The sequence below is a fragment of the Vicugna pacos genome, chromosome 5 (genome assembly GCF_048564905.1).
Source record: "Vicugna pacos chromosome 5, VicPac4, whole genome shotgun sequence".
In the NCBI taxonomy this organism is placed as follows: domain Eukaryota; kingdom Metazoa; phylum Chordata; class Mammalia; order Artiodactyla; family Camelidae; genus Vicugna; species Vicugna pacos.
In genome coordinates, this window is record NC_132991.1 from 84,466,559 (window position 1) to 84,538,647 (window position 72,089).

General features: G+C 38.8%; 1 protein-coding gene and 1 long non-coding RNA gene across 3 annotated transcripts; one reads left to right on the top strand and one right to left on the bottom strand.

The window, feature by feature from the left end:
* Positions 1 to 25,372: 25,372 nt before the first annotated feature.
* On the top strand, positions 25,373 to 59,822 carry LOC140696677 (uncharacterized). Of its 2 annotated transcripts, XR_012073191.1 has the most exons (9): positions 25,373 to 25,533; positions 27,541 to 27,606; positions 38,288 to 38,423; positions 38,518 to 38,580; positions 43,656 to 43,695; positions 44,638 to 44,722; positions 45,204 to 45,253; positions 53,158 to 53,256; positions 59,554 to 59,822. It is a non-coding gene; the product is annotated as an uncharacterized lncRNA (long non-coding RNA). The 2 variants fall into 2 exon arrangements; XR_012073192.1 differs by lacking the exon at positions 27,541 to 27,606.
* Positions 33,843 to 42,949, bottom strand: CCDC195 (coiled-coil domain containing 195). The gene is made up of 3 exons (XM_072962124.1): positions 42,688 to 42,949; positions 38,373 to 38,619; positions 33,843 to 33,966 (listed from the first exon to the last, which is right to left on the bottom strand). Exons 1-3 carry the CDS (start codon positions 42,947 to 42,949, stop codon positions 33,843 to 33,845), a joined length of 633 nt encoding a protein of 210 aa, XP_072818225.1.
* Positions 59,823 to 72,089: the final 12,267 nt, after the last annotated feature.

A 72,089-nucleotide genomic window follows, 5' to 3' on the forward strand; every position in this document is an offset into this window, starting at 1 on the left:
CATCGCACAGCTGTTTGATTATGGTTTTCACAACTCAACAATGCCGACTTAAGGATCCGTGATATTTATAGAATGCTTTTGCATCCGCTAGCAGAGAAAAGCATAGTCCAAAATCAGGGGGAAAAAAAATAAAACCTCAATAATTACTATTAATATTCAAAATGAAAATCAAACACCTAGTGCTATAGGACAATGTTAGTTGAACGGCGATTCTTAACAGGGGTGATTTTGCTCCCGAGGGATGTTTAACAATGTCTGGAGACAGTTTTGGTGGTTATAACAGAGAGAGGTTTGCTGATGGCGTCTAGTGGGTAGAGGCCAGGGATGCTACGAAACACCCTGCAGGGCACAGGACAGTCCCCCACAACAGAGAATTATTGGGTCCAACATGTCAGCAGTGACAAGGCTGAGAAACCTGTAATAGGTTGAAAGAAAAAAATTTATATGAGTGTTAATATGAGAAGATAATTTTAGAAATAAAATTAGGGGTATAGATAAAAGGCTGCCATGCACTGGGTTAAAGGTTTGTGTTGATCTCTTCATGAATTTGTAGCCAGATTAATCAAATCGATTATATATAAAGCATATCGCCCCTCCTATAACAAGAAGCTCTTTTCACTAAAAAGGAGCTTAGAGTTTCACATAGAAAACCTCCCGCGCCACGTTGCCAAAGATGAATGTGCTGCTATCCAGAGCAATAATCATACAAGCAGATAGAAACCAAAAAGCAAAGCCTAAGGTCCTTGATCCTTCAGTGGACCCACTGATTGTGCCTTTTCCACCGACTGCTCCCAGCAGGTGGTAGAGTTTACCACATTTGACGTCTTGTTTTACTGGTTGAGTGCTTTCAATATAAAGGAAATTCAAAGGCAAGTGAGTGGAGGCTGAAGAGTTCATGCAACAGACGTGCTGTGGATTCATCGCCCGTGGCCAGTACAATATTTCCTAGGAAGTATCCCTGAATTGAAGATGCACGACATTATTTCCGAAGGAGAGGCTCTACTCTGAAGTTCAGACTGAGCTGTTCAGGACGGAGGGCAACACAAAGTGACTGGCAGGGTTGGGATACTGAGATGGAACAGTGAATTCTGTGAAACACCTGATAGAAAGGAAGTGAGATTGGCGTAATCGATTTCTTAACTTTTTCTGCACAGATGGCTTTGGTGTCTGAAGTTTTCTTAAGGAAATAAGGCATTTCAGTTTCGCTGTGTGGGGGCAGGGGTGGAGCTCGGCATTTGGAGTGAAATATGTGCATAACCTGTTAAACTAGGTAAACTTTTTTTCTCGCCCAGGAAAACCTCCTATGTACCCACGGAAGCTGTATCACCCTAACAAAACAAACAGAAACCAAAACCAAACGGGCCTATTTACATGGGACTTAAAAAAAAAATCTTATCTGTTAAGTTTAAACGATGTGCACATCCTTTTATTTGTTCATTTATTTTCAGGTTGGAGATCCTCTCTCATATTTCCCATTATTAATCCTCTCTCTCCTCTGACCTCAAGAAAAACAATTAGAATTGGCACTTACTGACTATTGACTAGGTATTGGTGTGAGTCCATCACATAGAGCTGTTTATTTAAGCCTCACTTGTGAAGTCTACACTATTATCCAGTTTCCAGATGAGGAAACTGAGGCCCAGGGAGATTAAACCATGTGTTAGAAGGATTTCAGCTAGTTAACCGAAGAGCTAAAGTTTTGATCGAGGCTGTCTGGCTAGCTTAAATGTGAACAGTACCCAGTATGGTATGAAATAAGGATTTGGGATTTTTCTAAGCCATATTGAGTCAGTTTTGCCAGGGGAAATACTGAGAAAATAAATTCCTTGTTTTTCCCGAGATTTCTTTAAGGTCTCTTTACTGTTGTTGAAAGAAAGGAGAACTTAAAAGCTTGCAGGTTTGGAGGCATTTCAGGGCAGTCTTCCCAGGTTGATGCGGCAGCTGTGGATGGGAAAATTGACCCTGTGTTAGACGGAAGTGGCTCGAATTCTAGTGAAACCTACTAAGTGATGTTGGGCAAGTCACTTACTGTCTCTGAGCTTTGGGTTCCTTACTTGTAAAGTGGGTAATAATATATCCTTGAGTTGTTCTAAGGATTAAATGATAAAATTCAGGTAAATTGCCTAGTGCGATGCCTGGCACATAGGAAATGTTCAATAAATAAACATTGGTCCTTGTTTTTATAGGGAGCCTAGTGGTGGAATTATAGAATGTGGGTGGATTAACAAGGAAATCTTAGATGAACATTTTATTTATTTATTTTTTGCTTTTTAAACCTCTATGCATTGCTTTATTTTTTTCCAAATTAGGTTTGAGTTGTTCATGGGGAAAAAAATGTACTGATTAACAAAATCTTATCTTAAATGATGCAGTACTTCTGTCAGGAGAAACTTAGGAGAAAATATTAAACGTAGAATGAAATTTTAAAAATAACTCAGTGTTCAATACTTAAACATAATCTTTTAGTATTAGGATATTATAATTGTCACAGTGATTCTCTAAAATACAATAAAACTTTCCCAGTTAAAATTTTGCTTATGCGAAATAACTGTCACTCATTCTGTAAATAATATTTTTTGATTTGTAGATGATGTATTTAAATTTTCTCTATTTCAGATCTCTCAAAACATTATCATTCCTTTTTTTAATAAATTGAAATATAGTCAGTTGCAATGTTTCAATTTCTGGTGTACAGCATAGTATTTCAGTCATACATATACATACATATATTCCTTTTCATAGCTTTTTTTATTATAGGTTACTACAAGATACCGAATATAGTTCCCTGTGCCATACTGAAGAAACTTGTTAATCTATTTTGTATGTAGTTGTTAGTATCTGCAAATCTCAAATTCCCAATTTATCGCTTCCCGCCCCCTTTTCTCCCTGGTAACCATAAGTTTATTTGGAAACTTTACTTTATAAAGGACAGGTAATATGTATTCCATGAATCCACAATCTAAGGCCATCTTTATCATGTACTAAGTGGCATGTTTCTTCTCTTAAGAACAATACCACACTAAACAAACGAAGCCCAGGAAGAGGAAAATAGAGGTGGGAAACCTAACATGTCAATATTTTAACCTGTAGAAACAGAAACAAAATGACACAATGAAGCAGGTAGGATTTATAAAGCTGAAAGGGTTTTTTAGGAGATTATGTGATTTTTTTCTTTATCTCAAGGCAGTTAAAAGTGGGTCGACTCTTACGAATGCGGGAATGAAAAGAGAGGGCATTGTGTGAAAAACAAAGACTCGGGTGGTTGCTGGGTCACAGGTAACTTGAAAGCAGCTTTTTCTCCTGTTATAGTCTGTATGAGTGATTACTTTCCAATTCTGAGGTTTGGTTAGTTTCTCAGCTTTTTCCCTTTAGAATCAGATCCTTTTAAAATTAGGAAGGATCGCCCTCTAGAGGTCAAAATGGAAAGAGACTAACCACAAAGTGGACTAGATTCCCCTTTACCAGGATTGGGAGTGGAAAGACACTCCTAATTTGAGAGGAGAGGGCTTTAAATTTTGCAGAGAGGAAGGAGCTTTACCACGTGGAGATAATTAGTGTAATTCAGGTAATTAGGTAATTTAGCTTCCCTCCCTTCTGTGGCTTCCCCAATACACTAATTAAAGCAGCAGATTTTAATGACAAATCTCTTTCAAAAGCAGGAAGTTCAGAACAGTAAATAAGAGACACAACATTCAGCAGCTGATGGGCCGTTTCTGTTTACTTACGACCGTCACTGCCACAAGAGTGATTGCTTCAACTTTATACTCATAATTCTGTCAATTTGCCAAGACTGGGCAGAACGTGTTAAAATGCCAGGTCCGCTACATTTTATTTGTGTTCCTCTTACCATTGCTTATGAATGTGCCGCAGTAAGTTGATGAAGGGCATGGGCTGATGAGTGAGAAAGCCATGGTCACTGCATTGGGTACCTGGATAGAGTGTAGGAGAAATCCTTTGGAAAATACAGTTACAGTGGTAATTAATAAGACATATTTATGCATACTTGAACAGAGTTAAAGCTGGTATCCAAATGTAAGCAGAATATTTTCATTTAAAATTTACTTCCTTACGAAAATGGCACTCACCAAAGATGTTTGCATTGGTCCACTTTGATCACTGAAGACTCAATACCCTTGTTTCAATATGAATAGCTTTTCAGCCCTGGAGAGTCGTTTTCAGAGCAATATCATTTACATCTAACAGCAAGCTGGCAATCAAATGTTGAAGTCATTTAATCTTTTTATATATGTTAATTCTCAATAAATTGGTAATAGAAAAATAAAGGGGCTTTGTGGTTAGTGTCACTTAGTTCTGTGAAATTTGCCATCAGCGTGTTTAGAATATTACATTCAGGAAACAGGGGAAAAATCACCTTGTTTTTAAGGTATTCTATTTCTAAATGTTTTTCACGTTTCTCACTGAAAGTGAGCTGCAAGTTGATTGGATCTTACCTGGCAGTTCTCCCAAGACCATAAATTCTAGGAGTCACTCATCAAATCAGTAAACACGAGTAATAGCATCAGTGAAATATACGTCTGAGAGCCTGAAGTCAGAATGTGAAAATGACTTGAATGAGAGAGCACTTAAAACTCAGGATACAGAGGTAGATAATCAGGAGGAAAAGAAAGTCTTCTCTGACTAAGCACAGAAATATTGGACCACTGACTTAAATTTAACAAGAGGCACAAAGAAGTACTTTTCGCATCAAGAAATCTGGCTTGTGTATAGTTTTAGGGAACTAAATATCATTCCAACTTAAATAGCATGTTGACAAATATTTTTCCTTTTTACGTTCCTTATAAGACCATGGAAATAAAGGACATTATTACTGAAAAAGAACCTGTAATTGTCTCTGTTGATCTTAAAGAACGTTGGATGGAATGCTTATTAACCTGAAATTTGTATATGTCATTATTCTTGGTAATGAAATCACTTAGCATTTGTTAAGCATTTGAAATTACAAAACGTACAATGGGTTGTGTTTTGATGTGGTTGCTTTTGGAAAAGAAAGCATAATAGTTATAGATTTAGTACTTATAAAAGGACTGGGACACCTGTGATAAACTGAGCCTAAGAAGCAAATATACACACACACACATACATACATACCCGATATACTTCGTGTAACATGTTGGACATTATTTTTTCTCTAAGACTACCTCAGTTAATCTAGGCAGCATGTGTGATATTCATTGATCAAACAAAAAATGATTTAAGTTAAAAAGGCATGATGTCATACATTCCCCCAAACTTTAAAAATATCTTTATTTTATTCTATAGGCTTTATCTTTGGAGGAATTGCTATGGCTCTGACCTCAAGACAGCAATTAAGTACATTCTTATGACTAAAATAATACTCTGTCACAAAGGAGAGCAGCATTTGCATCAATCCAGACAGTTTTATGTCGCAAAGACCTTTATCTCACAGGAGAGACCAGGGTCTGACCCTGAAATCTCATAGAGCTTGAGTTCCCTGCTTCTGGCATTGAACCCAGTAGTCAACTAATGTGTCTTTTTCCTGAGGTTTTTCATTCTGCCCCAGTTAGGCTGGCAAATTATTTTCTAGTGGATGTGGTTTTAGAGGATGCTCACAAGAGCAATCTGACAGTTTTGAGCTTGAGGAGCACGCTGTAATGCCCTCAAAGTCTGAGGAATGAATGCTGACCCCCTAATGATGTGTTAATAAGTTCAGCACTGTGCTCAGAACAGCTCCACAAATCCTGCTGTACAATTGCAAAGTACTAGTCATTGTGTGTCAGGTGCACCCACAAAGCACGTGTAAACCCAGTGTGACACTTGCCTCCGGCCAGCAAGCAGGGGGATACAGGTATATATGACTGTGTACATTTTTATTTTATTTTATTTATTTTTGGGAAAACAGAGAAGTGATCAAAACATTAACAATTTTCCCTATGTGCTTAAGAGCTTGTTGGTGCTTGTTCTGTGGTAGTGGGCTGGGGTAAGAGCTTAAGAAGGAGCAGGTGATGAAGGCTAAAGGAATCAAGAAGTCTGGGAAACTTTGGTTTTTGTATGGAAATGAGGAGAACTGGCATGAACTGGCATGAATGTTTCCTAGAGTACCAACTTCTTTATTAAAACTTTTTTTTTTGGTCCCAATGGAAGAGGAATACCCACTGATTAATCTGACATTGAAGGGTTATGACAGCAGATTTGTCTTTTAATAGTACTATGATGCTGACATAAAGAAATGTGAGTGTGTATATGGTAAGAAAGAGAAAAGTGGTGTTAGTATTTGGGGAATAACATGATTTTCTTTTTCCTGGAAGAGGATGCCCTTAAAAGTCCTCTGTAAGTTTTATGACAGATGGTCAGTGGATTCTCAGTCTCTTTCAAATAAAGAGTTCATTTCTGTTGGCAACGTAAGTCTTCTCAGACCTTAACTTCAATATTCTTCAGTGCTTAACCATTTGGCAAAAGAATACTGAATGATATCTGAGACTCTAATTTGTACCTACCCCCACCCCGACCTGCACATGTCTTTCTTCTCTTCATTTTCAGGAATCAGAGATCAACAATGTCAACTTGGCTCCTTTCATTCAAGCCAGATTTATCTAGAGAAAAGCTTTTCAAAAGAAGACCTATTAATTTCTCTCTTATTCCTTCCTTATCACAATCCCCATGGTTGTACCCAGCTCTTTCTGCAATAGAGTTTAATGATCAAAAGCTGACTCTTATCTAAAATGGGAAGAATGTGTTCCTGGGCAAAAGGGAGGAAAACGGTCACTGATATGGTCAGAGACGCTCCAAGGAATCTTAGCTTCTTCATCAGTTCTCTCACATTTTCAGAGTTTTATAACTTGGTAGTAAAATGATTCATAGTTTCTGTAACATGTTTAAAGAAAGTGGACAGCCTCTTAGGCATTCAGTGGCTAGAATATATCCTGATGTTAGAAAGGTTTTTGGTAAATCAAGGTACAACCAATCTTCAAAATTTTATGTGTTGAGAGAGCTTAGAAAAAAGTGAGATAAATAACCCAGTAAACAAAAATTCACTGAATGTGAATGATTTTAAATACTGATCAATGGAGATCATGGACAACAGATACAAACAGATATAACAGGACAATTATATGACTTTATACTTATCTGATGTTCCTAGAAGATGAGGATGTGTATGAATAAATAACATACGTGGTATTTTATGTCTTCTACCTTCAGACCACTGTCACTCATGGACTATCAATTTAAAAATAAGCTCATATTTTTGAAGTATGACGACTGCACGTTGTATTATGATCTAAAAGATGTGCTTTTTCAAATCTACAAAGAGATTGAAGGCCAAGGTAGAATAGAGGGTAAACATATTCTCTGTTCATAAATGAGGTGTGAATCTTCTAAGGCCACCAGAGCATTTATGAATCGAAACCAAGGAATCTGAAAGACTTCAAACTTTTCAAAGTTCCTGACTTAAATAGCCAGAGGAACTACAAATGGAAGAATCTGGGTTGTTTTTTTTTCCATATTAATTCTACTGAATTTTTGAAGCCCAGCTGACAGTTGTACTTTTAATAAGTTTAGAATATAGTCTTTTTAGTATTAATAAAGATTAATTTTTAAATGATTGCAGAAAATGAAAAACAATGATTGAAAGCCTAGATAATATTCCTTCTCCATATTCTTTCAAGTATAAATTTAGAAGAACCTGCCTGAAGTCACTGGTAGTGGCAAAGGGATAGGGGGAACGTGATAGATAATATTGGGGCTCCACACAGACATTTGTGTGTCCTTCTTATCCGTTTTGAGTCTCCTCCATCATTGTGCTTTTTCCTCAGAAGTCCCTGGCTTTTCCAGAGGTCTGTCCTTGAGCGGTTGGATGCCTTTGACTGTGCATAGAATTTATACTCTCTGGGGGCTGTACAGATTCAGGAGTGGGGAAAGCCCCAGCTCCTTGCCTCAAATGGGAAGCACTCTAAGGTGTGACACCCTCCAGAGCTCTCCAGCACGATCAGGCTGATGCCACCCTCACTGGACTCTGCTGGATTGGACCTGGCTGGGTTCCCCCTCTTCCCTGTCTGCTTTCCTCCTTTGTCTTACCAGTTTCTCCACTTCTAAATCAATCCCTTGCATGTGAATCCTCATCTTAACATTAGCTTCTGGAAGCCAGATCTGAGACCACGAAAGAACGAAGGAAAGGAGGTGAGCTGATTTGCAAAGTCCCATGATTTCTTTGAGCATATTTATTTTGGACATTCACTAACATTTTCTTAAATCTCATGTGACCACAAGAGTGGAGCTCATTTCAAAAGGAAATCACAGTTCAGTTGCTCCGCTCCCCATTGACGGACGTCCTTGTTAATACCGGGAGTGTTACATCTCATTGTTAATCAATGTAGTGGAGACCTTGGGCGGTTTCAGTATCAAATAACAGAAATACTGCTTAACCTGAGCAGAAAAAGAATAAATATCTGCCCACATATCTGAAGAGTCAAGCAGGAGTGTTTCAGGCACAGTAAAATCCAGGTGCCAAACACCATCAGTAATGTCTCTCTCAGTTCCTGGTTCTGTTTTCTTTGTGTTGGCTTCATTCTCGGCTACGTTCTCCTTTGTGGTGACAAGGATAGCATCATGCCAGCCAAGCACCTCTGGGAAAACAGCTCACCTTTTCCGCCAGTTTCAACAAAGGGACTAGAGCCAGTTCTCTTTGAAACATCTTGTGTCACTCCATTCCTGAATCAGCCATTGTGGCCTGGAAAGTGGAATGCTCTTATTGAGCAATGTGAATCACATGCTCATTTCTAGAGCGTGGAGACTGGTGGGGGTGGGGTGGGGTCAGTTCATCTAATCATGTGGCAGAGGAGCTGGGAAGGGGCTGGTTCCCTGAAAGAACACCAGGGGCTGACTTACAGAGGGGAGCTGGGTGTTGGCCAGGCTAAAACAATAGATGTCTTCTTTAAGGCTGCAAAATATGGTGAGATATAGTCAGTTTTTTAAAAGAGGGGACAATAAAATGTGCCTTATCTTACTTCGCAGGATCACGTTCAATCCCTTGAATGAACTTCAAAAATTGTAAAGGATTTTACAAAGGTGAGGTAAGTTATCATTCTCAGGTCCCTGTAGGGAGATATTATAAAGAGCAAACCATACCCAATTTTATTTATCTTACGAGATATTGACTCCCATATACCTTTGAAGGGGCTGGAAGAATATTTCTTTGTCTTGCAGAAGGTTGGACTCTGGCCGTCTGCTAACGACCCTAGCTGGAAATTCTGACAACTTCATGGAAAACTTGGGTGCATGACATAGTTACCTGTCCCTGCCATACCAACCAAGAAACGACATATTTCGAGAGCTTTCAGGCTTTTGCAAAAAGCCACTAAAGGGTTAATGGCAGAGCCAGTTCCTTTGCTCTCATTTACTCTCTTTGATAAGAGTTTGAGTTTTTAGCAGATAGTCTACAAAGTGGATAATTTGCTGGGAGGTAATGAGAGTAGACATGGTTACACTGAGAATTGCTTCTTGCCCACGTCTACTTACATTTTAATGGTGGGTATTCTCTTTGTAAGAAGCACCACATCATGAGAGGCTATGGGGAATTTAATTATCGAATTAAACAATAAACTCTTTAGAGTACTTTAATTTCCAAGGGATTCAACAACTCTATTAGTTGAGGCATAAATAAGCAAATAAAACCTCAAACCAATTGGAAAACCCTGTACAAAAGGCAAAAGATTAGAAAAGACTTATTACCCTGGGGCCCAAGTAATATTATTAAAAGCAGCATTAAAGGAAAAAAAAAGTTGCTTTATAAAGCAGAAGAAAGTGCCAAGGCAGTTGCCCTGTTTCCCAGGAGTTTTCAGATCCTGCGTGCATCAATAGGATTTGTGTAATTGTTATATTTCCTTGTAGCTTCTAAAATAGAGAAAACATACCAGATCATTTATTCTCCTAGTATATAAAAAGCATTTTGAAAAGGTCGGTACTCTTGTCTACATTGTATTTATATGTCCCCGTCACCATCTGTAGTAAAGGCAGAAAGAAGGGAGACAATGGAACATAATAACAGTTAATGCCTCTCATTCATGACAGTTTAGAAGTGCCAGACACTGTGCTAAATATGTTATGCACATTTATCTCCTTAGGGTCTGAGTGCAAATTTGAGAAGTGGATACTGGTTACAGGTTAAATTGTGTCACTCAAAAACTCATATGTTGAAGTTCTGATCCCCAGGACCTCAGAATGTGACCTTATTTGGAAACAGAGGTGTTGCAGACGGAATTAGTTAGTATGTAGTCATACTGGAGTAGGGTGGGCCCTTCATGCAACATGGCTGGTGTCCTCATGAAAGGGGGAATTTGGACACAGACATGGATACATGGAAAACACCACGTGAAGATGAAGTCAGAGATCGGTAAGCCAAGGAGTGCCAGAGATTACCAGCAAACCACCGGGAGCTGGGAAAGAGGCGTGGACGTGGTTCTCCCTCATAGCCCTTAGAAGGAACCAGCCCAGCCCACACCTTGATTTCAGAATCGCAGATTCCCGAATTATGAGATAATAAATTTCTGTTGTGAAGCCACCCAGTTTGTGGTGCTTCGTGATAACAGTCCTAGCAAACTAGTACAGTACTGTTCTGGGCCCCATTTTATAGATGAAAATTTTGAGATAAGTTACAGAGAGAGAAACTGGCCCAAAGTCAAACAGCCAGTGAGGGGTAGGGCTGGGGCTGAATTCACGTTGCTCCAGCACTATGTTTCCAAACTCCTCCAGTGTTTTCCTAAAACTGATCTGAGGACCAAGAGCATAAGAATCACTTGGAATACTTGTTAAACATACAGATTCATGGTTTTATCCCAGACCCACTGAATATGAGGGGCCTCTACCTCCTCACGAGGATCCATTGAACTTGGGGTGATTCAAGTACTAAGGGATATTGATGTGTTTATCAATTAGATGTTGGGCAAGTTTTTATCTGGACTTAAGATTCAAAAAAATTTTTTAACATGAGGATAATACAATGTTTCCTATCTTACCCACTAGGTTCAAAGCAAATCTCTTGAAAAATGAAAGTTAAAAAATTATGAAGTGTTTTACACACCCTTACACCATATACAAAAATCAACTCAAAATGGATTAAAGACTTAAACATAAGACAAGATACAATAAACCTCCTAGAGGAAAACATAGGCAAAACATTATCTGACATACATTTCAAAAATTTTCTCCTAGAAGAAATAAAAGCAAGAATAAACAAATGGGACCTAATGAAACTTACAAGCTTCTGCAGAGCAAAGGAAACAAGAAGTAAAACAAGAAGAAAACCTACGGAATGGGAGAAAATTTTTGCAAGTGAAACCGACAAAGGCTTGATCTCCAGAATATATAAGCAGCTCATACGACTCAATAAGAAAAAAATAAACAACCCAATCCAAAAATGGGCAGAAGACCTAAACAAGCAATTCTCCAAGGAAGACATACAAATGATCAAAAAGCACATGAAAAAATGCTCAATATCACTAATTATCAGAGAAATGCAAATCAAAACTACAATGAGGTATCACCTCACACCAGTCAGAATGGCCATCATTCAAAAATCCACAAATGACAAATGCTGGAGAGGCTGTGGAGAAAGGGGAACCCTCCTACACTGCTGGTGGGAATGCAGTTTGGTGCAGCCACTTCTGCAGCTAGAGGAACTTAGTGAAAGCAAACTTAATGACATAAATGAGGAAAATGGTTGCGACCAAAAGAATGAAGATATCTTAGAGAAAGTTACCCCAGTAAAGAAAGTCACTTTAAAAATTTTAGAGATATTTCACAATGTTGAAAGTGCAAAAAAAAAAATGTTGAAAGCTGAAAAAAAAAAGTATGAAGTGTTTTAGAAAGGCAAAGTAGTATTATAAAGTACCTTTTTTTAGGTCATTTGCTTGAGGGATTAGGGAGGAAAATATTACTTCAATCAAATCCTACCCACTGCCCTTGACAGAGTGAATGCTGAGTTATCCGTGGTAGTCGGGAAAGATCTGTGTCCTCTTTCCCACAACCAGTACTCTGCTTAACAGTGCAGTGGGGAATCCCTCTTTCCTGCTGTATGTGATCACGCACTGTGCTTCCAAGCAAGCTCTGTTTGTATCTTCTAAGCTTAAAGTGAAATCAGAAAAGCAGAGGGTCTTTTTCTTGACTATGTTATTGCCACTTACTCTTTCAGACATAGAATAATTAATGATACTTACTTTTTTTATTTTTAGAACATGACTATACCTTCTCTTGGAGCAGAGAAGAATGAGGGTGGCCCATACATCGCATCGCTACTCCTGATGTGGACTCTGCCTTATTGCTGCAGGCATTGCTGACTGTGAGGTGCTGTTACATCATTATTCTTGTCCTTATTGTAGACTCCCAGGATCCTTCCTCACCCAGATTCACTGAAATATGCTGGATAGCTGTATCAGTTGCTTATTGCAGCTTAACGAAACACCACAAAACTTAGTGACTTAAAAACACTAGATTTGTTATTTCTCACGTTTCTAAGGGTTGACTGGGCAGATCCTCCACTGGTGTGACCTGGACTCATTCATGCAACAGCCTTCAGCTGGAGGTCTCTGGGGCTCAAAGTCCAAAATGACCTCTTTTACACATCTGGCAGGTGCTGGCTATTGGCTGGGGTGTCTCAGTTGTCATCCACGATCTCTCATCCTCCACTAGGCCAGATTAGCTTCCTCTTATGGCAATTTCAAGTTTTCCAAAAAGGCAAAGGCAGAAGCTGCAAGGCTTTTTGAGGTTTAGGGGCTGGGATTTGTGTAATGTCTCTTTCAGTGCATTCATTCTATTGGTGAAAATAAGTCATGAGGCCAGTTCAGGTTCAGCAGTTTGAAAAATAGGCTGCAATTCTGGATGGGAACCAGCAGAGTCACACTGCAAAGGATGCAGGGTGAGATGGGAGGGATTTCTGGCCTTTAAGCAATCTACCACAACGGCAGTCTGACAGGTTGTCATTATTCTTTCAGGTAATTTGGGTGTTTTACTACCAAAGGCCATTGCTGTGTGAAAGGTTTGCTCGTGACCACAACAAAAGCCAAAGCTCAACAGACTCTAATGTTAGCAACAACTCGTCGCACAACCTCACAGAGCAAGTAGAAAGGGGTCACAGGTTATTGCACTGGAAGCGTATGTTGCAGAGCGCTCGTTTAGCATCTTTGAGCAAAGGTGAAAAATAAAATGTGTGCTCTCTTTTGTAGACTCTTTTCACACCTGACGGAGATTAGGACAGTCTTACTCAAGGTGGGGTCCGTGGACTGGAAGTATCAGCGTCATCTGAGAGACTGTTAGAAATGCAGACTTAGAGACTCCACCAAGACCTGCTGAATTAGAATCTCTAGGGTGGTGCCCGGGTATGTGTGTTTTAGCAAAGTTCCCAGGTTCTTCTTAGGCACGCTGAAATTTGAGAGGTATTGATTTAACAGAAGACTCCTCTTAGATAAAAGCACTCGATTAGAGATATTTTTCTCAAATCACTTCCGTTCTTTGTATATTTAGGGTTAATCCAGTGGTCTATAAGGTTGACTTCATTTAACAAAATTGTCTAGTTGGTTTCTCAAGAGGTTTGAGTCCAAGTAACTTACTGATAATTATTAATACTTCCCTGTTTTTTACTATATATTGAAGAGAGCAGTAATCAGAGATGTTATGTTGTCTGTTCTGATTTGGGAGTAGAGGCATTGCACAGGATTTTTCCAAGAGGGCACCTTGAAAACTGAATGTACTGAGTTTTGTGAACATATGTAAAGCTTATCTTGCTCGAAGGCAAAACAAATATAACCTGGCAAAGCCCAACCAAATAGCATTATGCTTTTGATAGGAACTTCATGGCAGACAGCTGTTTGTATTCATTTTCTAAAGGGAGGGATTTAGGCTTACTCACAAAAATAAACATGGTATTATTATCCAAAGCATGTGCTTTTTTTCTTTTAAATAATGAATAGTTTACTTATTAAAGTAAGAAAGACTCAACACAGTCAATACTGTAAAAAGAGATAATTATAAAAAGAAACTAATAATAATAGCTAATTTATTCAGAAAATTCTTGAAATGATTTTTGTTAATCAAGGGATGAGTTTCCCAGAAATCATTGTAAGTTCCTGTAATGTTCATTATAAATTTCAACCCCAGCCCTACCATGAGCCCGTTATTTTTCACTGATCATCCAACTATTTGCAGTCTCCCTCTACTCAAACTTGGAATCATTGAGAATTCCTCCAGGTAGAGTAGAGTTAACTTTCATTCAGTGGTCTAGTAGAGTGTGAAGATAATTTTTGATTGTGACGAAGCAGAGGGCTGAAGTGGTGGACTCTGTGATAAATTGAAAACCCTTGCTTCAAGATTTTGCAGCTTCTCCCATCAAGAGGTGGAGTTGATTTCCCCTCCCCTTCATTCTGGGCTGGCCTTACCACTTGCTTTGACCAACAGAATGTGGCAGAGGTGACACTGGAAGACTTCTGATACCTAAATCTCAAGAGACCTTGCAGCTTCTTCCTTGTTCTCTCAGAATACTGCCCCAAAACCACAGACAGGGAAGCAGTTCTATCCTACTGGAGGATGAGGGACCACAGGAAGGAGACAAAGCTGTCCTAGCAGACAGTCACATTGTCAAACATTTGAGTGAGTCATCTTGGGTTTTCTAGCCCAGCCAGCTTTTCAGCTGATAAGGGCAAAACATCAGAAGAACCACTGAGTGAAAATACTGTGAGATGCATTGTGATAAATAATATATTCTTACTATTTTCAGCCACACAGTTTTGGGATGGTTTGTTATGCAGCAATAGGTGACTGAGACAATCTTTGCTGCTACTCTCACCTCTCCAGTCTCCTTTCCACCCAAGCATATCTGACAGCAGACAAAATATTTGCTTTTCCTTCTCTGTTTGGATACCTTGAATAAGCTGACATTTCTTCACCTTTCACAGGGCTCTGCTTTTTCCCTCATTTCCCACCCATTTTCCCAGGAGTATCCTCCCAGTCTTCTCTGAGCTGTTTATCCTAGAAACACCTCTCAAGTAGCACTGCCATTGTATGTCTTACTGTTAGATTCTTCTTGGATTTCAGTTTCAACAGGAATTTGGACAAGAGCTGTAGTGACTGGTTGAATTGATTTATGATGATTTGTTCTCTCCATGGACAATGATTTCTCCCTCATCCAGTTCTCTTGTGTTTTCCCTTATTACCTATGCTGATTCTGGTGAGATTCAGCCCCTTACTGGAAGCTGATGGAGGAAGGACTGACTGTAAGATTTTCAGATACTTTTGATCCTGAACGATACCATATCAGATTGCCAAATGGTAAAGAAGACTCGTGCTATTAAGAAAATGTATGCCATACAGCTCAAGGGAGAGACATTGACCCAATGTGGACATCAACACTTTTTTAAACCTGTCTGTAAAAATTTGTTTTCAATGTGGGAAGTTTTACTTTTCTGGTCACATTTTTCTCTCTCACCAGGCATTAGAGCAATGATCTTGCATCTACTTTTTCAACACTAAAATTTCTGTGGAAATTGTGAGCAGGCAAAAAAGAAGAAAGAACAAGACAAAAAGAGCATGTTTTATTTATTGAGGTTCAAAAGCTCATCTTGTCTTTCAAAAGAAAAATAGAAATACCTTTGATATCACAATAGCTCATTGGGGGCAATTTGGGTTATTTCATCTCCTCTTCATTCCACTTCCTCCTAATGAAACCAATATATTCAGCATATTTCACTTAACTTTTAAACATCTGAACTGTTAGAAAGTTGGAATTGAGGGAGAGGCTAGAGATCGCCTCTCTTAGAGGCCAATTTTTGTGGCTGAGAAAGCAGGGACTTTGAGAGGTTAGCTAGCTTGCTTGGGCAGTAGATTTTCTGCCACCAGAGGATGGGTTCATCTCTGTGGTCTGATTGCAACTAAATTCAACTGGGATCTTGGCTGGGGCTTCAATGTCCAAGATGGCCTCTTCTTCCCCAGGGCCGCTATCTCTGTGGCATCTCTGATTCACTAGTCTAGCCCAAGCTTCCTTGCAGCATAGTGTCTGGCTTCCAGGAAGGAGCATTCCATAAGCTCAAGCTCCAGCGTGAAAGCACTTATTGAACTTCTGCTTGCATCATCCTTGCTAATTTCCCATTGGCCAGTCAAGTCATACGGCTAAGGCTTGAGCTGAAGCGGAGGGGACTCACTACCCAAGCATATGAACACTGTTCGGTAAAAATTCTTGGGGGCCACCAGTGAAGCAGTCTACTGCACATACTGTTTCTTCTTTTTCCATCGAACTTCACTGCTGTTGAATGTGCTCTATACTTCACTCCATTATTTTGTCTGATGTCCATTGTCCGACTATTTTTATTAGAAAGTACGTGTCATGAGTACATGGAACTTGCTTTTGCTGAGTGTTTTGAATGCATGCATGTTTGAAAAGGTAACATTGATGAAAAAAATTTACTACAAGTTAATAGGACCTTTTCTAGTAATACCTGGAAGTACATTAAAAAAAAAAGTGGACTAAGTTCTAGGATATGCCTCCCTCTTCTTAGAGGATAACAATCATCTAGTGTGGATGTCACGTACTCTTCATCCACCTAGCATTTATTGAACACTACTCTGTCCCAGAAACTGGAGAAATTGTGGAGAAGAAGACGGTCACAGTGCCTGCCCTCAAGGGTCATAGGTACTAAGGGCAAAGGCAGAGGAACACAAATGAATGGACCAAATAATGTATTAACATAAATGTTACAATACATAACCAAATAATACATTAACATAAATGTTCCGAAGTGAACAAAGAAAAGGCTGAGAATAATGGTGGGCGGTGCCAACTTTGTCTATAGCAAGGTCAGGGTGAACTTGTTGGGCAGAATGACACTGAAGCTGAGATCTAAAGAGTGAGAATAAATCGTCTACACAAAGAGTGGAGGAGAAGCGCTCCTGGTAGAGGGAAAAGCCTGAGTGAAGATGATGGGGCAGGAAAACACTTGGGGTTGTCCGTGTGGAGAGCAAGCATGCTGGCTCTGGAGTCAGAGTTCAGTTCCTGCCTCTGTCACTCACTAGCAGTGTAACCCTGGTGGTGAGTTTCTTAAACTCTTTGTGCCTGATTTCCTTATCTGTAAAATAAGGCATTCCATGAAGTGGAGCACAGGAGGAGTTTAAATCACACATAGAACTTTGCAGGCAGCAGCAAGGGCTTTGGGGAATCTCCTTTATAAACCAGGAGATGAGGCGTTGGGGGCAAGGAATAGCAACTTTATTTGGAAAGCTGGCAAACCAAGAAGATGGCAGACTAATGTCCTAGAGAACCATCTTCCCCAAGAAGGAATTCAGGCTCCTTTCATACTCAAAAGGGATAGGCTTGATTTTTGCAAACTCCTTCGTGTAGGAATTCTTTGCTCTTGCAGCTGTCCACATGGGTCAGATCTTGGTGTCCCTATAAAACTCCAACAAAACAAATGCTATTTTCTATTCTGCAACTTGTTATTCTTATGTGAATGGAAAAGTGTTAATATCCTTAAAGGTCAGAGCCTTGAGAACAGGCTCTCCTGCGTATTTCAGGCTCTAGGCAATATTGTTTTACGAAAGGTGCAGAACCAGCAAGACTAAGCCCAGGAAACAGAGCACAGGGTTAGAGCCAAAGGCACGGATCTCATACAGAGTCAGGTTTGTTCTTTTCTATTACAAAAGGACTGAGTGGCAACCATATGTCCCTGGATGGCAGGCTCTTGTACAGGTAGCTTGCTGCTATGAAGCCGTCCCACACCTTCAGGCGGTTGGAAGCCGTGTTTCTATGAGCAGGCTTGAGTGTTCTTGGGACCTTGAACTCTGCACATGGCCCCTTAGCTCGGAGAATTAGAGAAGCTGAAGGAGCTCATTATCTCCACTCCTTTATTCCACCTTTTTAAAAATCTGTCTAGTATAGGAGGTGTTGGCTCTCCCCACGTGTGTAACATCCTGAGTCGGTTCACACCGGGGAGATCCAGCATGGTTTTTTTTTTTTGTTTTTTTTTTTTTTTGGTGGGATTTTGTTTCTATTTCCTGGATTACCCTAGTGACTCTGGGCTGCCTCACTGGTTGGTTTACGTAAGTGTGGCCTGGAAGTTTGGGGGACATATGCAACTCTTTGTGATCCTTCAAGCTGGAGTCAGTCTGCCATGGGACCCTTCATGGCATTTCAGGCATCATGCCCAGGGAACACTATATTCCTCCTCCCTGCCCAGTGCAATGCGCAGAGAGGGGAGGCAGACTCACTTTAAGGTGGATGCACACATGACCATGATTTCTGAGGCTTGGGAGGCCACAGAATCGTGCCACAAATAGACACAAATAGTGGTTAGTCCCATAGGAGTCAGACTGCCAGGGCTCAAACTCTGTCTTTCTCACTTAGCGGCAGTGCGACTCTGGGAGAGTGACTTGCTCAGTGTTCTATCTGAGCAATTGCCTCCCAAAATGGGTGCCTGAATTTTACCTCTGGGGCTAAATTCTGTGCCCATAAAGTCCCTTCCTCTTCAAACTTCTAAGACCAAAAGGCATTTCCCATGCTCAGACACAGTGAGAAGTCCCCTGGCAGCTGGCATACAAGGACAGTCTCCTTACTGGAAAATCCAACGTTCAGGTTTAGTGTTGTTTATAATCAGTGGAGAAGCAATAGTGAAAGATGTTTGGCACGATATCCACTCTTAGGGGCATGCTTAAGGTGAGATGGCCCGGATCTCCAGCAGGGCAGCAGGTGCACAGGGAAGCAGGACACGGCTGACGTGGGGCCAGAGGTATGGCTTTTCATGTTATGTTCTTAGCTTAATCCACTGAGTTCTCCCTCAAGCAAATATGACGATACATACTGGCAAAGCAGTGCAAATGTAATGGAGACCACCTGGCGGAGTATTTATTTTCTTATTAGGCAAATACTTTCAATTTGAATAGCAAGTATCTGTGGTGAACATATTTTAATGTGAACAAAGCAGTAGCTAAAATACCTTTAAAAATAAGGCTGATACCATTCTTTTATCAATTTCCATTATGTTACCTTCATCTAATATTTGTGCATTTGAAAATCATTTCAGTTTCATAAACTTTTCAGTCAATTGAATATTTAAAGAGGAAGCTCAAAATGAGAATCTTCAAGATTGGGATAACGATTTATCTTTTGGCTTGTTTATGCAGTTAAAAGTCAACACTAACTGCAAATTAAATGATCCATATCATCAAATACCAGTTAACATTTCTTGGGGGAGGGAGCATAGGGTGCATGAGATAAACACAGTTGAATCGGTTCTTAGGCTGCATGACGTTTTTGCATACTCCGTATCCTTTACGTAGAATTTGCATATGTCCTTCAGCTAAGTCCAAACAGAAACGTGGGCATCTGATTTATTCCTAAGTTGGGCTGATTATTTATGTTAGGCTAACTAGTGGGCTCTGAATTAACTTTTAGTCCTTTTGATTCTGTCGGCTTCTGTCATAAATCTCGAGGAAGTGCTTCAGAAGCCTGACCCTCTCAGGTTTTTATCAAGATTTCTGGCCCCCAATTTTTTCTACTCTTGAAAAAATTATTTTCTAAAAATTGAGGCATAATTTATACACAAGTGTATGCACACATCCTCAGTACTGTGGTAGGCAGAACAGCGGACTGCCAAAGACGTTTGCATCCTCATCCCTGAAAACTGAGTGTGTTACCATACAGGACAAAAGAGACTTTGCAGAGATGCTTAAATTCAGGTCCTTGAGATGGGAAGATTACTCTGGATTATCCATGTGGGTACAATGAAATCACAAGAGTTTTTAAAAGTGGAAGAGGGAGGCAGAACTGGAGGTCAGAGTGATGAGATGCGAGAAAGACTCCACCCACCCCCATTACTGGCCTTGAAGGTGCAGAGAGGGGACCATCAGCGAAGCATCTGGAAGCGGGCACAGGCGAAAAGCACGGTCTCCCTGAAAGCCTTAGGAAAGGAACACAAGCCTGTCAGTACTTCGATGTTATCCCAGTGAGACCTTTCTGGACTACTGGCCTCCAGAACTGTAAGAGAATAAACACGTCTTGTGTGAAGCCACTGAGTTTGTGATAATTCACTATGGCAGCCACAGGAAACTAACACCACAGCTAAGTGAATTTTTACGTGTGTATAAAATCTGTGTAACCACCACCTAGAACAAGGTCGAGAACATTCTCACCACCCTACAAATCTCCCCTCGTGCCCTGTGCCAGCCCAAGTCACCCATCAGAGGCAGCCACTGTTCATGACTGCTGTCTTCATAGATGAGATCTGCCTGTTTCTGAGCTTCTTATTAACAGCATCACCATACGCTCTTTTATGTCTGACTTCTTTCTTTAACATAATAGTGACGAGGTTCATCTATTAATACCATTAGTTTTTATTGTGATGTAGTATTCCCTTGTATGGATATATCACAGTTTATTCTTTTACTCTTCCTTGTTTCTAGTTTTTGTCTGTTAATAATAATGCTCTCTGAACCTTCTTGTGCAAGGCTTTTAATGGACACAGGCACTTATTTCTCTTGGAGATACACCCAGAGCAGAATTGCCGGGCCTTAGAAAGGTGTATATTAACTCTAATAAAAACTGCCAACATTTCCCCGAGTGGTTGCACTATTGCAGAATAATTTTACAAATATCTCAACCAGCTGCACAAGCTCTCTCAGGAGGAACGTAAAGACATCCTGTGTGGGCTGCCTCATGTCATGGTTATTGATGAAAATGGTCTGTTTTGTGGCACCATATTGCGCAGGGCTCATTCCCAAGTTGCTCGGAGAACAGAGAGCTGGGTGAGACCATGGCTGGAACTCTGTGCTTCAGACTTTCACCTGCCATTTCAAATACTTAGCTCTGTCCAAGGTGCTTGTCAGAATCAAAAGCTGATACTATGAAACCTAACTTAACACTAATAATGTGTTAATCACTATTTGGGGGAAAAATGGATTGCAGATGTTAACAAGACCAAAGGAAGAGGAGGAAAAAGATGGGAAAACTCTCCTTGGGCATGGGAGATCATCATGCCACTGCACAACACGGAATGAAACGAGTGTGGTGACCCCCAAGTTAGGCAGTGCAGGGGTCCTAACAGAAACTAGAAGCACCAGGAGAAGACGTGAACCTGATGATCATTACGCATCGATTTTTCAAAAATCTTAAAGCTCAAGAATGCTCTAGTCCCCCAGACTTCCAGCCTCCTCCTCCTCTTCTGTTTCAATTAGTGATGAGATAACAAATACGGTTTTTCCTCACTATTCACAGATTCTGCATTTGTGAGTTCGCGTTTTGCTAACATTTCTCCGTGACCCCCCTATCAACACTCACTTTGTTTCACACACATCTGCGGACATGCGCAGAGCGACCAAAAAGCGTGAGTGGCAGGAGGCACGTGTTCCCAGCTGACGCTGACCTGGCTGGTGCCCTGCCTTCTGGTTTCAGCTTCGGGCTGTAGACAAAAGTGTTCTCCACAGTCTGTTGGTGCCACGATTTTTCACATTTCTGTGTCTTTTGTTAGGGATTTTGATGTTTAAAATGGCCTCCAAGCAAATAGTGCTGAAGTGCTATCTGCTGCTCAGCACAAGAAAACTGCTATCGATATGTCTTATGGAGAAAATACAAGTGTTAGTTTGGGCATGAGTTATAAGGTTGTTGGCTCATGATGTATATTCAACAGGGTGTCTTTAAACAGAAATACACATGAGACAAGCTTATGTACGAATCAGTTGGTGAAAATTTTGTGATCAGAGGCTCATAGGAAGCTAAACCTGTATTTCCTCTCAGGGCAGAATTGTTTAGTATTTGCTAATTCAGCGTTTGCGGTGACTTTTATAGAACATTACAGTGAATAATGACAGTCCACTGTATATAGAACACAGACCCTCAGTTCCGCAGATATGTCCTAGAAATTCACAGCGATAAAACACACCAAACTAACACAGCAATGAGGAAACCTAGGATTCTTATTAACCCACTGAAGGGAATCCTTTAAATTTTTAGCCAAGTTTCATACAAGCTCATTCTGATCTCTTTTAGGTTCTGGGCAGATGGCTTCATATTTGCTCATAACTGCTTTTCTTCTAAAATAAGCTTGTGGCAATGGTCATATATCATAGAATGTTGGTGGTGCCCAGACCCTCGAGTCTTATCAGCCTAACTCCCTCTTTTACAGGTGAGAAATCTGAGGCTCAGAGCGGTGGAAGGATTCCCATGATCTGAAATTTCATTTCTTTTAGCTGCCTTCTCCTTAATAAATATGAATTGAGCTGAGCAGAGATGATAACAATGAATATATGAAATTCATGTTTAAAAAATCAATATAGTAAGAATAAAATCTGTATTATCAGCATCTGATAGGCTTGGGTGATAAATAAAAATGTTTCTCAGACAATGCAGTATTCTATCCTTACAAGCCCTGGATCCGGATGATTGACAGTATCACACTGCCGAGAAATCTTTTGACCAGCAGGTTGCCAAAGTAACAGTCTGATTTTTTTGAAGAGTTATCTGATATGGCTTACCCAAAGTGACATTTTAGGGAAGCCCAGCTTACTGATTTCATGAACAGGGAACTGAATTTTTTTTCACCTGTTCACGGTGAAACAGACTGGCATGAGCAACTAACAATGTTGTTCCTGACCTTCAGAATGCAGACATTTGATTTGAGCAAAATTCCATAGTGTACAACATGAAGTAATTTTTAATATCTCAGTTATTCAGGTGTTTATTAATAGCCAATATTTTCATTTTTATTATGTATGTGCATACATATATGATAAAATTATATTGCCTTTTTTTTTTTTTTGTACTGAGAGGTGCACGATGCCACAGTCTGGAGAGAAGCAACCGTGCCAGAAATCCGAGCTTCTGGAATGTTTGAGCTCTGCTGTTACTCATGCATGAAGGAGATGCTACCAGCTCACCCTGTCAGCATGACATAACCTCTGAGTTATTTTTCTGTGTAATCAATAACATTCCCCTGATCACGAAAGTTCATGCTGGAAAATTTGGAAAACAAAAGAGTGAAGAAGGAAATAATGTACTCATGATTCTACCACTCAGAGGTGAACATTTTGGGGTTTGGATGTGTTTTAGCCTTTGTGTGTACATATTCACAGGCATTTGCTGTGCTTTTGTAACAAAATGGGATTATATGCTTTATTTTGTGCCATTTGAGTTCAATATATCATGTGTATGTTCCAATGTCATAAAATATTCTCCCAAAACTATAAAATCCTGCATGTCCCCAAATTTACTCAAGCAATACCCAATTTTTGGACATGAAAGTGATTTTTTGCTCTTGTCAAATCACATCATGATGGGTATCTTGGAATATTTTTTGTAAAGCTCTGATTGTGCCCTTGGGATAAATTCCCAGACCTGTAATTAGTGGGGTAAGGAGTACGGGAAATTTTCCCAGTATTGGTACAGGAGTCCCTGGACCTTTTGCAATGGTAGGGCCTTTTGATGTGGGTGTGTGGAGGGGAAGGAGGCTGCCTTCCTTGTGGTGGTGAACTTCTTTCCTTCCTAAGATGTCTCTTACTGTGTACATAGGAGATAGATAACTGGTGTAGCCATTCATAAACAGGAGAGATTCAAGATACACCTAGCCTTTTATTTAATCTGGAGAATAACAGAGATCACATAAAAAAACATGGTAAATCAAAGTACAGAAAAAAGTCATGTAATTTTTCATCTTCCTGTACCCCTAGACTTGTGTTTTTTTCCTTTTCCTTCTCATACTTCTATTTAACAAAGTAGCTATTATTTTCTTTGTTATGATAAACTTGTCCCAACTTTTTTCTTTGGGATATTATTTATGTGCCAGCTTTTTAAGACATAAATTGTCTCTTCTAGGATTATAGAAATATAGCATTATTAAGAATTTTGTCTCCTGAGAGATTTCTGTACATTATATAAATTGTTATTTCTTGTGAAGGCTTTATATTTTGCTTTCCTCTTTTCAAGGAGAAGGCTAGAATCACCCAAATAGTCTTCTCTTCTTCCTTTCAACTGTACCTTCACATTGAGTCCTTGTGCTGTAGAGTGAGATCTGCCTAGAGTGAGGACATTCAAGTGGAAGCATCTGAGACTGTCTCTCAATCGCTGGACAAGATAGTACATAAAAACAATATTGCACCAAAAGGGCAGGGGGAGATTAGTGCTACCCTTAAAAATGGATGCAGGGTTGATGGTCCCCATCATATTTCTGTTTTATCCACCAATATAGTCCCCAAGGAAAGTTGTTGGACCCTGGAGAATGGCTGTAGATCACAGCAAACAAGATAAGGTATCTCTTATGGAACAGATTGAAACTGACCAGGACCCTGTGAAGCCTTCCTGGAGACAGACTTCCTGTGCTCCCTGCCTCATGTTTGTAGAAGAGCTTTAGCCTCCTAGGTCTTCTCCAAGTTCCAAAGGGCAAATTTAATCAGAGAGGTGAGAAAATGAAGAAACAAAAGAAAACGGTCAAGCAAGACAAAATAGTAATAGTTTAGCCATAAAACAAGGTCAAGGAAGGGCTTGTAGTTCCTCCTTAGGGCTATAGATAATATACTGAGCCATATCCTTGAGTTGTTTTGCAGATACTAAATCCCTACCAGATGGGAGATGTTAAGAGCATGCTGTCCACCAGCATGTAGGCCCCAGACTGACTGGAACTAGAACATTGATAATTGAGATTCCTGAAACATCATCCTGTTACCTCACCACCAGCCAATCAGAAGGATGTGCATGAGTTGACCATATACCCTGAGACCCTCTCCCTCACCTTTCCTTTAAAAACCCTTCCCTGAAAGCCATCAGGGAGTGTGGGTCTTCTGAGCATGAGCTGTTCCTTCTCCTTGCTTGGCCTTGCAATAAACGCTGTACTTTCCTTCACCACAGCCTGGTGTCAGTTGATTGGCTTTGCTGCACATTAGGTGAGTGGATCCAAGCTCAGTTTAGTGGCAAGATGAATATGATCCCAGCATTGGCAAACACATTCTTTTAAAGCCCATTTGGAAAAGAAGATCAGAAACAATTTTCATTCTCATGGAAGAGATAAGAATATACAGTTGTAGATTTACCCCAGAGCAGTAGCAACCTTCTTGCTCTCTGTCTTACTACAGTTAGACAGTTAGAAGAAATTTCCCCTGCGTTGAAGTCTGTGGTTGGCTGAATAATGCCCCTCTTCCCCCAGATGTGTCTATGTCCTAATCCCCAAACTGGTGAATATATTCCATTATGTGGCAAAAGAGACATTGTAGATGTGATTAAATTAAATATTTGAGATGGGAAGAGTACACTGGATTATCTGTGGAGGCCCCATGAAGTCACAAGGGTGTAATAAAGGAAGGAGGGGAGCAGGAGAGTCAGAGTCAGGAAAGGCAATGTAATGATAGAAGGGGAGAGAGAGAGACGGAGGGAGGGATATTTGAAGATGCCACTCCACTGGCCGTGAAGAGAGTCAGGGGCCATGAACCAAGAAATACAGGAAGCCAGAAAAGGCAAGGAAATGAATTGTCCTCCAGAGCCTCCAGAAGCAATGCAGTCCTGCTGAACTTGTGATTTTTGGATATCTGACCTCCAGAACTGTAAGATAATAAATTTGTGTAGTGTTAAGCCACTAAGTTTGTGGTCATTTGTTATGGTATCAATAGGGAACTAATAAAAGTTTCCCAGAGAATATCAGAGTGATGCTAGGAGGTAGGGTGGTTTCAGGAAATTGGTGAATTTAAGAGCTTAGTGGCATATTCAAGGTCCTGAATTATATATATATATATACACGCACACGCACACGCACACGCACACACACACACGTGGCACCCTCAGTGTAGATTTTGCTTTTGTCTTCAGGCCAGTCTCCTCATGGTGACAAGATTGCTACTTTGGTTCCAAGCATTGCATCTCACACCTCACTGTTAAGTCAGGAAGGGAGAATGTTCTTGGTCTTTAGTTTTTAGACATAAAGGACACTTCCTATAACAGCAAAATACTTTTTCACCTGTATGTTCACTATTCTTGTATTGACTTTCAAGTCAGAATAGCTAAAGGAAACATTGCAAAGAATTGAGTGGTTATTGAGATATGTTGAGTAGGTAAGTGACATTTGATTCTCTGAATATTCTTGTCATGTTTGGTAAAGATGAGAGCTGGCATTCAGGGCAGCCTGCCCTAACTGGAGTATTTGTTGAGAAGATGTGCATTTACTGAATATTTGGAGACATAGCATCTTGCAGAGAGTGTCATAGGATTTCAACCAAAATTTAATTCAGTCCCAGTACTTATGAGTAGCTATGGAATTAGTCATTACTTGAAAGGCCTGTAGTCTTCTTTTGAAAGCTCTGAATGCAGACTTCCTTCTAAAAGGACAAAAATGTACTTATTTGCCTCTAACTAATCCTCTCTCAAAGGCATTTTTGCTCCCAAAATAGATTTCACTGACCAATTCCATTTATTAGCTTATTCAGTTAATTGCACCCATTTTGTTTGGAGGACCTGCTGAGAAGGAGAATGATGTCAGGGTTCACTGGTATAAGGTAGTCTGTGTAGAGATTGGGTTGGAAATCTTCCTAAGGGTGGGGTCTCCATCCTAGCTCAGCGGCTCTGTAATTGACAGTCCCTGTGGGGAGGAGGCCTTTGTGGTAGGGCTGCAGAGGATGGGAAATGGCTCAGAGTGAATTAAAACCTTCTGAAGTTGCTCCATCTTCAAACAAGAAATGAACTCTTTAAGGGTATATTCGAAAAGTAGATTTAAAACATAATATTTCTTATGGGAGAGAACTTTGGGGCTGTGTTCAGCCTTATTTACTGCATAAATCCTCTGCAGCCACCAAACTCAGTGACAGGACAGCTGATTTCATCAAGGGCAGACGTGTGATGCTGTGGAAAGGCTACTGGATCACGAATCAGGAGATGAAGTTTTGCAACGTGGCCTGCCACTAACTCCCTAGGCAGGGCTGGGGGTGGGAAATCCTCTTCTTAACTTTTCCTTGGAGGCAAAGACCATGCCTTGTACGTACCACTGCTACGGCTACCACTCATGCTGTGATTTCTTGAGTGCTTGCTGGGTGTTGGGTATTGTAGCAGATGCTTCAGGCAGTTTAGCTCATTAAATCTCCATCTGCCAGAAAATGTCAATATATCTCCATTTTACAGATATGGAAGCTGAGGCTTTAGGAAGCCCAGTTATGCTGCCTAAGGTCCTATGAGTATGTAAGAGGGAGAGCCCAGGGCTGTCTGATTTCAAGGTCTGTGCGTGTCCTCCTTCAAGATCTGTAACACGCGGGGCTGAACTTAGCCTTCACAACAGTGACTTTTAACCTTGCTTGTGCCCTGGAATCATGGGGGAGCTCTAAGGAATACTGATGCCAAAGTCCACCCCCAGGGATGCTGTCATAATTTGTCTAGCCTGGGAAGTGGGATTTTTAATGCTCTTCAGTTTATCTTCTAGCAGGAGCGAGAACCCCCGCTTTGCTTGGTTTCAGGAACTGGGGGGAGAAGGCTGCGAGGGCTGGGGCACTTTCTGATTTTGGAGCTCCAGTTTTCACAGAGCTGCCTTTTCTTGGAATGACCTCTTGAAAATATCCTTTAAATGCTAGATTCCTGGGGCTGTGCTGGAGCTTCCGTGCAGCTCTAAAACGTGAAGCACCTGAGGAGAAACAGAAGTAAGTATTTGAGAAGAACACCTGAATGAGTTGGTTTAGAACACATTCGATGCCAGAGGGAGTTTCTGTTTTAAGAGAGGAAGTGTCTGGGTCTGATGATGTCATAGCAGATTTCCACACAACTAGCCCAGACAGGACCAGAACCGGAGCCAATGGCAGGGATGCAAAAGGCCACATCTTTGCTGGGCACTATAAAATCAGCCACATAACAGACGAAATAATATAGTTAGAAAGGGAGTAACTGGCTCACTTCTTGGGTACCCATTTAACTTACATGTGACCATGTGCTATTTAACAAATTACTTTGTCTAGTGCACAAAGTGGTCTAGCAACTGAGCCAAAGTGCCATTTGCTTCTGAGCTACCCATTCACTTACCTTCTCTCCAATATTGAAAGCTATTTTTGTATTAAATAAGGAGGTGTGTTGGACAAAATGTTATTCCAAAAATCAAGAGTCTTCTGGGTGTTTCAGAGAGAGAATTTTTTTCCTCCTTAGGAAGTCCAGCTTGCTCCCCTGGTCTTTCCATCAGAAGTGAGTTCCTGGTCTGAAGTAACTATGTGAATTAAAAATCCTCAAAGCTAAGGAGGAAAGAAAGGAGAAGGGGTGTGGGCGTGGGCATTAATGGATGGAATTAGGGACAATTTTCACGAATGAGTAAAATTAAGACTGATAAGTGCGTTCCCTAAAGAACATATGAAGAATCACTATTGGTCTTCATAAAATGGTATCGAGAGGATGACAGAATGAATTATCATTATTAAGAACAGACTTTTCACTGGTCCTCAAACTCAGACAATTTTGAATTTTGTGGTGGCAGCAGGAGGAGAAATTCTAGTTAAAAGAAAAGGAAAAATGAGGAGACATTTTCTGAATCTAAACCTGAGTGCCACAGAAGATTAAAACCTGGACAAGAACAAGTTGACTCTCTCTCTCCGAGTTCAGGGTAAATTGTGTTTCAAGATCAACTTTCAAAGTAGTTCTAGTAATGTCAAGTATTCAGTATGTATGAGATTGGATAAACTGTCTTTCCTTCTCACCTTTTAGAAAAGTCATTGCAGGCAGATTATCATATCACAAAGTACTTTGCTGGTCTTATGGCACTAATGATAAAAGCAGAAATCAAAGACAAATTAAAGCCACAACAGGTCTTTTATTCGTTCCCTTATAAGAAAGAGCATTCTCCAACTACTGGCTTTTTCAAACACAGCTTGAATGAACGAACATTTCCCTGCATTGATGTTTAAAAATGAAGTATTGCTGTGGGCAGAAGAACTCAGTCTCTTAAAAAAGAACTACAACTGATATCCGTGGAGTCATCTCTCAGACTGTCTTATTGTATCTTTTAAGTTCTATGGATGGTGATTTCCATACTCAGCAGGTGCTACTGTATTTTGCTTTTTATTTTGGTGGCAAAGACATCCGGCTCAATGATTGTGCCTGCCAGGATTCTTAGGTTCCTAAGATCTGTTTTTTAGAGGATAAACTACAATTTGGACTAAGGAATAAACAAATATTCTATGATGCTCCATAATGTTTCACATTACTCCTGTATGCAGCTATCTTTCTGGTTAAGTTTAGTTTAGATTCACAGCTTAGAGACTAGAAGTAGCGTGGAGAAATGGGAACAGACAGAACTGGGGTCTGGAAAAGTTGCCAGGGCTTGCCGTTTGATTCTGAACACATTGTTTGCATTTTCCTTTGTTTCAATATGCTTACTTGTTAAAGGATATTTGCAGGAGACCAATTTATGAAAGCAAAAAGCTCTGGAAGACATTGGTGTTGTTTGATAGTAGACTGATGTATTTGTTAACTTCTGGCTTTCACCAGCCACAGAGTTATTAACTTGCACCGTCACAGCAGTGCTGGTGACCATTAAGAACTCATCATGGGGAAGTTTCCTCTTCTTTCTTCCTCTTTGCCTTTTCCCTCTTCTTTACAGGTAAAGTACGTGATTCTGGATGCTAGAGAGGTGTCTTGCTGTTCATCTTTTGGCTGATGATTCATCAACTTAACCAAGAGAAAATCAAAAACTAGAAAACACAAAAGCTAGAAATTTCATGCATTCATTTTTATTGATTTAACTTCTTGATTTAAAATTAGACACATGTTCAGAGTCTATGTGTTAAGTGGAACAAAGCAATAGTGTCTTGTATTTGTTTAGCGCTTTATGCAACATATCCATATAAGTGATCTCATCCAATCCTGAGATACCCTGGATGTGAGACCATTGAGATCACCCTCACATTTTGAGAAAGGCTCAGGTTACAAACGTTTTAAATTTAATGACTGGCTTAATGTAGCAAATTCAGGGGGCTCCAGAGAACTCTAACAGGAGGGGTCAGCAGGGGTCTGATTGTGCTATAAACTCTGTCACTTCAGACTAGTGGAGTAACTTCCCTGAGCTATGCTTACTCTTTGAAATTATGGCCTGAAACCAGATTTGTGCTAGAAAATTCTGTGATCCTCTAACTTCAGGATCTTCCTTGCTCACCAAAAGGAAGAGAAGTCATCTAGCTTGTTTGCCCAGAGCTCTATACAAGTGAAAAATGTAAAACACACAAAAGTATAGAATAAAAGTATTAAAACAAAACATTACTCAGGAAGGAATTTAATTTAAAAGCGCAAGATTTATACACTGAAAACTACAAAACATTTCTGAGACAAAGAAGTTACAAGTAAAAAGAAAAACATTTTATGTTTATAAACAGAAAGACTCGCTATCACTGAAATGTCAATTCTACCTCTAATTTATCAACAAATTCAATATCAATAAATTCAACAAAATGTCAACAGATTCAACAAAATATTTAAAAATTCAACAAAATTCAACAAAAATTCAACAAAATATCAACAAAATAAATATCAATAAATTCAACACAATTCCTATCAAAATTCCAGCAGTTTTTTTTTTGCAGAAATTATCATTAATCCTAAAATTCATATGAAATGCAGTGGAACCAGAAGAGCCAAAATGATTTTTTAAAACCAGATAAAATGACAAGACTTATACTTTCCAATTTCAGAACATACTACAAAGCTGGTGGATTGATATCAGTATTTTTCAGCACCTCTTTATGTGAAAAGACATTTTCCAAGAAGAAATATATGAAATCTCATTACTGATAACACAGATGAACATTTGAATACATTTGAAGATAGGAAACAATAATGTTGAACTTCAATTAAACAAATGTTATCCCCAACCCTGGGGGAAAAATAAATAAAATAAAATAAATTAGAATAAAACAAAATAGCTCATGGTTTCTCACATTGTTTTGGTTCTGTAAGCAAACATGTGTTGACTCTGGATTAAGTCACATTTTTGTGATGATATAAAACCCTCGCCTTTTAAATCTAAGTAGGCTCCACTTCCTGTACCATCTCATCCTCTTTTCCCAATCTCAAAATTCCTTCTTCCCTTTCCATTCTCCAGCTGTCACTTTCCAGATCAACTTTTTTGTTTGGGGTCTCTACAGTTAAAAAATTGAATGTAAGTCGGAGGTTGAAACCTGGTATCTTAAATCTGGTCCTTAGACATTTTATTTGGTTTTCACAATGTTTTAAAAATTGAACACAATGCCAGTATCTATAAATCAGGAGATTTTTTGCATAAACATCATGATTTTAACATCCCTTGAGTGATAAACCACGTAACAATAGAGTGTCTACTTCCCCACACAGCATCACAAGGGTGAGTAGCTGCCCCTCCCTTTAGCTGGGGTGCGCACACAGCTGTTCTTCAGAGCCCCCACTGGTTACCTAACTCAGGTTCAGCTGCTTTCAGCTCAAAAGCCAATATATGAGAGGCAAGTGTTGGTGGGAAAGGAAATGTTGCTTTATTCAGGAGGCCAGCAACCTGGGGAGAAGGTAGACTCATGTCCCAAAGCCAACTCCCCACTGCTGATCAAGGGGCAAGAGCTTTAATAAGGGGAATTTTAGAGATGTGTAGGCAGAGGGAGGGAGCTATATGCAGAACCGCATAGTCAGCTGTGATAATCATCTTGAAATTTGTCATGTGGTTGTCTGATCAGCATCAACTTGATTGTTTTAAATACAGTTAATCTTCAGTTCCAGGGTTGATTTGCTCCCATTTCCTTGAGGCCAGTTCTCAAGATTGTGCAAGGTGGAGCAGCTTATGTCATGACTACAGTCTAGACATCATGTGGGTAACTTCTTCCACATGGTTGAGGTTCCAGTATCCATAAAACAGCTCAAAGGGTACAGCTCAGCATATTATCTATAGTCTTTGAGGAGGAACTAAGGATCCTTGACTTTGTTTAATAACTAAACTATCCTTATTTGGTCTTTTTCCCACTGTTTTCCTTTGCTTCTGCATTTTCTTACTTCTCTGATTAAATTTCTTCTTTGGCTAAAGTTTATTTTTTACAGATAAGAGACAGGAGGAGGACTTGAGGAGTGGTCTGTCCTAGGACGGCCCCAGAGGGTCCTGCTTGGTTTTACACTCATTTCCGTTACTTGCCTGTCCCTGTGGACATTTGAGTTCCTAACTCACAGAAGTCTGGGCCACAGAAGAAGACAAATATAATCAGTTGAACAGAGCAGGACTGGGATATATTCTGTGTCCTTTGTAGCTCATTATATTTAAAAACATGCTCAGAGCGCTTACTATCAAACTCTACAGAGAGTCAGAGAACAGAAATGGGGCTTTGTTTCTTTAATCATAATATTAAATGATTTCATTTCAAAGTTTAAAATTTGATGGTGTGGTATATTTTCCACTGAGTAGTGCTAGACTTGTGTAACTTAATTCAGTTCAGTTCATGGAACGTGTATGAAATGCCAATCACATGATAGTCACTGAGCCTGGCACAGGGGTAATTCGTCATTATAACTTTGTCAGTTATGACATTGTAATTTGGGTGGCTGTCATTCATTGCTTTAAAAAAAAACCTGGGAAATGTTTCTTTTAACTGATGTTAACACAAAATTCTCCATTTTGTAAATATGCAGAGAATGGAATTATGCATGAACTAAAAATGCCAATAATCACATAGGTTAATTATCTACTTGGTGTGTGTCTTTATTGCTAGACACACGTTTTACATCTCATTTGTATCTTTTGCCTCTGGTTGTAACCTTGTCTTCTTGTACATCTGTTGAGAATATTGTTCATCTTAAATGAATATTATAAATAAAAGAAGCATTTGACCCATATGTGACTTTTACTTCAGGGTATTCGTTGATTCATCCGCCTCCTTTCTAGGAGTCTGTGATAATTAAAATCCTTTGTTAGAAATAGATTGGATTATTCCTACCCTTTCCTTGCTTTACTACTTCCCCTTCAACTTGGTATCAGGCCTGGGGGGCCCTATGTTTCTTAATATTTATGACAGTGGATCACAAACATAGCTGTTTAAGAAATCACCTAGGAAAGCTTGCTTAAAATCTGAATTTCTAGTCTTCTCTCTGCCTGGGCCCCCTAAATCTGCATTGTAACACTCTGGAGATTTTAATTAAGATATTTGTTTAAAAGGGGTATTGGTATTAGAACATGATTGCCACAAACCTGGAAGGGGTGATATTCTCTTGACTTGAAGTTCAGGAATTGAAGGTGTTCTGAGCTTTCCAACCCCTAAATAATGATCATTTGAAACTTTTCCTCTCTCCTTCCAACCAGGATTAGTGTCTTTGCCACTAGCCAGCCCACAGTTACTCTGAGCCCACAATGTACGCCATGGGAGTTTGCAGGGTTGATGTTCACATGCCAGTGACACAGGATATTAAAAGACCAAATGAGATTGTGCCAGTGAAATATCAAAACACAACTAACTACAAGGATAATCACTTGTTTCTACGTCATTAATCAATCAAAAATAGAACTTTTCTTTCCTAGATTTGTTACAGTTTCACCTGGAAAGTGACACATAATATGAACAGCAGCATTTCCTGATGGCCGAACACAGATATTGAACACTTAGCATGCAATTTAATTTAATTGCATTTAATTGCTCACATGCTGCTTAAAGAGACCACCATAGCCATTGTGCACACACACAGACACATCAACAGTAGCATTCAACAGCAAAGTAAAGTAATAGCTTGCACTTCTTGGCCAAGTCCATTGACAAGTCCATTGACCCAACGCTGAGTATTTTGTGTATCTTACTGAACATCTTGCCAGAGCTCTTTGCAGGGGAGGTCATTGACCCAGCCAGGCCTTGGTGTTCCCATATGTCAGGAATTAACTTTCTTAAATTTCACTACCTTACACATCCTATTCTGTAATGGTACTTAACTGGTTTGTGGTCTGATTTGGTGAGTTCTTCAAGGAACTTGAAGTTTTGGAATATGAAGACATGTTCGTGGGTAACAGGAAACTGACTGTTTTTATCTTGTCCCTGAAAAAGACAGAATAAGGGAGAGAGAAATAAGACATTTTAGTGAGCCTTTATGCAAAACATTTACTATTTTTCCAAGTCACCAAATATTGCCTTAAGTATTCAAAGTCCATCTTAAATATATCACAATTTTTTTGTTTGGATATTCAATAATAATGTCAGAAAATATATTGGAATTGGGCTTTTAATTAAACCCAATGAGTAGTGCTGATAAAACTAAAATGTAAAATTATTGAGGGAAGATCTGTACATCTGAGGATTATTGGCTTGATGTTTAAAGTTGAAGAGTGTCATGCTCTCTCAGGCAAAGGGCTCTTTATATCAAAGCTCTTCAGTTGAAATGAAGCAGAAATTTGGGGAGATTATTTTATAATCCCGAGCAATCTGCAGTTTGGATTTTGAATGAACTGAATACCCATCACACCTGAACAATATAGGGGAGTGAAGAGTGACTGCAATGACCCGCTGTTATCTGAAGGATTCAGTCCACTCATTTTGCCCACTTTTCCCTCTAACAGTGTTATATATAATTTTGACATTAACCAGGATAAACTGCTTCCAGGAATAAGTATAAAGGATAGTGTTTAAAATTATCACCTTTTCTCCAGTTTTGATCTCTCTTTAATTAGATAAGGCCGTAATTTCACTGAATGGCATATAGTGGCCTGCGTGCAGGGGAAGCCGTCTGCTCCCTCCTTCAGGAGGAAGGCCAGTGGTTCCATATGTTGGGATCAATAAATTAACAACTGCTCGGCCACTTAGTGACCATTCACTTGACTGTCTCCCTTGTTCTTCACAAAACCTGTGAGGTAACTGCTATTATGATTCTCTTTTTTAATGAAAGAATAAACTACGGCACAGGACAGACTAATAATTCTTCCGAGGCCATGCCATTTGTAACTGGTGTAGTTGGGATTTTAGCCATTTGATGCCAGAGGCTACAGGAAGAGAAGACAATGTATTTATTTTAATGCGTCTGCTTTCTCTTATCAGTAAAATAGCATTCTAATTTTAGTCGTCTAAATGGTCCCTTTTCCCTAATCTTTTCAACAGCCTGAGATTATTTATTTTTTCTTAAATGCAGGAGGAAAAGATTGGGTTTCTATGTCAAAATTAAGGAAAAATTAAAATTCAGTCTCTAGTTTCTGGAAAGCATTGGTTCTTAGAGATATTGACATTGGCATTATTCTGTGAAATAGTTTCTTGGTATAATAATGAAAAAGTTCACAAGCAAACGAGGTATGATGTCTGATTGATTTGAAAGCTGGCTGAAACAAATTAGTCCTTGATAAATCTTTGTAAGATTCTTTGAAAAGTATTAGAAAGTAAATGAATTTACCAAAAAAAAAAAATCAGAGGAATAATGTAATGACGTGTTACTTTACCTGTTAATCCTTGAGAAAGTAAAAGACAAAATAAAAAAAGGCTACCCAAAAAAATGCCTAATTTCTACTCAACGGTTCTCTGTATCTACTGGATTTTATGCCAACCCAGCTGTTGATTTTAAGCCATTACTGGCTTTTTTCGCTTTAACACACTTCTACAATTGGCTCAATTTTTCATATTAAAGTAGATTCCAAATTCAAAATGAATTGTGTTTTAGTAGTTTATTCGCTGGCAGCTTGGAAGCTGGAAAACATTTTGCTTCAGAAAACTAATACGTTATAAACATTGGCAAGGTTCCTAAACTATCACAGAAAATAATATAAATTGAAGTGGGAAAATTAATACTCCTGTATTTCTCAGTTGGCACTGTAGGTCTGTGAGCTGACAATGGCTTAAGTGTAAAAACCAAAGCATTGTACAAGCACTGTACGATTACACACCACTGGGGTCACAAGCCTGCAAAGGTATCCATTAAAATCTCAATGGTGGAAAAAAAAAAAAAATCTCAATGGTGGTTGTTCAGGTCATGGGATTAGGGAAGACTTTCCTTTTAATATTTTTACTTTGTACATTGCATTTATATTTTGTGATTTGCAATGTTTAAAATATGCTTTTATATAACTATATATATATATATGTAATTTTATTTAGGCAAAGGGCACATGTCTGCCTTTCTTCCCTCTTCTGTCTTAGAAAACATATGGCCATTGGGTGTACATGTCTTGTTTCTATACCCACATCTGCTCTGTTAACAAATCTTGTTGGCTCCACCTTCAAAACGTGTTTACAGACCACATCTACTCTTACTGTCTTTGGCCGAGAAGTAATCATTTCCTGCCTAAATTATTTTTTTAGCCTTACACCTGGTCCCCCTGTTTTCTATATTGTTTTTGTTTGGTCTTCAAAATGGAGCTCCCAACCATTATTTTATTTTATTTTATTTTTGATGAAAAGTGTATGTTATGTGGCCCAATTCATTTGGAATCAGTCCAGAATCATTGGAAGGGAGTGGAAGGCCACACTTGGTGCTCTGCCTTCATTTTTCTCTGTCTCCCTCACTCACTCTGCTGCAGTCAACACCAGTCATGGGTCCACCCAAGTCTCTCACATTTGCTGTTCTCAATGCCTGGAGGTTCCTCTGGCTGCTCTCCCCTGCCCAGGACCCATTTTCTCTCTTCTTTATTCAAATAGTGAGGTGTTTCCTGGCCACTATATAGAAAGATTCCATAAAGTTAGCTCCTCACCCCCTTCAATTTCCTTTGATTGGTATACTTTTCTTATTGTCTAGCACCATATACGATTATTGAATATCATATTACAAAGGGAAAAGCTTCACATGGACAGGGACTTTTGACAATTTTGTTTCTTGCTGTACCCTCAGGGCTTAGAATCCTGTTCAGGACACCATTCACCCTTAAGATGCATTTGTTGGATGAATGAATGTGTGTAAAAAACAGACTGAAAGGACAGAAACAAAACTTAAGAGAGCACTTGCCCCTCAGGAGGACGGGGGAGAGATATATAGGACCTCTCTCTTTATCAGTAACATTATTTTTTCTTTTATATATAAAACATGACAGAACTTTTGCAGATGAATACGTTGGTATTGGTATTATTAGTGTCTGAATATCTGTGAACTTTGAAAATTTTTATAAAGATCTTTTTACTAGCTTTCCAATAAGTACTGGATAAAGCACCTACTCCTAGCATTCCGTGGAAGGCCTTTTATGATGCATCCTGCTAACTCTTCCACCCTCATTCACTTCCCTGCTTTCAGTTTTCTCCAGAGTCATGATTTCGCCTATATTCTTGTCTTTTTTGCTTTCCTGGGATGACCCTTCCATTTGTCTTTGCCTGTGCATCCTGACCCAGGCAGTTTCCTCTCTCTGCTTTTATAATAAAACTCTCTACAAATGAAATACAATATTCATCCTGTCTTATAAAATTCAAATAAAACTGGCTCAGCCCTTGAATCCCACACCTTGGGGGAAGTCCAGTGCTCTTTCCAATAATTATGAGAATTTCTGCAGGCCTATTACTGATGGTTATCCCTTGATTTGATTTCCTACCACTGCTGAATTAGATGACTCACTTATTCTCTCAACACAACCATATTTGTTCCATTTTCTCTTCTCCGTGATAAGCTAATCATGAAACCAGGTCCCCCTTTTCTTAATTTTCCTCCTTCTACTCAAAGGAAATGAACGTGTAGAGACTCTTGCAAGAGAGTCAGGGTCTAACTGGAATTGGCACGTAGGAATGCAGAGTGTGGGCAAGCAGGGGTCACGCTCTAGGAGAGCAGCGCAGATCAGTTACATTCACAGTGACAATCCTGTTCCAGAAGAGCCCCCTGCTACAGGGGCCACCAGCCAACTTTCCTCTTAAAGATTCCCAGCCAACCCCTCAAATATTTTCTCGGTCCTCCCATTCTCAGGCTACTCCTAACTCTCTAAATTCCAATTCATGTATTTTGAAGGTCAGTTTTCTCTGTCTCTTGACTCGTTTGACTTATACCTAAAAAGCCCTGTTTATACAACCCCCCTCCATGCCCATGAAGACACCTTCCTCCACAAGAACAGTCCTCTCTCAGAGAGGAACTCTGCACTCAGCCTCTAAAGTAACTCTGTCTTCTCCTTGAGACACTCTTTACTGTAGTGGTCAGTTTACTTGTGTGTTTTTTTGTTCCTGCATAAAAGTTTTGAACATAATGCTTTGCTTTTGCAGAATCTTGTATCACTGGCGCCTAGCTCAGACTATGATCATTAATGCTTGATGAGCAACTGAAGACAGACCATTTTCCACTTATTAGAGGCATCTCTTAGAGAGTACCATATGACCTCAAATAACTTTGTTTCTTTTGGTTCCCGAAACAGACATAAGTACATTGGAAATGACTTTGGCCTAATTGCCTATTTGGTTTTATTCCTTCCACTAGATAAGACCTTGCTTCTCCAGGAGAACCTCTCGCAGCCAGTCATAGCACGCAACGATCAACTATCTTGAGGCAGATTGTACATCACCTGAAACCAAAGACATGCTCGGGAAAGGCTCTTTGGCTGGAACTACTGCTGGTAAAAGAATCTGGGGCAAACATTTTTTCTTCATTGTCTTGCTTCTTAATTGAAGAACATGCTGATGATTCCACTATTCCTTGTGCTTCTACAGTTTCACAATTTGGAAGTTTCTTCCCAGCTTTCCACGGATCATTTGCAGCTAATGAATGACTTAGTGAGGAAATGGAATAACGTCTCACAATCATGACATTACCTGTGCAGGAGACACAAAATTCAAGTTTAAAAATTCTACCCTTAAGGACACCCACACATGGGAATTGTGTTGATAATACTCTATTGAAACTAATTAAACTATTGGTTTTGATGACATTTTATTTGCATAAAAGACACTCATTCACTGATTTATTTTGCAAATAATTGAGTGCCAGCTATGAACCAGGCACCTTTTTTAAGAGATGAGGGTGTGGGAGTGAATGACACAAAACTCTTACCTGCATAGAGCTTATCTTCCTGTGTGGCTGAAAGATGATAAACAAACAATATATAATAAAATTCAGATAGTGATAGATTCTAGGAAGACAAATGAGACTGATGAGGGGAAAGATATAGAAGCAGATGAAGGAGGGGATCTGGAGGTGATTTAAATAGTGTGATCAGGGGAGATCTTTCTGAGAACACGGAATATGAAAAGAGACCTGAATATATAGAGATAATAAAACATGATTTTAAAATGGGAAGGACATGAATCTTCTAGAGATGCCAGCTCTGGGCTGCTTCCTCACTGCTCAGTCTAGAAGAATGTGCTTATCCACAGTTCCTCATGAACTGCATGACCACAAATAATTGAACTGGCTGCTACCAACCAGCCTAAACTGTGTGCGTTGGCTTAAGCTGGGACAGTCAATATGAGGAAGCCTGTTGAATGAGGGATGAAAGCCAGGCAGACACATGGAAAGAAGTAAAGATGCCTTGTGTAGGAGACAGGTGTTCTCCTGGGAGAGACGGAGAGGTGTATGGCTTTAGCTTCTGAGGGCTTCCAATTCAATTTCCGTCCATAAGTGTCTTCTAATAAACTCTTTTCTCAAGGTAAATCAAATCACTGTTCCTTGCTGTGAAAGCACTTGGATTAAAAGAGCTTTCTTTTAGGGAGTCTTGGCTTGTCTGGATCTCACTTCTAACTCTGCGCTAGCTGACCTGGGGCCTGTTCTTCAACCTCCACTTAGACGTCTAGCTATTACCCCGGGGGTGATGACGCTGACCTCGTGGGCTGATTTCCGTTTTCTGGGGCACTTCATGAACGTCTGTTGAATCTTTATTCTATCTCATCACAGCTTTGCCATTAACTAGCATGAAAGTATAAGAAAGCCTTGTGTTTAGGTTCTGAGAGTGCTAGATGCACAATTTTCTCTTATTTAACTTTGCCACCCATGTTTGCAGAACACAGCCAATCATATGGCCATTACAGAATGTGGAGGCTGCCCTGGCTTTTTATAGTTTGGAAGAGCAGAAGGTCACATTTTAGGCAAGAGTTTGTGGGCAGTTTAAGTGCAAATCTATCTGAAGTAATTAACTGCAAATACTATTCATAAATTATCTTTAAACACTTCCTTTGGCCATAATCTATTACTCTTTTTAAAAAAAATTTATTTATTATTTTTTACTTATTTGTTTATTTTTTGAACAGAGGTACTGGGGATTGAACCCAGGACCTTGTGTATGCTAAGCATGTGCTCTACCACTTAACTATTTCCCTTCCCCCATCACTCTTATAATTATCTAAAAACAGGGGTATGACGATTGTTCACAAACATAGAAGTTTCAGTTTAAAAGGATTATAAAGCAATCTCTTTATACTGAATTGTAGGAAAAGCAACAGTGGCAATTATACTGATGACAGCAAAGTTAAGTTAATTCTGATTTTGGACCTACACTCCAGTTTGACTGATCAGCAAATAGGCTCTTTGTTTAGGTCCCTGGGTCACAAGTAGCCTGTATCCTTTAGTTTCTTGTCAATCAAAAGGAAAGAATATGTAACATAACAACACGGGTTCGTTAGCCCAATTTCAGAGATCCCCGTCAAATGCTGTTTATTTGCCAGCAAAGGATATGAGCAGATTGAAGAGAATCCAGCGATGCCGGAGCTTCCCTGGAAAGAGTTGTTTCTTGCCTTTTCTTTGTAGCAAATGACCGCTTCCCTCATAGTCCCAAGATAAGATTGCCAAGGGCAGGCGCCGTGAGGGCAACATCCTCAAAATGGAGAGACTGGATTTCATAATCTGTCAAATGTTTGCACACTGTTATAGGCGCTTCCATGAAGATTTAGTTCCAAGTGATTTGCTTCCATGTCCTCTTTAATGTTCCTTTTCTTAATGTGAGACACATTTCTGATTTCACATTGTTCCTTCTCAGAGAATAGGTTTATATTATTTTGTTTTCTTTTTTCTTAATTGAAAAAATTTTTTTTTGTGGGGGGAGGTAATTAGGTTTACTTATATATCTTTTAGAGGAGACACTGGGGATTGAACCCAGGACCTCTTGCATGCTAAGCATGCGCTCTAGCATTCAAACTATACCCTCCTCCTTGTTTTCAGGAAAGGATCGGACCAGTCAGTTTATCTTGTCTTACATCCTCAATGGTAAAATAAGGGGAGGATCTCCAGAGCTTCTCTCCAGCAGCACATTTCTACAATTCAGTTGCAAGGATGAATTTTCATTGATATTGGCAGTATCTTACTAAAACTGCTAATAAAATACTTAATATTTAAGTCAAAGAATATTTTTCTGACATAGCCAATGAAAGTAAGACAACTACTAAGTAACTCATGTTGAGCCTTACTTGTGATATCTCATTTAATCTTTTCAACCGGCCTATGACACAGATTCTGTCAATATCTCCATTTTACAGATGAGGAGAGTGATTGTAAAAGCACGGTACATTCACAGAATCACAGTTGAAATAGGACTTGGAAGACGCTTAACCCAGTCCATTTAGTTTTGTGTGAGAACGCTAAGATCAGGAATTTTACGTGACCTACCCAGCTTTGACCAACTGTTAGAAAACTGGGGCTGCAGCCCAGGTGTCTTCATGCTCAGGCCAATGTTTCTTCTACTTACATCACTTACTTTCATAATAAAACATCACTCATAAGACACACATAAATATCACTTGCAGTGATTCAACTGAGCTTCCAAGCACAAATGTGAATCACATTTCTTTCTGTGTTTTATTGGTGCAACTGGCAAGAGTTCCCAAAATTTCACCAACTGTTTTTCACTAGTCCTTTCCAAACTTAATTCTTAAATTCTTATTGGCGGTCACTCTATTCATATACTGAACAAGTATGATATCAATTGTGCGTTTAGCCCTTAATAATATTCTAACCACCTCTAAGGGTGCAGGCTTCAGACCCTGAGAGTTTACAGGGTAATTCTCTTTGTACTTCGAACAGTGTAATGTTTGTTCTGGAATAGCACAAGATATACTACGACCCAACTTACTTTCCCACTGAGATAAGCATCATGGAAAATAGATTTGAAGAAGTGTTGTCTACCTTTGGAGTAAGACAGTGGTTTTCAATGAGAAAAAATTTTGCCCTCCAGGTGACTTCTGGAATGCCTGAAGACATTTTTGATGGTCATGACCAGAGGGAGAGGGGATAGGTACCGTGACACTTCCAAATGAAGAAAATGTGGGTTAAACATTTCTCACAACTAGCTCGAAGTCAAGTGGCTAGTGGGTGTCAAATCTTTGGCAACCATATTGACCTGACTCCGATAATCATACACTTAATTACCTTGTTCTAGCATAATAAGTGGGCATGCCATTTGACACATACCCATTCAATGTTCTATTATGTAGCATTTAAATGCTTGAAGTCAAGAAAGAAAAAAAAACCCATTTTAAAAATATGCCCAATTTACACAAATCTCTCATTATTTTAAAAATTTTTTTGTAGGGGAAAATAATTAGGTTTGTTTGTTTATGTTATTTATTAACAAAGGTACTGGGAATTGAACCCAGGACCTTATGCATGCTAAGAGTGCACTCTACCATTGAGCTATATCCACCCCGACTCCTGACTACAAATCTCTCATTCTTATCTTTCCAAGAATATCTGGATATATATTTTTAATGTTGCTAAAATATGTTGCTTGAGGATGCTAATGAAATTTTTGCCTGGGGAGTCAAAACTAATCTAGCAGGAGAGAACGGTCGAACTCACCACTGTTAATACCAAATTAGGCAGTTATGTGAAAGGCACAATAAACGTAGTATTTAGGAGAAACTTGCAAAGGTGAAAGAGCCATGGACGTTCAGTACCTGGGTGTTCCCTCACAGCTGGGGCCGAATCAGTGGAAACACCACCATGATGGGCTGCTGGAGGTTGTCCAGGCGCTTTTCCAGGGTTACCAAGGTCTGTGACTTCCTCTTCCTTTTCATCTCCGGATTCTTCCCCTGAGCCTGGGGTTCTCTGACCACTTGAAGTCAGCCTCCTCCGGAGGGCTTGATTCTCCTTCTCCAGCTCGTGGATCTCCGCCCGCATTTCCTGGATGACTCTCATGAGCTGGGTATTCGCTTCCATTGCCTCTTTTCAAGTTGCTCTGGTTTGCTTCTTTGGGGAGACAGGCCAATGTTTGCTCATGAACCAAATGTGCACTCTGCTCAGTGGGACAGGTTGATCCCTCCCATAAATTGTCCTGAACAATAGATATCATTCTTCTCTGCCATCTTTCAGCACCTGGGGAGTTAGCCTGTCAAGGGCAGTAAAGGATCTCCATGACTTATTCATTCTGGGTTTTGTTTTTCAGAACAGAGCTTTTCTTTGTAGCTTTCATTTCATGTCAATCCACAGCTATAGAATATTGCTTTGTGTCCAAAGAGAAGAGAATGATCCAAAAATTTCCAATGAGGAACAGAGTTTCTTGTTTCTGTCATGAACTCACCATCTTACCAGCCATACAGTTTTTTTCTCTGTTGCTACTTCTGGGGTCAAATATTTCATAGAATCACTAACTGTCATGAGCACATCAAAACTGGCACATAAGAATTATACCTTGTCTTCTCTGTAAAGTAGATAATAATTCTGTACTTTTGGGGTAAATTATTAATTTTGACACCTGATGATTAAGGATAACCAACATAGGAAGTCATATGAATTGCAGTGAGATTATTTAAATAAGATATTGATAATTATACCTAAATCCCTCAAGATAATGTCAAGGACCATGTAATTAGTTTTCGGTAGGTTTCTATCTTACAGGCATTTTTCCTGTTCTTTGGTTTCACAGTATTTGCCCAGGGCTATTTTGGGAACGCAAGAAGATACAGGTAAAGCATTAATCTTGAATGAGAAGAACATGCAATAGTTAACCTTTCATTAGTTAAGCTTTCATTACCTATTTCCTAAAGAGGTTTCTTTTCTGGAAATGAAAAATATGAATATTAAATAGCACATGTGCTCTGATAGCAGTATCCGTATGGAAATTCAATGAATGTTTAAACATAAGTGCTCTTTTACAACAGGGTAAAAATCATTAGAAAACTTTTCATGTTTTCCCTGCACATTTGTTTACTTTTGTTTTCTATGTACATTGACTGTTTTGGGCCTGTCTTAATAAATATTTGTTGATTGACCCAAGGCTGTAGGTAGGAGTGACTGGGGAAAGTATTATTCTTTTTTCGTTCGCACACATTTATTATATGTACTTGAGTTTTAGGATACGCTTACTAACAAGTCAGTCTAAAATAACAATGAGGCTGCTTTGATATGCTGCTTACACTTGTATTCAAACGAATCCCAGTAAACATTTGTGTGCCAGGCATGCTAGATGCTGTAGAGGTGGTTGTGGAAATAAGCAACAGGGAATAAAATGGATCTTAAAAGTCATCCAGTCTGACCACCTATCAGATATTCAAATCTATTCCACAGCATCTTTATAATGGATTATTGACTCTATATTTAAGTATTTCCCCTATAGGATCGTCCCATTCCTACCAAAGTATACTGCAATTTTTTTAATTGAAATTACTTACATTGCCCAAAAATTGCCCTCCATGTAGCTTTTTCCAAGTTCATCTCTTTGGGGAGTTTATGTAACAAGTCTATCCTTGTTTGAATGAAAATTCTTGTTTCACTCTATTCTTTAAAAATATTTTTTTAATTGAAGTATAGTCAGTTTACAATGTTGTTTCAATTTCTGGTGTACAGCATAATAGTTCAGTCATGCATATACATACAGATACTCATTTTCATATTCTTTTTCATTATAGGTTACTACAAAATAGAAATCTCTATGCGCCAGAGGAACACCACAGTTTTTCCAACTGTTTGTCATCTAATGTGGGTTCATGGACTGTGAGTTCATCATGGCCACTGTTTTTTGAACACGTTTCCATTTGTCATAAGGCCTCTTGAACGAGGATGTCCAGGTCTAAATACATTCTCCTGAAGGCATCTGATTAGCCTTGAGTATACTGTCACAGCTTCTGTAAAAAATATTTCATAAGCAGGCAGTAAAAAAATCATTCTTGAAATTGTATTCAGTGCAACAAAGCAGGAGATAAAAATCACTTGTATAACTGTTGAAACTGACAAAATAGTTATCCTCATTTACAAACAATTTGATTGTATATCCAGAAAACTCAAGAAAATGAATAAGAAATTCGCTCCTTTGCTCTGCCACTCTGTTCTACCCTAGTCACACTGGCCTTTTTAGTCCATAAACATTCCAGGCACATTCCTTCCTTGGGACACTGGTCCCAGCTGCCCCTGTGATTGAATAAATTTCCCCCTAGATATCCACATAGCTAATTCCCTCATCTTCTACGTCCTCTAGGAAACCTCATGACTCCGGCCTCCAGCATGAGTTGACACTGTGGGAATGAAGTAAGTCTTTGGTTCTTCCCACATCTAAGTCTGAAAAGGAAGATGAACTGCATTAGCATGTCTGCTTTCCAGAGAATGGAGAGGTGGCACCAAGTGCCTTCCTTCCATTCTCTTCAAATAGATGATGACACAGCATGTCCTTTTTCTGGACATAAAATGATGTCTTGCTAAAATATGATGTGTAGGGTTGACATGTGGCTTCCTTATCTGTCAGAACCTTCAGTTTTAGTCCATGACAGAGGATGGGCAAGGTTAGACTAAAATCCAGGGATTTTGACTGCATCATCACCACTCGACCACATGTCCTGTGGGGAGGTACCCAGTTGCCTTACCCTCTAAGACATAATAGAAAAATGTCACTTACATGAAATCTTATGTCTCACTTTTCAAGCCAGCATACACCCTGTTGTTATGAATTATTTAAACAGATGCTCAGAAAGCCTACTTTTGCAGCATTTGCTGAGAATTCACTTTGACCTTGAACTCGATATGTAGCGATTGTCAGAGTGATTTCCCAGGTGACTGGAAGCATTTGGTGTTGCAATGAGCTCAGACTCAGGAGCAGATTTGACAGTCTGCCATCTCACCGTCTTTTTGACATTTGAGTACCATGCAGTGGCAGAGCAGTCATGTGGAAAGGAAGGAGGGGATGAGAAGTTTTTGACGGGCACAGCACCCATGAAATGCTGATAAGCCTGTGAGAGGGATGTTTAAGAGTACCCTGGGTGAACTCACATGGAAGAGATTAGCCGCCTCCCTGTTCAGCCAGATGTGAGATGATCTTGGCTTGACTAGCTTCGGGTGCACAAAGAGACTTTCATGGAAACGGATACGGGAAGGAAAATCTGCTGTCTGATAGACTACCACTGGCCTGCGGTGAGTTTCCAATGAGAATGAGGATTCCAAGGCTTCCCTGAAACTGGCACACATGCAAAAAATTTAAACTGATACAGTGGATGGGGCAGAGATCCCGGGTTCCTAAGGTCCTAACTTTTGTTCTGTCACTAACTCATTGTTTAAATCTTACTCATAAAATAAAAGCAGGTAAAGCAAATGAATGCTAGGCTGAGTTCAACAACTACTCAGCTCCTGCCATTAGTTGCCATGAAAAAATGCAGCTCTAGTGTTTCTGGTTCTTTAGAATGTCCAAAAAAAGTTGGAATCCAGATTTTATGAGCGATCATCACACATTTAAAGCTGGGCAACTAATTCAATCTTTCAAATATACTGTGCAGATCCAGCAAAATAAGTTAGAGGGAATGGGTAAGTTTTCTTGGATTCCAGTGCATGTGACTTCTAGGAGGCAGAGTCCTTCTTCCCAGGAGAACCTAAGGGCCAGAAAAACAAGACGGCTTTCCAAGATCAACTTGCTCTAATGAACATTTACTGAGGGCCAAGTTTAAGCCTCCAGCAAGACATCCTGGAAGCATCTGGCCCTGTGAACTTTCAGCTGCAAGAGCGAGTTATTCCTCTTTTCTGAGCCTGCATCCTTTCAGTAAAGGAAACATAAGAATAATTATCTTAATGGGTCATTGTGAAGATTAAACGGATGAAACCACAAACCATTCCTGAAATACTTAGAGGTAGATCTGAGTAAATACCATAATAAAGATTAAATATAGGAAGGGTGTCAATTCTTCCCAGTTGATTCATAAATTCCAAAGGGGATTTTCATGAAACTGAAAATACTGGGACTCAGCAGAGAGGAATTGTTATGTAGTAGTTTCATTAATATTTAGCTGTAAATATTTTGTAATTTCTATTATTATCACCTCCCTCATTCATTCAATGAATGTTTATTACCTCTTACCATGTACCAAGCCCTGTTCAAAGCAGTGCACAATAGTCAGTGAACAGAAGAGACAGAAATCCTTACCTTTACGGAATATGTAGTCTGGTCAGGAAGACAGCAAAGAAGCATAATAAATAAGCACAATGTAAAGCCTGTGAGAGAAGAAAAGAGCAGTAGAGAAAAATAAAGGGGCCCAGAATGCCTGGTGAGGGCAGTGAGAGTTCAATTTAAATTCATTTTAAAACAGAGCAGGTAGGAAAGAAATCACTCTTAAGGTGACCTGGGGGAAGGAGGGGAGAAAATCGATAGAAAACAGTGTTTCAGGCATGGTGAACGCAAGGAGCAAAGGCACTGATAGAACTGTATTCATGTCATGTCTGACGGCATCAAGGAGGCTAGAGCCATTTGAATGGAATATGAAATGGAGAAAGTAACAGAAAGTGTCAGAAAGGTAACCGGGAGCCTCGTCCAGTGGGCTCTGTAGGCTACTGGGCAGACTTTGGCTTCTTTTTCCAAATAACAAACTTCTAAAATCCATTTCCACTTATTGCTATTGTTGATTTTTTGGATGTATGTCTATTTGTATTCTCTATTTGCCATTCTCTTTTCTCAGCTTCCATTCTCCCCTCTACCATTGTGGTCAGATGGTTTCATCAACTTGACTTTATGTAACAGATGTTGACGAACGCAGCCTCTGAAAGCCCACCCTCTGGGTTTGAATTTTGCCTCCAGCACTTCCCAGCCACGTGACCTTGGGTCAGTTACTTAACTTCTCTGTGCCCTAGACTCAGATCTGTTGGAAATGGTCACGACGGCCATAGGGTGGTTGTGAGGATGGCATCAAACCCTTCAAACAGTGGCTCACCTGTAGTAAGTGCTCAAGAAGTTTCAATATGCTTCTACTGGTTTGGAATCAAGCTATTGACAGTTTTTTTTTTCTTCTAACATTTAGCATTGATTTTTCAACATATTTTTTAATAATGTGAAAAGTTACACAATTTTTTTCTTCTCTTTCTTGACCACTACAAAAACCTAACAGTCTTTAACTTTCATTTAAACATTTCCTATTTGTTATAGTTATTTCAAATTTGGTTTTGAAGAACATTTTTTTTGCAGTTATAAGACAATTAAATTTAACAATACAGTTTAAATTTTTCTGAAATTACTCTTTTTTTTCAGGGTTAATCTTTCCTCTTACTTTAGAGAAATTTTTTTTACGAATTCTTTTTTTTTTTAATTGAGTTATAGTCAGTTTACAATGCTGTGTCTTTACCAATTCTTTTAATGCGGATCTACGGGTGTATAAACTATGTATGTATAACTAGATATGCTTTTATTTTGTCCTTGCTTGTGAATGAGGGTTTAGCTGGCTACAGAATCCTATAGTCTGAACTCTATTCAATATCTTGTAGTAACCTATAATGAAAAAGAATATGAAAAGGAATATATGTATGTATAGTATGACTGAAACGTTATGCTGCACACCAGAGATTGACACAACAGTGTAAACTGACTATACTTCAATATACAAAAATTCTATAGTCTGTGTAAGGCCTCCTGAAAATTACCAGTCACAATTGTGTGTCACTGATTTTTTTTTCCAAAACACTATCTATCAACTATAAGACCATGGGATGGTTCTGAACGCTGCAGCAGAGAGATGCAGGCATCATGATCTCAACGCCCTGGGTATTTTCTTTCTCCTGTTTGCTTCTATTTCATCTCTATGTTGATTGTCATCGATGGACCCTGAGAGTGCAAACATTATGGCTTGAATAACACCCATCACCCCATGAAGAAGTATGGGCAGTATTCGTTCTCCGTGTTGATTCAACTTTTATTTCTCCAGTAACATTGCCCATGTGAAGTATTTGTATGGACTCTCTGAATAAGGAGAAATTCATTTGTTTGGCAAAAAAATTAGAATTTTGAATACATTGTTCTATTATTATCTTTTGGCCTCTATTGCTAGTAAGTATGTTATAAATTTCATTTTCATTCCTTTCTATGTAATTTTTCTGTTTCCCCTGGACATTTTCAGATGGTCTTTATATTCTTTTATTTTCTATGTTTCACAAGGATATGAATTTATCACTACTTATCCTGCTCATTATTCATAGTGAAGCTGTGTTCTGTCCACAGACCTGCTGTGAGGACTGAATTAAATAGCCTGGCCCGGGCTCTCCTCTCACCCTTCACCAGCATGTCGCTTTTCCTCATGCACTGTACTCTCCCCTTATAGACTTAGTTGTATGAAGGTCGTTCTCATCTCAGGATCTTTACACATCCTGTTGCTTTTTGCCTGAAAACCCCTTCCTCATCTTCACCTGCAAACTCCTCCCTACCTTCCTGGGATGAGGTTAAGTACCATTTGTTGGAGATACCGTTCTCCTCCGAACCCACTAACCAGCTTAGCAGATCACAGCACATTCCTTCATAAAACTCCATCATTTCTTTTGGAACAAGTCTGTGAGCATCGGTCATCTTATGATCACGTGATGATGATCTCAGGCTCATCCACCCTCATGTTCAGCTCTGTGAAGATTATTCACACAATGTCAGCAGAATGCTATGTCTTTCCAGGAGGCCATTACTAATAAATTCTATTCTTTAGAGAAAAGCTTTTATAGAAATAGCAAAAAAAAAAAAAAAGTGACCTGTTTAGACACACTTCTGCTTTAGGAAGCCACTTTGCCAGAAATGAGCCTGGTTTTATATTGCTTACTCTATTTTTAACATGAAGAGAAATCTGTGATGTGGCTTTGCTGAACTTTGATTACAATTAATTATTAATGAAATGGGACTTGAAAAAATGTCCAGTTTCACTTAAAGTCTTATACAGCAGGATGTCTCTGCTTTGGCCTCGTTTATTCTAACAGCATTAGGCAGACTACACTGCCTGCTTCAGGGCCTCTTACTTTCAAAAAGATGTTTCTTCTTCCCTCAAGAACATTGCATTCCATTGACTTGTGTTGCACAATATCGAGTTTTTCTCTAGGACCACGTTCTGCCGTTAGAAGCGCTAAGGAGGGTAGGATCACTTCGGCAGCATGTGTCTAGTGTAAGTCCCTGGAGGTAATTGTTATCATAGCCTTTGTGATGCCAACCTTTTGCTTATTTTTTAAAATATATTTTTATTGAAGTATAATCAGTTTAGGTTGCTGTGTCCGTTTCTGGTGTACAGCACAATACTTCAGTCAAATAAGAACATACAGATATTTGTTTTCATATTCTTTTTCACCATAAGTTACTACAAGATGTTGAATACGGTTCCCTGTGTTTCACAGTATAAACTTGTTGTTTCCAACCCTTTGCTTATTAGGACTGTCTCTGATGAAAGATGGAGGGGCTGCTCCGCTGATGTGTGTTACTTGAGTATTGTCATTATGCTTACCATTGGCCAGTATCTTGGATAGGAACACAGAGAACTATGTTTGAAACGGAAGAGAAAACATAAATAGGAAAGCAAGAGGCCAGCATTGTAATGACCTGTGGTTGTTGGCCAGCATTCTGAAATTGTAAAGAATCTAACCCATCACATCAGAGTCGCTGTGTTTGGACATCTCACCTTCCACGTGTTCCATCCATGTATTGTTGTGCTGATTGTTAAGCTCTGACCTCTTGTCGCTTATTTACCACATCAGTGGGTCACAGTGAAATGAGATTTCAGTGTTTTAAAAGATATTTATATTGTAAGAAACAGCAACATTCTCGGAGAGTTCCAGCCTTTTCAGCTGTTCAGCTGAGCCCAGTCCCAGCTGACTTGCCAGCTTAAAGCAACTGCATGACCACGTAAGACCAGCAGAAGAATCATCTAGCTAACGCACAGAATTGTGAGACATAATAAAATGTTTTAAGCTTATTTAGTTTTGAGATAGTTTGTTATGTAGTGATAGGTAATTAATAGAGCAACAGTAGACGTTAGAAAACAAGAGAAGAAAATATATCTGAGATGAAGAATGACATGTCTCCTTGAGTAGTGAACAGGATGAATTTTTTTTAAAGGGCCCATACCTGGATACATTTTAATGTGCCCATTATCAGAATTCCTAAGATGAAAAAGAAAGCCCTAAGGGTTTTCAGAGCAAAAGAATAAAACAAAACAATTCCAAGACTTCTTTCCTAAAAGATTTGTCATTCACAACACTGGATGCTAGAAGAAAAGGAGACACTATTATCCAATTCCTGAGATAAAATAATTTTGATCCTAGAATTCTATACCCAGCTAAATAAGCATTTAAGTGTAAGGGCCAGAACAAAGAATTTAGGACCTGCTAGAACTCAGAAAGTTTACCTGTCATGCCTTTTCTGAAAGATTTACTCAAGCATATACTGCAGCAAAATGAAAAATGAATCAGAAAACGAGTAAGGCCTGAGGTGTAAGAAACTGACAGGTAAATAAACCAATAAAATACAGAGCTATCATCTTAATATCTGATGGATAATATGGAAAACAACCAATAGCAGCCTGTCTGGAACTTAAGTCCCTTAACTTATGACTATAGAAGAATATAAATTTGGATAGCTTTGTTAAAAATGTAAAGGTAATACAGGAAAAACAGAAACAGGATATGTACCTTCTAAACCACCAGAGGTAAGAATTTATACCACCACCAACAAAACACTCGCTAGTAAGGAGAAGTGATAAAATAACCTAGAAAGAGTACATCTAAACATATCAGCATTACCCCAGTTATGGGTGGATTAATTTCACAAAGATACCTGGATTGGGGTTGGCGTGTGAGGCACTACTATCTAGCTAAACATTAGGTGCAATTAAAACGCTTAAAACCAAATGACACAATCAAACAATAAAAGAAAAGAACATGAAAATTAAGGTCTTTTAGTTCAACATAATAGACTGAACACATGTGTTAAGGTCTTTTAGTTCAACATAGTGGACTGAACACATGTTTTATTTCCGCTTCCTCTCACAACTCCACTAAAACAAAGTGAAAAGAAAGCATGGCCCCACAAAGACAAAGAAAGTAGAAGAGACAATGGCAAATAAGTTTTTAGACTTATAAATCCAAGAGGGAAGTGGTAGCTGACCTAGCCAGCCAGAGAAAGTTGGTATGGGAGCCTGGGGAGAACCCTTGAAACAGCTAATTCATCACGCAAAACCCTAGAATTTGGAAGTATTGGGCACCTAAACAGATATGGGAAGGTTCAAAACAAGACTGAAGCAGATTCCTAGATGCCCCCGCCCCCACCACCACTTCACATATCCAGCTGACTACTCAAGTGCTAGGATAAAACTGGAGGGTTTTTCCTCCAGTTTTGAACTAGAGGGACTCTAAACTGGGCACATCGAATCAAAAGTATGAATGCCACACCAAAAACAGAGCATTAAATGAGCATCTACTCACTGAATGCTGAAAATACCAGAACCTTTTTTGGGGTGGGGGGCAATACAGGCTCATAACCTTTAGTTAATTTTTCTCTGGTTTCTGGGACGCTGACTAGCCCAGCCAGAAAAATCTATAGGTATTGTCAGTTGATGTTTCCTCTAAATGGAGAGACAATTTCTGTCTCTTTTACTCTCTTTCGCACGCATGCACACACGCATGCACACACACTGACTTTAATAGTAGCTTGTAGTACCTCACTTTGAATATGAATGGATAGTAAATAGTTAACAATGAAGAAAATTATCTAGCTTGAAAGACAAAGGCCAAAGCAAATAAACAGAATAAAATTGCTTGAAGGAAACAGAGACAACGTAGGGAGAAGAAGAAAATTCAGGTAAATAACTATAATGAATACTCCTGGAAAAGTACTCGAAGAATAGTATTCATGAAACAAAAAGAGAATGTATATAAAAAGGAACGTTTAGAGAAATAAAGGACTTTCGAAAATTAAAGATAATATAGCAGAAACATATGGGTCACAGTCTGTGAAGACTAGCTAATAGTAACAAAAGGAGAGATTTCTGTTTTTACCCTCAATAAATTGACTGTATAAAAATTAAAAAGCAATTGTCTTGAAAAGGAAATGAAAATGAAATTAAAACTATTAAAAATGAGTGGCAAGTTTGTGTCACTGACTATAGCAATACTCAGAGGAAAATTTATATCTTAAACACATAATGGGTTTACCAAATCTGTTTTAGTTTCCCTCCTCGGCTCATGAAGAAACTACATTTCCCAGCTTCCCCTGCAGTTAGATGAGACCACGTGACTGAGTTCTAGACAATGGAATACGGAAAGAAGTAAGTTTGCTACTTCCAAGCCTCTGAGCCAGCCTGTTCTCCGAAACCTCTCATCCTCTCGCTCCCCATCTCCCACTTCCTCACCTTCCCCCTTTCCCTCTCCTCCCTTCCTCCCTCCCTTGTTATTTATTCCTCTCTATTCAGTGCTTTTAAATCCAAGCTGATGAAATACCTAATAGTTTAGCATAAAGTGAACACCACGTTTGAAGTTCTTAACGTCGTGGCACAATAGCTTGGGAAGGTTTCTCTACTACAAGCTGAAACCCTTTCTGTGTGCATATGTGATTCTTTCTCAGAGGTTGAAGCGATGCATTCATGTACTTACTGTTCATTCATTTACATGTTCAGCAAGTACTTATTAAGCATCTATCTAATGTACTATGCTGGACACTGGAAACAGACAGGTCTTATGCCTTAAGAAGGGAGACAACCTAAAAAATACATGAAATAATCAAAATATTAACTGTAATTCGTACCATGATTAGTATTAGGAAGAAGGCACCTAGGAGACTTTTCCTTAAGGAAGGTGGTCAGGGAAGTGTCTTAGGGCATAAAGAATGAGAACACAGGAACCCTTCCAAAAATTCAGCCAACTGTTGAAAGACCTTGCATAACACATGGAAGAGTGTGGCTTTCTTTTCTTTTCCTTTTTGCCACCAAACGAATGTGATTTTATTTAAATTTTTTAATTGAATAAAAGATTCTTTAAATTCTATGGTGTTTTACAGTTTTCAAAACTTTCACACATGTAATTTCATATAATTCCATAAAAACCCCCTTACCCCAACCCCTATTATTTTGGCTTTCATTTTAAATCTCTGAATTTTTTTCAAGTTTTTTTTTTTTAATCATTCTGACTTTTGTTTGCTTATTTGGGGGGAAGGTAATTAGGTTTTATTTATTTATTTTTTTTAATGGAGGTACTGGGAATTGAACCCAGGATCTCATGTATGCTAAACAAATGCTCTACCACTGAGCTATGCCCTCCCCATCTAAGTCTTCAAGTTTTAAAAAGATCTTTTGGGTTTTCAGTGGGAGAATGAATTAGAACAGACGGATATTAAGTAACTGGTATCAAATGTGAGGGGACAGGATAATTTATGAAAAAATAGTTTTGTAATCCATTAACATGTAATGTCAAATAAGGAATTTCTCCTACAAATGATATTTGAGTAATTTTTAATCCCAAGCTTGACAACAATGATCTTGTTGTGACCTGTCTGGAAGGATCCTGCTTTCTGGGAGACTGCATTGCTCGTGGTAGAAAAAAGAATTTTATCTTTGAGAAATATTATTTACTGTGTCTGATTATGTTAAGTGGAAAGTTATCTTTGGATTTATCTGAGGATGAAATGTCTCACTGAAATTTGTGATTTGTGCGGTGATGGGAAAGTCTTATTGCAGAGAGGAGAATAAACGAACTATTACTTTTTGTTCTCTTATTAGTTTATACTAGACGACTGTTCAGAATAAACTGTGCTGTTTTGACTAGTGCCACTGTATGAGAACAAAGGGCATTCTTTGTTCTTTATCCTGTTGGGCGTGCTTGGTAAAGGAAGGAATGAATAGTAATTTTCTCTGAATATATTTGAAGAATAAATAGAAGGTAGCCTGCCAATAGGGATAGAACTAAGAATGCTTGCTTATTTAGTTATTCGGAAATTGGCTAGCATCCTAAAAAGTGGGCCCTGTGGTTGATTCTTCTATAACCATGAATAATGTCGATGTTGGGGCTGTTTGACTCAGATGAAATCTCTGTGAAGTCATTGGCATGTGGTTTTATGCAGTCTGGTTGGGCTGGAGATCTTGAAATTGAGTTTCCATGAACCTTTCTATGCTGCAGTTCCACTGCCATTATGGTAGACTGAGGCAGACCTCGTAGTCACAGCAGCCATTCACATGCCAGCCCAAGGAAGTGGGTTCACAGGGCAGAAGAATCACGTGACCATGGGGCTGTTAGCTACAATGATGTAGAGGGGCTGAGTTCTTGAGTTTGCCAGGATCACAATGCAATGAAAATGCAGCTGGACTTCGATTCACTTCTGATCTAGTTTTTTGTTTTGTTTTGTCTTTGTTTAAGAAATTTTTTAATTGGCGTATAGTCAGTTTACAATGTGGTGTCAATTTCTGGTGTACAGCATAATGTTTCAGTCATATATACACTTACATATATTCCTTTACATATTCTTTCTCATTGTACATCCTAGGGTCTAGTTTCTATATGAGATTTATATTAGATTTGGTTCAGTGAGAGTAGACACATATAGGTCGAGGTTAATAAGCAATCAAAATAGATGGTCTTTGGTTGCATTTGTGATTTGCTAGAAATTATTTTCCATCAAGTATTTAACAGTTTATTCATGTTTTTTGTTCAGTGCAAATTCTTGGCTTCTAGAGATGTTCATAAATTAAATAAATGGCCATCTGTTTTTCTAGATAGCCACTCATCTGCTGAAGCAGCTTTGAGGTTGTCTCCAGCCCTAGGCTTCTGTAACTGAAGCAGGAAAACATATTATTCTTGTTCAGAGACCTGGTCATCCTCTGCGATTTTTTGGTATGTTGCTTTACAGAGAACAGTGGTATGTTGGAAATGGGCTTTCAAAAGTATCACAAGAATGAAAGGATAGCAATACATTTTTTTTTTTAAATCAGAGTTTCTGTGTTTATGTTGCCATTACTATCTTTTTTCTGACTATTTATTTTGAACTAACTAGTCAATCAAATAATTTTTGTAGTTTTGTAGTTGACCTTTTGGGTCATCTGTTCTTCCTTTTTTAGCTTTCTTGTCTGGCAAACAGTATCCTGAGTTATCAGTCTGGCTTCTTTCGTGAACTCAAGCGAAATGCTTAATTTAAAAGGTAAAGGTTTGGAGGCATTGGCTGGTGATGGAGTGACACAAATAGGAATCTTGCTGGGCTATTATTTCTTTCTTTAGGTATTTACAAGAAATAAACGCAGAGAGTAATGAAGTACTGAGACACATGGAGCTATAACTGTAGGTGCAGATTGTTCACAGATACGAGAGTTTTTAGTGTGGTATTTCCTAACTGTCAAGAATAACTCTGCCATACTTCCTTAGTAGAAAGGCACCTCCATGTTTTTCTGTCACCCCTTTTCCTATTTGTTCTTAGGTTTATGAGACCACTGTACGTTCACAGGTTTTCCACGAAAGGATTAAGAAACTAAGGGTAGCGGTCCTCCTCAATGAAGACGAACCAGTGACCCTTTTGAGCCTCTGAGATTTGTTCAAACATCGTCATTCGCACAGTTGTGCAACCATCAGTGCTGTCTCATTCCGGAACACAATCACCACTCTAAAAAGAAACCCTTTACCCTCTCCCCATGCCTACCTTCCCTCTCTGCCCTTGGCAATCATTATAGATTAAAGACTTGTTTTTGTTTGTTTGTTTGTTTGTTTATTTGTTTCTTTTTTTGTATTCTGGATATCTCATATAAATGGAATCATAAAACATGTGGCCTTTTTTACCCCTTAAAAGAGTATTTTCAAGATTCATTCATACTGTAGCATGTATGGTGAATTTTACAGCATGCAAATTCTATCTTAATAAAAAATGTGCTTAAAAGCCATCAAACTTGGTCAAATAAAAAACCTCACCAATGGGGAGAGAGGGTGTAGCTCAGTGGTAGAGCACGTGCTTAGCAAGCTCGAGGTCCTAGGTTCAATCTCCAGTACCTCCTTTAAAAAAATAAATAAAACCCAATTACCTCTGTCTTCTCCCCAAAAAAGGAAGTATACAGTGCTGTATACCAATTATGTCTCAATAAAGCTAGAAGGGAAAAAATTGATTAAAAAGTAAAAATAAGTAAATAATATTAAAGAGAAAAAAGAAAAACCCTGCCATTCAGACAGGAGATCACCAACTGCACACTTTTTAAACATTTCTTAGTGTGCTTACTAGAGCGCCATTCAGGTGAAGTGAACCACTGTGTTCTATAGGTAGTTTGGGAGAAGGCATTTCCAAAAGTAAAGATAGGCTTTTTCCTATACACAGAAAGTATGTGTTACCAAGAAAACATTTACTTAAATTTAATTTATAAACCTATAGTTCTTGGTTTCTAGTTTACCAGTTTACCTCTAACTTCATAATCTGCCTTTTCCTTTAAATATTAAAACTGGACTTGAAGTAACTCTTTTTCTACCACGTCAACCTTGCAATATCTTCTCCTTGTATTGTGCGCTGTTTGTCTTTGCCCTGATGGGAAGAAAGGTCATTAAAATCGCCCTGGGCTGGAGTAAGTTGTGGACAATCATGTCCTTTCAGACTTGAGTGCTGGAGCTTCTATCTTTAACACAAAGTGTGTGATGTTTGCTTTCTTGGCTTAGTTTCTTCTGCTATAAAATGGGCACGAGAATAATTCCTACCAGAAAGTGGCCATGGGGTGTGAGTGAGTGCTAAGCACAGTGCAGGGCACATGCACATACTCAAAGGAGGAGAGTGATCATTATTACTCTTATTGGCCCTGATGTTTATACCAGTGACAGTGTCCAGTTGTATGTGTTTCTACAACAAGAAGTGTTGTGATGTGTGTAAACATTCAACAAAAAGGGAAAGACCACTATTAAATCCTGGAATTATACATTAAAATTCTGCATATATGGCTAATGAGGTTCAGTTTGGGCTGTTTATCCCTGTTGAGCACCGTGTCCATAGGCCCCATCAAGAGAGTCCTGGAAATATGCACATTGAACAGACTGAAGATATTGAGTGGAAATAAACATAATTCAATTCGGCTTTATTTCTCTACTAAGTATTATTTGTGTTAAAGTATCAGGAAAGAAGTTGGGAAGAAACTGACATTCAGATTAATGTCATTAATAAACAGAATTATTAAAATACATAAAAGCAGGAACAACAAAATAGAGAACTCTAAAAAGAGAAGCATGAAATTCTAATTTCCTCTTTGGCTTGGAAGACGGATTGCTTTTATGTAATATTAAAATTACGAAAACAATTACAAGCAAGTTTAATTATCTGCAGAATTTTCCAGCATTTATTAACTGATCATCTAAATGACTGATTTTTAAGGAGTTTATTGCATGCAATAATTGTATAATATTTCATTTGTTTAATAAATGTACTAAATTTTTAAGGACAAATTATCACTACTATTGACATCAAATATATTCTATGTGAAAAAATAACCCTATATCTATAGATGAAGTTATATATTTTTAATAGCATAATAATAAAAAAAATCTAAATAGGCTGTTTTTCATTTACATAGTGATTTTATAGGCCCATACATTGACCTAATCAATTTCATGAGTATTGATATTAACTTAGAAAAATTTTATTTAGGACCTACTGGGAGCCAGATATTGTTTGAGGTTCTCAAGGTAGATTAAACAAAGATAAACACTCCTGGCTACTATGGTCTGAATGTTTATGTCCCCTGAAATTTTATAAGTTGAAATCTTAACCCCCAAGGTATAATATTAGGAGATGAGGCTGTGGAAGTGTGATTGGTTCATGAGGGTGAAGCCCTCATGGCTGGAATCAGTGCCCTAGTGAAAGAGACCCCAGAGTAGCTCCACCCTGTCCTGTGAGAACACAGCAGGAATGCATTGTCTATGGGGACAGATTCCTAGACACCAAACATGCTGGTGCCACGATCTCTGACTTTCTAGCCTCCAGAACCAGAGGAATAAATGTTTGTGATTCATAAGCCCCCAGTTCATAGTGTTTTGGTTAGAGCAGCCTGAATGGACTAACAGCACTGACCCTCATGGAGCATAAAATCTACTAAAGAAATTGACAGATAAATAAATAACATAGCAGTGACTAATTGTGTATTTCCAGGTAGTGATAAACACGGGGCTGGGGGGAGAACAGGATGGGAAATAGGGAATGATCAGAAGGAAGGGGAGAAATGCTGCTTTGGATTCCAGCCATGGAGTTCAGAGAAGTCCCTTGTGGGGAGGTGACACGTGAACAAGGATCTGAATGAAGCGAGGGAGCAGGACGTACCCCTGTCTGGGGGAAGATCTCTCCAGGCAGATGGACAAGTGCAAAGCCTTGATTCAGCAGTGACTTTCCACGTGTGGGGACCAGAAGGCTAGTGTGGCTCCACCAGAGTGAACCTGGAGGGTACACAGGAGGTGAGGACACAGGGGGAGTCAGGGGCCCATCACACTGGCCTTGCAGAGGGTGTGGACGAGGCTTCTTTTCTATTGTCAGTGTACATGCATATACTGGAGGGCTGTGGCAGGGGTGGCAAAATCTGACCGCATTTCCAAGTACTAATGCTCCTTTTTTTTTTTCTTTTACAAATAAGGGAACGAAACCCACACGGGTACAGTGGCTTGCTCAGTCTCAGGCTGGAGGAGCAGAGGGAAGGCTCAGGGGATGAGTGATGTTCAGATGTGCTGCCTGCATTCTCTGGAGGGCTCTTTGCTGGCCCTGCATCCTCTCTACTGAATCAGAATCTCCAGGGGAAGAACCTGGGAATCTGTACTTTTAGTAACTGCATTAGTCTTTTCTCATCATAAAGCAAACCCAAGAAGCCCAACACTGCTAGGATGGAGTGTCTAGCTCTTCCCAGAATTCAAGTCACTATGAAATTGGATACATTATACTATAATTCGAAAAAAAAATCTAAGTTAAAAAAATTTTCTTAGAAAAATCACCACAGTAAACGTGCCAAACAGATCTATGTCTTCTACGTTATCCCTGCATTATTAGTAAAATTCTTACCTGTATTTACTTAGGGTGAAAGAATTACTGTTTACACAGAACATAATAATGATCACTGCATATCTTCACTTTTTTCTTTCAAGTAGAAAGATAGAAGGAAAATTTAGTTAAGTTACATGTTCCTTCAATTTGCTTAATTTTAAAACTTTGAGAGTAACTGTGTAAAATACAGACTAATATAGACAGGGATTTCAAAATTGTAGAATAGATAAACAAGATTACACTGTATAGCACAGGGAAATATACACAAAATGTTATGATAAATCACAGAGAAAAAAATGTGACAATGAGTGTGTATATGTCCATGAATGACTGAAAAATTGTGCTGAACACTGGAATTTGACACAACACTGTAAAATGATTATGAATCAATAAAAAATGTAAAAAAAAATAAAGGAAAAAAAAATTTAGATATAAAAAAAAAGTATGGATCTAGAGATTGTCACTCTAAATGAAATAAGTGAGAAAGAGAAAGAAGAATACCATATGAGCTCACTCGTATGTGGAATCTAAAAACAAAAAAAAAGGAAATAAAGGACACTAATGAACTCATCTACAAAACAGAAACAGACTCGTAGACATAGTAAACAATCTTATGGTTACCAGGGGAAAGAGGGTGGGAAGGAATAAATTTGGGAGTTGGAGATTTGCAAATATTAGCCCCTATATATAAAAACAGATTTAAAGAACAAATTCGTTCTGTATAGCACAGGAAACTGTATTTAATATCTTGTAATAACCTTTAATGAAAAAGAATATGAAAATGAATATATGTATGTATATTCATGACTGGGACATTGTGCTGTATACCAGAACTTGACACGTTGTAACTGACTGTACTTTAAGTTAAAAAAAAAGTAATGATCCTTAATGAGTGAATCTCATTCTTGCTTTTTTTCCCCCACTACTCCCCAATAAGATGTGATTTCTGTAACAATTCTTGCAAAGGTTTTTCTAGAAGCTTTCGTTTTAAAGCAAAGAGATATTAATTTGTATCTGAGTATTTTTATGACATCCTTCTCCCAGCATTCTCAGAAGCAAATATAATTTTAATGGGTGTCTATAGAGTTTTATAGAATAAAATTTAATTTAAAAATCCATCATCCAGTTTTATTCTTTGTCTGTTCTCTGTTATAAATGAGGTCCTGGTATAAGCTGTCAAGTTATTTTTGCCTTCTTATTTTTGGCCCTAGAATCTAATAACATCATTAAAAAGAAAAGCAAAAGATGTATCTATCAAAATACTAAACTTAAAAAGACTGATAACCCAAAATATTGGTGAGGATGTGAAACAGACAGGATTCTCACATATCACTGGTGAGAATATAAAATGGCAATCAAATCGGATAAAGGTCTAGTAGGTTTTTTTAAAAAATAAAATTAAATGCACCTTTACTATTTGACCCAGCAATTCTACTCCTAGGTGCTTACATAAGGGAAATGAAAAGATTTGTACACAAAGGTTTAGAGCAGCTTTACTCGTAACAGTCCCCAAGTGTAAATAGCCCAGTTGATTACCAACAAAAGAATGGATAAACAAATTATGGTACATTTCCATAATGAAATACCACTCAGCACTAAAAAGGAATAAAATACTGATTCATGCATAAACTTCAATGATTCTAAAAACATTATGCTCTAAAGAAGCCTTACCCAAAAGACAGAGTATAATTCCACTTATATGATGTTCTAAAATAAGCAAAACTAACTGGTGGATAAAAAAATTGGAACAGTGGTTGGCTCAGGGGAGTTAGAGGGGACTGACAGGAAAGGGGCATGAGGGGACTTTCCGAAGTGATGATAATGTTTTATGGCTTGAAAAGGGAGTTACCTGACTCAGGAGCAAGCATTTGTCAAAATACATCGAAGAGTACACTTAAGATTTGTGCATTTCAGTTTATGTATATTTTATCCCTCCCAAGCTATGAACAAATATTAATCTCTAATGATATTCATGCTAAAGTTTTTAGGGATGAGATATACTGATATTAGTAACTTACCCTAAAATACATCTTTAAAGTGAGATGGAGTTTTGGATGGTTATAGGAATGAATAGATGGGTAGATATGTGATAAAGCAAATATAGGAACTATTTATTGTAGCACTGAATTGAGGACGTACAAGTGGCCTGCTTTCTATTTTGCATACCCTCTTTCTTTCAAGGTCCACGTGGAACCCTATCAAGTTCACGAAACCCTTCTCAATAGTCTATATCAACTTGATCTTTTCCTTCTCTGAATTCTTTTAATAAAGGTAGCAGACACCACACATTTTTGACACTTAATACTGTCATGTATTTTTCTGGAACCATGGAAATAGCGTTTATCTCCTTGACCAAGATATAAACTTCTGGAGAGCAAAGACTAGTTTCATTGCTTTTTTTCCCCCCTCTCTGTCCCAGTGTCCTTTCTCCAATACTCACAGAATTTACAGGAGTACAGTCACATCGTGATAATGTTTGTTGGAGTGGCTAAGCTTCAAGATACATGTAACAAGAGTGACTCTGTAATTTTCAGATAAGTCTGTGGTTTGTATTTAAGGATGGCCTAGCCCTAGAGCTCTCGACTAATCTGTTTCCTGGATAGATTCCAGTTTCCATTTCATAGGCCTGAACGTCTACTATTTACAGCTCAGTAGTATCCATAGAGAAGAGAGACTCTTAAGAGAGGATCCAAATGAAATATCTCCACTGAACCAAACTCAGCCTATTGAGTTGCTTTTGGAGCATTTGGCAGAGTGGGTCTTTCCTTGGCAGTTTTTAGAGGCACTGAAACAGTGTGGAAAGTTGATGAGACAAAATGATACACACACCAGCAACTTACAGAAAGTCTGATTCAATAGACAAACACGGACCAACAATTTCAAAATTTTCCCAGGGTGTTTTGCACTGGGACAGCCTCTGGGGACATGGACACTGATCTTGCCTTTCCTCAGTGATTGATGGTTCTGTGGAGACAGAACTATTACAAATATGATCTAGTTAATCCTGGATCTAGTCCTAGATCTGTTAATTCCAGGCATAATGGTCCTTACTGTTAATTCCGGGAATAAGGATCTCAGGATTAGTGAATAAGAGTAATCCATCTACACCAAGCAGAGTATTAAAAACCCAAATTAGATTTTTAATCCTAAGACAAAGATGAGGTCAGTATCATAAAATGTATTTCATACTCTCTCTATATTTGACTTTTATTAATTATAAAAGCTGAACTTCTCATTTTTAAACACATTATTTTCAGAGTAAATCTGAAACATACTAACTGCAAAAGTTTTTGTGGTAGTTTTCAGAATGAGATAAAATTGTAATCTAAAAATTTATCAGCTCCAGCTCTAGAGGATACGTCCTCTGGATCTAAATAGTCATCACTCAAGAGGATCTTTTTAGAGCCTGACTTTGTCTTTGAACTGACTTAGCTATGTGGATGTGAATGGAGGTTCTCCTCCACAAAGGACATCTAGAGAGCTCAGTCAGTCTCTGCAGGATGAGACATGTCACCCCTCTATTTTGTCTTTGGATCCTGTGACTCTGGCCTTCGAAATAATTGTACCAGGTCCCCCCAAACCTAGCAGATTTGACTTAAGAAATTTCTTTTTCAAAAAGAAAAATTTTTATTTCATAACATGAAATTTATCCTCTTAACCATTTTTTACCTGTTCATTTCAGTAGTGTTATGCATTTTCTTGTTGTTGTGTAACCAAGCTCCAGAACTTTTTCATCTTGCAAAACTGAAATTCTGTGCCCATTAGGCAACCACTTCCCACTTCCTCCTCCCCTAGTTCCTGGCAACTACCATTCTCCTGTTCTATGATTTTGACTATTCTAAATACATTCTGTAAACAGAATCATACGAAGTTTGTCTTTTTGTGACTGGCTTATTTCACTTAGCCCAGTGTCCTCCAGGTTCATCCATGTTATATAGCATGTGTCATAAATGCCTTCCTTTTTAAGGCTGAATAATATTCTATCACATCTGTATACCACATTTAAAAAATCTTTTCATCCATCAGTGAACACTTGGGTGGCTTCCACCTCTGGGCTATTTTGAGTAACGTTATTATGAACATGGATGTGCAAATCTCTCTCTGCAATCCTGTTTTCAATTATGTCGAATATATACCCATATCTGGATCATATGGTAATCCTAGTTTTAAATTTTTTGAGAGCCCTTCATACTTTTTACCAGGGTGGTGACACCATTTTACATTCCCATCAACAGTGTACAGAGATTCCTTTTTTCCTACAACCTTACTAACTCTTGTTATTTTGTTTCTGTCTTTTTTTTAAACACTAGTCATCCTAATGAGTGTATAAAAATATTTTTAACTAAAAGAACCACTTTCTCACCAAAGGAGTTGAAAATATTGAGGGCACAAAATCCACAATATCTGAATATGATTCATTTCACATTAAACGTCTTGTCCCCGATATTTCTTGCATTGCTCATGGATTTTTCATTCTTTAGGATTCTGAAATTAGCCATCTAGTGAAATGAGCCATCTTCCTCAGTATTAACTGGGTAGAATTTGAGTGGTGAACTTTCTCAATCCCATTTTCTATGGTAAATAAATGTCTATAAGAGAGACTACTTTCCGAAACTGTAAAAAACTGACAAGGCAGACTTGGTCTACTGCTAAAGTGCTACTGTTAATGAAAGTTGGTCATAACCATGAACTTCAGTGTTCTTGTTGCTAAAACAAAGGACTTTGTTTAGACGAGTGATGGCAAACCTACATGCCTACAGGACCCAGGCAGTCCCTGTAAATGAGTGAAGCAGGCTGGTTGTAAAACAACAAAGTGGAGTGTCTTTGTCAAACCAGGGAGTAGGAATACACACTCTTTCAAAAGGAGGGAACCAGTGCTCAGCTCTGATTTACTTTGCCATGAGGGAACGTACACCTTTGTCCACATCATGTATTGCTGGATCTTCAAACTTGTCGAGAGAAGGGGAAACATTTTAAATATAGCAGCAATTTCCATGAAAAGAAAAACACTTTTGTGCAGGGCAAATAAACACTTTTCCCGTTGGCATGTGGCCCACTGTGTGGTGGTATGCAATATGTAGGCTAGACTTCGGGTTCTAAATTCTTTGATTTCCAAGTTTCAAGAACAGATTAAAAATAGCAACAATAACCAGGGGCTGTGATTCTATTGATTCTATTTTGTATCTTGGATTGCTCAAAACTATCAGTTATCGTCTTGGTTTCATGAGAATGGATCAAGATGATTCAATTGTTTGATATATAGAAACTGTCTCTTTAAGCACTGTATTTATCTTCAGTGAATTGTACTAAGAAAGATTTGTGTGACAACTCGTATCACATTTGAGATGATATATGGCTCTCTGTAGCAAAAAAACTGCTGTTTTTTATTTCATTCCTCAGATCTCTATTGAATTTCAACAAAATTGAAGAGACCAAAAAAATCAGTGCATGTCTCAATCAATTTCATGAACTAGAAGACAGATGAGATTTCTCTTTTGGCTCCAGATTTCCCGGTCCCTGCAGAATTGTTGGAGAATATTGGTGATTGTCTGATCTTGTCTATCAGCGCTTTTTCCTTTTAATAAAAATTCAGCTGTGATTGACACTTGCTCGCCACCCAGCATCCTTCTTCTGTTTTCTTTTGTTCACAGAATGTTGATTTCCCAGCTAGCTGCTCCTATTGCACTCTTCGCCTGGTGATTCTCAAAGCGGGCTTCCCAGACCAGCAGCATCAGCATCTGAGAACTTGCTAGAAATGCACATTCCCAAGTCTTGCCCTGCTGGTTTAAATAATCCTCGTGTTGCTCAGCACCCACAGCTCCAGGCCTGATGACTTAGGCACTGTGATTGGTTTAAGGATGGACATCTGATCTTGGTCAGTGGTCTTCAAACTTTCTGAATCACTTGGAGGCTTGTTAAAACAAAAATTGCTGGTCCCCGGCCTCAGAGCTTATGATTCTATAGGTCTGGAGAGAGACCCAGGCATTTTCAACACGTTCCCAGGTAATCCTGGTGCTGCTCCTAGGAGACGCTGATGACCACACATTGAGAACCACCATTCTGAGTTAAGATTAAAGTCTGAGGATTTTGTTGAAGCACCACATGCATTAGTTAGCTGAAGCTTCATAATGCTGTGTGAAAAAGGACCCCAAATCTTAGTTGCATACAACAGTAAGTACTTATTTCTCTTTTACACGTGTGATCACTGGCTGGCATTTGGCTGTTCTGAGTCTGGATTTGGCTGGACTTTGCTCCAAGCTGCATGTTTTTTCAAGCTCTGCACCATGTGTCTTTCTTCCTCCCTGCTCCAATGGCTACTCAACTCAAAGCCTAGTCCTCTAATAATAAAAGTCGAAGTGGAAGTAACCAGGTCCCACCGTGCAAGCTTATTACAGCTCTAACTCCTATCAGTTACATCTACTACTATTCTATCAGCCAAAGCAAATCACATGGTTAGTACCAACATCAAAATGTCTCATGGAAGCTGGAGGGGAAATAATGAGTGTTTACTGAATGATAATTTAATCTATCATATCTGGGGGAAAGTGTTTTCTTTCTATTGGTTTTTTCAACTAGTAAACTAGAGTCTTGGGTCTGTTAGTGGCTGACTTTGTAGCCATATAGGAAAAGATTGCCTTAGAATAAAGCCAATAAAAGGAAAGTTAGAGCTAAAAACTGAAGAGAAGTAGAATCCTGAAGATTCTTCTACCACTGAATTTTTTGTTAGATAAACCAATACTTCTGTTTTTCCTAAGCTGTTTCTTCCAACCCAAAGTCCTTGAGTCCATAAGCCATGAGTCAAATATTTAATGATTGTCTTTCAGTTTATAAATCCTCATCAATACTTGAGACGATGGGCATTTCAATAAATATGGTAGTTAAGTTGTATACTGAAATGTTTATTTGCCAAATTTTATAATAGTGTGGTATTCTAGAAGTTTGATTCAAATTTAAACTTACTGCCGTAGAATTTGCCTTTAACCAAATACTTTCAACACCCTATAATATTTCACTTGGTCATATCTCAAAGGATTAAATAAAGGTTAAGTAGTTACATGGCACAGGTGACCTCAAGAGGACCCTGTATCTTGCAAGGAATACATTTGTTAGAAATTACATGATGATGCTAGTAACAACCATGCTGGGTTAATGAGGTGAATTTTTAAGTTTTCTTTCCAGAAACAGGCATTCTAATAAGCATGGCACTCCATCATCATCTTAGATCCAGCATCCTTCTATTTTCCTTCTCTGCTATTCTCAACGTGTGGGTACCAATTTTCCCCAGAATCCAAGATTGCTGCCGGCACTCAGGCTCACATACCAGGCAGGAGGGAGGAAGTGAGGAAGAGCCAAAAGGATCCAGGTCACCTGTCTGCTACACTTACAAAGAGCTTTTCTAGTGTGTCACCCAACAACTTCCATCTATATTTCATTGGCTAGACCTTAATCACACAGGCACAGCAAAGTTGGCCAGGAAGTATAGTCTTTTTTTTTTTTTTGGCTCAGCATTTTTTATGTCCTGCATAGAATCATGGTTGTATTACTGAGAAAGAAGTGTGGATCTTGAGAAGGCAGTTGGCCATCTCTGCCACAAATGTGAATTTCAGAAGCAAACAATGAAGCATCTCTGATGCAAATAAATGTAAAATCAAAGATCAACAGGAGACAAACCAAAATGGTTATAGAAATTGAATATGAACCCATCTCAAAAGAGAACTGGAAAATGAAATGCAAGTAGAAATGAGTTAGGAACAGAAATCAGAAGAGTCACCAGAACTGCAGGCAAAAGGAAAGTGGTGGAAAATATGATTTCTCAGTAATGGACACAGTTCTTGGGAGAGGAGTAAATGTGAATAGTTCGATTTATAGAAAGTTGTGCCATTGAGAGGGAAAAGAACTTTTCAAATAAAACAAGTCAAAGTGTTCTTTTGCAGGCTTTATGCGACTCAGCTGGAATGAAACATCTTTAAAAATATCCATTTCTGCTATACTGGATTTCATAATCACCATGCAGCCTTCTGCTGATAAATTTGCCCTTCAAAGTAAACTTTTCTCGCCTAACAAGGATATAGAATAAAGGTAATGTTAACATTTGAGTTTACTCAAAAGATATTTCTTATTGTAAAGACCTGTGGCATTTTGGTTGAAAAACACCATTATGTGAATTTCCCTAGAGAGATGGAGGGTGAGCAACAGCACCTCTCTAACCTCACTTAGCATCCAGGACTGCCATCCTCCAGGAGATCGGGAATGTCCTCAGAAAGAACTTCTAATGACGTGGGGGGCAATGGCTCAGTATGGCCAGCGTGAGTGGGCTCTTGTCGGGCAGGATTTTGGTTTCGTTTCAACCGAATTCAAACAAGTGGTAAATGGAAGAACAGCAGTGGGCAGGCAGACAGATCAGACCACAATCTAGTTCTGCTTCTTATTCTATTATATTGTGATGTTGCACCAATTTTCTCCACTTTCCTGGACTTGCATGTCTTCGTCTACGAAATGATGAGAAGGATACCTATTTACAGTGGTGCTGAGAGGATTAACGAGACCACGTAGGTAAAGTTGCTTAGCGCAATGCAGGTGGTGAACATTCAGTAAATTCAGCCCCTATTTCTATCCTTGGCCCTATCTTTCTCCTGTTCTTCTTTTCCATCCTCTCTCTTTCCCCATAGACTTCAAAATCTCCTAAAGCACCACAAGAAGAACACAGCTTAAACATCAGCCTTGTGTTGACAGTAGATTCCATGAGGCTCGCTGAGTTACACTGGAGTACAGTGGAAAGCCTTCTGGCAGGAAGTTCGGCCATTACTCTGAACAGATCGCGCATGTGCAGAGCTACAGGGTGTCAATCTATTTACTCCGGTCTGTAGAATATAAGCCGGGTTTGAGCAGTTCATTTTTCTATTCATGTCTTTCTTCTATTTCCCACTTACTGTGATTTGCATAAGTTCCTGTGTCTAGTCAAAATTATCATGCTGTTCCCTGTATATGTGTGTGTGTGCGTGTGTGTGTGTGTGTGTTTATACACAAGTTAGCTTTCAGAATAAACTAATGAACAGTTTACTTTAGGTTTTCCCTATTCCCACTTGCCCATGTCTTTATGTTCTCCCCTTGAACTTTGTTTTATACATTTCTTTCACAATGATATATGTATAATTTTACCTAATTATTTCACAGCATTACTCTGAAAAGCTCAATTCCATTTATTGCCATAGTTAGAGCCAGGTTTTTGGTGTTAACTACAGTAAAGTATTCCTGTGAATATTAATCAGTTCAACGTGTCTCCTATCTCAGCTTCTGAAACATGCAGCAGGTCAGGGTTATACGTCAGTCTTCTGGTTTTTATATAGCTTCTCGGCATTTATAATACTATCAAACCTCACATCTTCCAAATGTTTTTGGTTCTCTAACAAAAGGCAAAATCTATGCTAAATTATTTTTGACATCACTAATTAAAAAAAGAAACATTTTTGAGCAAATAAATCTTTCATCAGCTAGACTTTAGAAAGTACACCTTTTCTGTATTCGTTTCTTTTGTCAGTGATTATGCTAATTTTGTCTTTTATGGGCAATTTCTGAGGGTTTAACTAAAGCTAAGCCAATAGGTAGCATCTTTCTTTAGGGATAGAGGCAGATAATAAATAGTATTTATTTGAATAACACTTTGTGAGTACCTGCAGTATGGAGTGTGCTAATGCCAGCAGCCTCTGGAAAGAGAAGATATGGCCCTGTCCTCAGCCATCTGGCAGAAAGAGAAGCCACGTGAGGCTTCCAGTTGGTACAAGGTGTTCACTAGTGACCACATAAGGAAGCAACATGAATTACCCATTTCCTAGTTTATGCATTCATTAGTTATTCATTTATTTCAATCATTCTTTTAATAAATATTATTTTAAAATAGAGTCAAAACCCCCAGCTTCTCACTTGGATTGCTTGTTTGGTATGATGTTAATAATTACAGTTCACAGATACTGAGTGCTTAATGCTGCCAGGCTGTGTGCTGAGTACTTTCTGTTCTTCCTTTCATTTAATCCTCTTAACAACCCTGTGAAATCAGTGTATTGATTTTTGCCATTTTACAGATGATAAAACTGAGGCTCAGTAAGGATATTCACTCAACACCACCTAGGCAATAGCAGATGGGCTGGGGTTCCATATTTGCTCCAGAGTGCATGCTAAAAACCAATATCCATTCTGACTTAATTGGTATGGGTAGGGAGGTTAGAGTCATTAGTCAGTGTGCAATTGCTCACAGAAGTCTAACCTTGAGAGCTTCTTGGATTCATGTATTTATTCATTTACCCTTGTATCTGGCCAGTGTTGACTGAGATATGCCAGGCTCTTTACTTAGCCTCTGGAATCCAAAGGCACACAAAATGCAGTCTGACTTCCAGGAGTTACATGCTTGGCTTCAACTATTTTTTTCTGTCTCCCTCTATGGATTTCTCTTGAATCATGCAACACCTCGGCTGTATGAGACCAGGAGAAAGTGTTTGCTGCCAATCTTTGGCAATGGACTGCTGTATAGGAAGTCTTTCAGATCTGACTTGAATTGCATATTCAAATGTCAAGATATCACAGTACAGAAAATATCAGTAGGGAATTCTGACAAGGAAAATGTTACTACTAATTCTTAAAATGAGAATATGCTAATATTTAGACTTCAAAGGGTATACGTTGCTAATTCCAATAAAAAGATGAAATTGATTATAAGATAAAGTATAGTTTTTACCCAAGATAAGCACTGCACTCAAAGCCATTTCTGAAGTGAGAGAATGGGGCAGTTATCTGTAATTCCAGCCATGAGCCGCTTCCATGGCCTCCAGAAGAGGAAACTGAATTTCAGCTACACAGCCCTCCAGGGGCCTTGCATTTTTGTCAAAGTTACTCTTTCTCAGTTTCTGTTGAAAGGAGAAGAAAAGCTGCATATTTCATGAGTGTAGAAAAATCGATAGTGACCAGAGTATTAAAATCCATTCTTCCAACTTAAGGCATCCTGTTATCTTCCAGACAACTTGAGATGAAATTCCAACTGTTCATGATGTGCCTGTGAATAAAGCCAAATGGAAGCTCTTTGGAGAGGTGTAAAATAATGTTACCATGATAGCTCCCAGAAACAAACAGATGCTTCATCATACGGGAAATTTTGCCGATGGGAAACCTCAGACTCCCCAGGGCTGGTGACCTGCCCGGGAGTCAGGGAAGTGTTGCTTTATTTTGCTGGGCTAACTTCATTTCTGTTTCATGCATATTTTCAACATCCCATTTCATTTTTGCCAAGTGTGTGATGTTAGGAAATCCCCATTTCAAGGGTGTGGCACCTACCCAACCCATCTTGGGGCTCTGACTCACTCCAAGCAGGACCAGCAGCAAGACAGAAAAGGAAGATGGAGGAAGGAGCTCTGCTTCTTTGAAGAGAGTCTCTGACTCTGTTAGCACAGTTACACACCCCAGTTATACTACAGAAGGAGTGAATATTGGTTTACAAAACGCTGTTATTCCTCTTCCTCAACTTGCCCCTTAGTAACTATAAAAATCCTTAGTATCTAAACCAAGATCCCTCAAAAAAAGAGTAAAGATTGTTTTAAATCATCATCTGTAATTCTAGGGCTTAAAATCCCAATGGAAACAGTTTCTTTCTGGGAAGGAATCTTATTTTTGAGTCCTTCTCAATGTGGAAGGTGAAGTAAGGGCTCACATACTCCCAAATCCTTTAGCTGAGAAATAACCCGTTCAATAAAATTTAGGCAGCAGTGTCTTTTGCTCAGCTGTTCAGAAGGGATAGGCTGAAAACTGGAAACCACTCAAGAGAACGTGTGGGCCAGTTTGACTTTAGGGACCCAGAAGAGTGTTTTTGAGCTGAGGTGATGAAAGGCCTCTGCTCTGGCTTGGGTCACTGGTTGGAAAGATTTTCATAGAACACTCCAGAGACTTTTCAAGCTGAATTTCCAGTCGACTTGACTTTTGTTAAAAAGCAAAAATTCCTTTTTGTTGTTGTCATTAAACTGATTGAAATTGATTTCTAGAACTTTACTTGTGATTCTTTATTTCTTAAAAAGAAATTGCTCATCCAAAGGGAAAAACAACATTGCTGAAGGTAAGTCCCATAGAAATCGAAAGGAACTCACTAATTTTCAT

What these genes read in the sequence shown, in the direction of transcription:
- CCDC195 (XM_072962124.1), bottom strand. Translation starts at nt 42,949, where the DNA reads ATGGAAGCGAATACCCAGCTCATGAGAGTCATCCAGGAAATGCGGGCG. An exon ending in AGCTGTGAGGGAACACCCAG is followed by an intron (nt 38,620 to 42,687) that starts GTACTGAACGTC and finishes TCTCCTGCACAG; the next exon opens with GTAATGTCATGATTGTGAGA. An exon ending in GAGCATGTCTTTGGTTTCAG is followed by an intron (nt 33,967 to 38,372) that starts GTGATGTACAAT and finishes TGTCTTTTTCAG; the next exon opens with GGACAAGATAAAAACAGTCA.